Source organism: Populus nigra, chromosome 8 (assembly GCF_951802175.1).
Source record: "Populus nigra chromosome 8, ddPopNigr1.1, whole genome shotgun sequence".
NCBI classification, from domain to species: Eukaryota; Viridiplantae; Streptophyta; class Magnoliopsida; order Malpighiales; family Salicaceae; genus Populus; species Populus nigra.
Genome location: NC_084859.1, coordinates 3,660,200 through 3,732,288, shown reverse-complemented (window position 1 = coordinate 3,732,288; position 72,089 = coordinate 3,660,200). Strand labels below are relative to the sequence as shown.

Below are 72,089 nucleotides of genomic sequence, written 5' to 3'. Positions count from 1 at the left end.
TCATAACTCTTTTCGAGGGTCAATTAGGGGCAATGCCTAGATTAAGGTTGGGAGGGTCAACTTGGGTTGATCCGAGTCAATGTATGGATAAAAATAATTATTATCATACTTTTAAAACTCAACTGGAGATTCAATCTAAGGTAAGGCTCAGGTCACGGGTTAGAAGGATCAACCCCAATTTACAAAAAAAAAGAAGAATTTAAAGCCGGCTTGTTTTGACCATTTTTTTAAAAGTCAACATGTTTTTGACTCATGTTTTATCCCAAGTTGAAAGGGTCACAAGTCAACCTGGTTTTTGACTTAGTTTGATCAGATCAATCTTTCTTCTAAATTTTTCTTAAACTCGGATCGGTCTAGGCCCTAGGTCAATTCGTTGGTCCAATCTTGGTTTTATAACTAGGATTATTATAAAATTATTAATTTGAAAACTCAATATAAACTAAAGTAAAAAAATCTATTTTTTTTAAATATGTAAGTTTGACAGTAATACATAATATGGGTAAAATAGACTTTTAATATTTTATTTTTTCTTGTCCACCATAACCAAATAAGATATAAAGACAATCACTATTTTTTGTACACCACTATCAAACACAATTCTGTCTTCATCTCCTTTTTAATCATGTCTCCTTTATCCCCATAGTCTATGTCTCTTTTGTTCCAGGACAGTAACCAAACACTACCAAATGGATCCTTTGGTAATTCTTGTTAGTTCTGATCATCCCCTCTCCTTAAAAGGATTCAACCTTAAATCATCACCTATATCAAATAGAGAAAGATCATAAACATTAAAAGTAGCATTAAAATCATATTCACCTTGAAGATCCACTTTTTATGCATTATCATTGATTCATTCAAGAACTTGGAATGAATCGTCTCATCTACTCTGCAACTTAGATCTCCTATGGGCTGGAAATCTTTCCTTTCTTATATGTATTAAAATATAATCACCTAATTTAAAAATAAAATGCCTACAACTTTAGCTTTAGATATGTATTGTTCATTATTTTTCTGTATATGTTGTCAAACACTCTCATGTAGTGACTTTACCACTTATGCTTTCCTACTTCCATCAAGACTAAGTCTTTTATCGATATGTAAAGGAATCAAATAAAAAGGGGTTAGATGATTTAAACCATAAACAATCTTAAATGATGAAGGATCAATAGTAGAATGTGTACTCTTATTATATGCAAATTCAATAAACGACAAACAATCCTCCTAATTTTCAAATTCTTTAGAATGAAAGTATGTAATAGGATAGTTAAAGTTCTATTTACTATTTTTATTTGACCATTCATTTATGGATGACAAGTAATCAAAATCTTCTTTAGAATAAAGTTTTTGAATGAACCTTCAAACACAAGCAATTCACGTATAGAACTATTAATCATATAAAGTTTTTTCTCTTTAAACAAATAACTATTAAGTCTACAGAGTCTACAATAGGCTAACTTTTCATAAGCATTATATATATTAGCAAAATCATTATCATTGATATACAAGTTTTTCACATACTTAAATCCTAAATTCTAATAATTTCACATTTAAAAAAGAAATAAGATTGTACCTTTTAAATAGTGCATCAACCATTATATTATCCTTAACTTATTTGTACTTAACCACACACCACACATGGAAAGGTCTTAATAAATTATACTTACTTGGCATGCCTCATAGTCAACTTACCTTGTCCTTTCAAATGTTTCAGCAATTTATGATTCATATGGAAAACAAACTCTTTTGACCATATATAATGATTACAAGTCTCCAAAGTTTTCACCAATACATAATGCTCCTTGTCATAAGTTGAGTAATTCTATTTTGCTTCATTCATGTTTTGTACCTTATTTTTAGTCTTTTATTCATGTTTTATATCTTACAATAACCTACTTAACTTGTTTTGTGCTTAACAGTGTTATGGAAACATAAAGTGTAAAAATAAACTAAATGAAGCATTTTTAGCACAATCTCAAATAAATGACTAGAAAGAGCATATCGGGAGTTAATAAGTGCAAATCATAAAATCATAATTGAATTAGGAATCCAACTTGAATAAAGAATCCCAGTGGGATAAGGATTGGTCAGAGCAAATTTTCTAGACCAGATCTTTGTATACTATTTGGACCATATCTAAAGTTATAAATGTAATTTTATTTCCCTTCAGGTTGAGCTAAAAACTGAACATTTCAAACTTTTCATACATATATGTAGGCCTAGTAAATCATTTAGATGAGAGAGAATGATATCTTGAAGTTAGGCTTAAAATTTGTCAGCACACTAGCACAAGTCTAACCTAATCTTTTCATGTTGGGATGATGACATGAAAGCTAATTAATAATGTTGGAATGGTCCTACATGACCAAGAAATCTTTATAGACGGTCAAAGTCAATGTACAAGCCATTAAAATCATATTAATAAAAGGAAATCTAAAGGTAGTTTAACTAGGAAGCTTCTCTATCTCCTCACACACACATAACATACCTTAACCCTAAAAGAAAAGGAAGAGGACATTCATAATATAACAAAAAAGAGGGAGAGGGATTTTATGGTTATAAAAATTTATTTTTCTTTTTTCTTGTTCAAAGTTATGTTAATCATGAATTTCATGCAAACTTAGTTTTCAATTTTAAAGGGTTAATACTCTTGGGTCTTAAATTATCATAAGGATTTGAGCTTAAAACTATTCCATATCTGATTGTAATACATAAATATTTTATGTTTTTCTATGATTAAATTTAATGATTGATGACCTAAATTTGGTATGATAGGCAGCATATGTTTTTTATTTTAAATCTATTGTTAAGGATTAGTTTATGGTGGATTCATGACTAATTAACTTAAGTAGTAGAGGTATCTCATTTTCAAACTCATTTTTTATTATTTGTTACTTGGAAAGAATAAGTCTTGATTAAATTAACTCCTTATGTGTATCTAGTTATCATAAATCAATTGCACCTATCTAGATCTTAATATCATCATGTAATTAAATCTTCCATGTCTAATGAAGGTTATTGACACGACTAAAGAGTTGATGTCTTCTCTCAAGTGTAGGAGTGTCGAAGTAATAAATAGCCTGACAAGACCGGGATCGAACCATAAGGAGGTTAACTGTATAAACTACAAATAAAGAAATAGATAATAATAGAGAAGAAGTTCAAGAGAGCTTTGAGATGTGATATTGATATAAGGATTAAACAAGGATAAAATAATTGTCAAGGTTAGAGGATCCAATAATGGTATTTCAAACAAGTATAGTATAAACTCTTTTTATTACTCAATTGGAAACCACACACAAAGGAGTTTCCAATCAGATTATAAATTGTTAACATGATTACATTAGTTATCTTATTCGAATAATGATAATACTTGTAAATGTTGTCAGGTATTCATGATTATAACTTATGTTAACAATAAATCAAGTTCCTTTCATAGCACAAGTGTCGGTTATACCATACGGTTGGGCTATAAAAATGTCAATTATTTGTTGTACCAAGGGTTATACAACATAAATCTAGATTAACTATTTAACAAGCAAAGTATTAAAAGTGAAGAAGATAACAAATACAAAATATGTTAATATCAAACATTAGAGTCCATATTGAGTTTATATTATACTTATTCTTATACCATTAGTGTAACCTTTTCACTATGACATAATAAACTTAACTAAACAGAATGAAAGAGAGAAACATACATAAATAAGATAAGAACATAAATAAGATATAAGTTAACTAAGTAAAGGAAAAGAAATGAAAAATATAAACAAAAGATTAATATAAACAAAACTTAAGCATTACAAAAATATAAAGAGAGAGAGTAAGAACATGATCTTGATTTGAAAACTAAGATGCCAAAATGCATGGCAAATGTCTCCTTTTATAGGCCAAAATTTGAAACTATTGATTTGATGACTAATTGTTGAGTGGGTGGCCACATCTTGACTTGGTGACAATCCTCATCTTCCTGTCTAAACAAAATGGCATTGCTAACGTCAGAATTTGAATAGATTGTCTCCATGAAATTTCTAGGAAATTGTCTCAGCTTTCCAACAAAAAAAAGAATCAGTGCATTTGGACTTTTAGAACTTGAGATATGGGCTAAACACTTAACAGTGTCTGGGCTGCAGGACAGATTCCAACTTCTTCGTTGTTGCTAAGATTTGGACTTCCAAACAGCAGAATTGAGTCTTAGACTCTCATGAATGTTTTAGGCCTATGTCTTAGCTTTCTAGCCATATAAACCAAATTGAAATCCAAGATCTATAGCTCCAGATATGACCCAATGACTGAACAGTGTTCTAGTTTGGACTGAACCAACATCTCTTTTCTAAGCTTAACCCTCTCTTTGTCTTCTCAATTTCAGTAGTTGAACTCATCAATCAATCATTTGATTTATGTGATAGGCCTGTATTTAAGATAAACATTTACCATAAATTAAAGGTATCTTATATTATTAAATATGTTATTATAAAACATGCTCTAGTTAAGGAGTTATTGATACTTTAAGTGCAAAATGATGATATAAAACTTTGATAAAAATGCACTTTTAAGTACTAATAAGATATTGTGTGATTAGAGTTAATAAATGCATGAATACTAAGTTAACTTAAAAGTAAGGATGGGTAGAAAAATGTTTTTCACGATTGATTTATTTATGATCACAAATCAAATTAGAAAATATATCCAATTCAATTATTGGTGTTTAATTATTCTTGAGGAACACTTTCTTAAAGTTAACATTAAAACTTTTTTCTCTTTATAGTTTATATTCTACCGAATTTGTCTTTTTATTTTTAGAATTGATTTTTTTTATTTTCTCAGTGTTTTAAATCGCTTTTAGTTAGTTTAGATCATAAAAAAATCCCTGTTTTAATTATTTATCGTTTAAATTTCATATTAATTGATTTTGTTAGATTAACATATTTCATGCATTTTTTACTTGGTATGTTTTAATCTAAATTTAAATAACTTGTCTTGATTGAGTATCTAAGTTATAGTGTATCTCTATGGTACGATACCCTAACTTTGTATTCTATAAATTATTAGTTTTAAGGGTTTAAATTTGCACAAAGTTAATACTCGCACACTAAAATAAATAATTGGTTGCTTCTCAAAACAACTCCAATTTATATTCATGAGGCATCACACTTAATCTCAAAAGTTTCAGTAAAGTCAAGTAATACTAATAAATGTGCTAAATATAACATTTCTTTAAGAAGATTAAATGCATGCTCTTGGTCACTACCCCATTAAAACCCAACAAACTTTTCAACAATCTCAATGAGTGGTGCAACTAGTAAACTTAATTCCTTAACAAATATCCTATATAAAATAGTCAAACCATGAAAACTTTTTACCTGAATAATTGATTTAGATGTGGGTTATTCTTGGATATCCTTTACCTTTTCATCATCCATTTATATACCTTTTATACTAATAACATAACCAAGAAAAAGTAACTTTTTCAGAGTAAAAAGTATATTTTTTTCATATTAGCATATAATGTTTCTTTTCTCAAAAAATTAAGCACACATCATAAATACTCAACATAGGCCTAAACTTTTGCTACAAACTAAGATATCATCAAAATAAACAACAATGAACCTGCCTATATATACATGCAAAACATGATTCAACAATCTTATAAAAATGCTAGGTGTATTAGTAAGATCAAATGACGTAACTAACCATTCATATAATTCATATTTAGTCTTCAAAGTAGTTTTCCATTCATTACCTTCTTTCATTTTAATTTGATGATATCCACTTTTCAAATCAATCTTAGTAAAAACACAAGAACCATGCAATTTATCTAGCATATAATCTAACCTGGAAATGAGATATTTACGATTTACCATAATGTTCTTGATAGCTTAGTAATCAACGCACATCCTCTAAGATCCATTTTTTTAGCACCAATAACACCAGAATAACACATGAACTCATGCTTTTTTTATGTGCCTCTTGGACATCAACTTTTTAACTTGCATTTGAAGCTCCTTTGTCTCCTCGTGATTACTTCTATAGACTGGACGATTAGGAATCAATTTTTTATTGGTGGCAAACCATTAAGCACATTTTTTGAAGACACATTTTTTAATTCTTGTAACAGAGAAACATCAATACTAGGAATAGAAGGATCAAGATTGTTAGTATTAAATATGCCTATAAATATAAAAGTACAAATATAAACTGGTTAGTATAAAAAAATATTATTAATCTCATTTTTTTTGTGCAGAAAAACTCATTTGTTTCTTTGTTTCTTCCTTAATACTCTCATTTCTCTTTTTTTCTTTTCTTTTCTCCTTAAGTTTTCTCTTTATTCTCGACCAACTCTCTAATTTTTCTCTCTCGGCTGAATTTGACTTTTCTCTCATCTCATAACTCACGATCAAATCTTGATTTTCACTCATTTCAGCCTCACTTTTCCTTTTCAATTTCAACTGGTCCTTGTAAACTTATTTAAGTGATAATGATACAATAGTGATGAATTTTTCATATTTTACAAAAGAACACCTATTTCTAAACCCATCATATACAACCTTCCTATCAAACTGACATGACCTCACCAATAATAAATGACCTGCATGTATGGAAACAATATCACACAAAACTTTATCATTATATCTTCCAGTAAAAAATGAGAAAAAAAATTATTTGTTAACCTTCACTTCCCCAACATTAATTCAAACACTAAAGTCTATAAGGTTTATGATACTTTGTAGTATTCAAATTCAACTTTCTAACAAGTATAGTACAAGCTACATTAACACAATCTTCACTATCTATAATCATATTACACAACTTATTACTGATGTGACATCTCATATTAAGGATATTACTCATTTATTACTTTAAATCATCTCTTTTTATCTGAATATTCAATGCTCACCTAATCATAAAATATTCACCACCATCATTCACAATATCCTATCATCATTGTTGTTACTTTCGGATCCAATCTCCCCATGATCATGTAAAATCATAACTCTCTTATCTTAACATTAAAAACTATGTGACCTATTTTCACACATAAACAATAGCTAATATTATTGTTACAAGGTGTTTTAAGCATCATATTTACCTCTTATATTTATGGAGACTTCTTTCTTTCACTTAGGTGGTCTAGTTTTAGCTCCCACAATCGGCTTGTTTTAGGCAGCCCTCTCTTTCCTATAATTTAGCCTCCATGTTAAAAAGAAACCCCAATTATGAACTTGTCATGTACTACTCTTCCTCTTAAGTTGTTGTTCCATCTTTATAGCCATATACAACATGTTTTTTTTTAAACTTTATATAGTGCTGCAACTCTACCACATTCGCTATCTCACGATTCAAACCATTAAAAACCTAGCTATAATAGCTTCTTGGTAAAATCATATTATTCTATATTTTTATGACCTTATTTTTAGTCTTTTATTCATGTTTTATATCTCATAATAGTTTACTTAACTTATTTTCTGCTTAATAATGTTATGGAGACACAAAGTATAAACAAGAGTTCAATAAAGCTTTTTTTAACACAATTTCAAGTAAAGGACCAGAAAGAACACATTGGGAAAAGTCATTGGAGCTAAGAAGTGAAAATACTAATTTCATTAGGAATCCAACTTGAATAAGAAATCCTAGTGGGATTACGATTGGCTAAACCATATCTATCATACTAAATGTCTTTTTACTATTTAAACTATATCTAGAGCTATAAATGGAATTTTGTTATAATTCAAGTTGGGTAGAAAATTAGACATCTCAAGCTTTCCATTCATATATGGTAAGAGTGCTAACTCATCTAGACAAGAGAGCATGACATCTTGGAAATCATGCTTAAAATTTGTCAGCAAACTAACACGAGTCTAGCCCAATCTTTTCATGTTGGGATGATGACATGGCAGCTCATTAATGATATGGAAAGTGATGCGAGTCTTGTGATCATGTGGTCATGCAACCTCCAATCAAGATTCAGATCTACTCTTGAAAAACCGAAAGAGGTCTGATAGGAGTGACACAATGATAACCTGCCCCAAGGCATGATTACTATTGGAATGAAGTTGAATGATGTCATGAAGCCAGTTAATATTTGATAAGTCAGATTTAGTTCATTCAAGAACCAAAGAATATAAGAATCTCTCTCACACATTAAACTGAAAAGTTTGGAAGTATTATTCTTCAAAGGTGCCAAAATTTAGGCTTTACTTGTGTTTAAATAGTTATGAGAAATTAACCCTAATGGATCTACTTTTATGGGCTAAATTGACTCACTTATAAAAAAATTAATCCAAAACCTTTACTAGTAAGCCCAAACTCTATCCAAACAAGTGTTAGATCTTAGTTGAAAATAAAGTATTAATTAAGATCAAACAAGTCTTGGGTATAGCTAACAAAATAAAAATAAAGCTCATAAGTCTAAGTCTTGTTTTGCTGTGAAAAGTTACGAAGAAAATAAAACATTGTTGCCCAATAATCCTAGGAACTAAAGGAGAAGTTGTTGCCTCTTTGGTTTTCAAGTTAGAAGAGGATTATGATCTCAGCCTTGTATTTATCCTTCTTTTGAAAGGAAAAGGAAGTTGCTTTTAATGCTCTTATTTGCTGTTGTATGTGTTTCCTAAGTTAGCTTGGATTCTTTTGTTTCCTTTACTATGTTTTCTCCTCACCAGACAAGGAAAAAAAAATAAATCCTAATATTTAAAGAAAATAATTAATGTTCCCACACATAATAAGAAATTCAAAACTAGTTAGGAATCCATAAAACATATGGAAACATCAAAAAACAAGGCTATCCGGAATTGATACAATATTAGCAGCCTTGTTGTCGAAACTTTATGGTCCAAATAAGGGTGGATTGAGTCCCTCTTGCATATGGATTAAATGTATTCAGGCCTCGTCTTTATGCTACAAAGGATCCCAAAGTCCAGCCTCGGCCGAAACTTGCACAATTAGTCCATTCAATACACATTTGGACTTTGTGATGGGCTTATTTGGAATGTGTGGTCTTTGGTGTTTGTGAACTGATCCACATCAGAAAGGGTCTCATATGACCAAGAAACCTCTTTACAAGGTCAAAGTCGATGCACAAGTCATTAGAATCATATTACTGTAAAGAAACTTTAAAGTAGTCAGATTAGAAATTAGTTATTAATTTTGAAACTTCATCACTACCTAATTTTATATTTTACCAATCTTAACCTCTAACAAAGGGATCATGTTTAGAACATAAAAGAAGAGAAGGAGAGGAATTCTATGGTTATAATATTTTTTTTCGTTTTCCTTTTTTGAATCTACGACATGCTTAATTTTCAATTTAAGAGGTTAGTACTCATGGATTTTAAATTATCATGAGGATTTGTTCTTAAAATTATTCTATATTTGATTGTGATACATGAATGCCTTGTGTTTTTTTATGATTAAATTTGATGATTGATGATTTAAATTCTATATGATACGCAACATACGTTTTTGTTTTAAATTTATTACTAATTGATTAGTTTATTACAGATGCATGACTATTTAAATTAAGTAGCAGAAATATCTAATTTTCAAACACATGTTTGATTATTTTTTACTTAGAAACATAAGTCTTGATTAAATTAACTCCTTATACGTGTTTAATTATCATAATTCAATTGCATCTATCTTGATATGCTTAAATGCTTAATGAAGGTTATTATGTGATTCTGATTAATTAATGCATAAATGCTAGATTAAATAAAAAGTAAGGATTGGTAGAAAAACTTGTTGTTTTTTATTGCTGATTTATTTATTATCACAAATCAGAATAGAAAACATATTTAAATTCAATAATTGATATTTAATTGTTCTTGTGGAATACTTCTTATACAAAAAAAATTCTTTATATTTATTTTACATTCTGCCGATTACCTTTTATTTTTCAAAATTGATTTATTTTGTTTTCTTAGCTTTCCAAGTTGTTTTTTGTTAATTTTGATAGTAAACGAAACCCTAATTTTAGTTACTTTCATTGATGTGTGCTTGAATTTAAAATTTACATCTTTAATTGGTTTATTTTAATCTAAACTTAATAGCTTGTCTTTATTAAGTAATTAAGTTATAATACTTGTATCTTTATGGGACAATACCTTTATTTTTTATATTACAAATCATTAATTTAAGAATTTAAATTTGCATAACTTTAACACTCGTTAAACTTTTAGCATCGTTGTCAGGGATACTAATCCTTATTTATTTGAATCAAGCTTGTACTTTTGTTTAGTTTAGCTTGTTCGATACTTTAGCATATAGAAGAATGCATTTTGATTTATGCAATGCACTTAGTACTTTTTAAAGATGCATGACAAGTATATTTTCAGACTATGTAGGAGGAATCATAAAGGTTTTTATGAATGATTTTATTGTTTATGGTACTTTTGATGCATACCATGAAAATTTAACTTTTATTTTGAAAAGATGAATGGAAACTAACCTTGAATTATAAAAAGTGTCATTTTATGGTTGAACAATGGATAATTTTAGAGCATATAGTTTCTACTAGAGGTTTGAAAGTTGATAAAGCTAAGATATATATTATTGTATCCTTGTCTTATCCCTCAAGTGTACAAGAAGTTCATTCCTTTCTAAAACATGTATATTTCTATTGGAGATTTATCAATGACTTTTTGAAAATAGCATTCTCCTTGTGTAAATGATTGGCAAAGGATGCAAATTTCATGTTTAGGAAAAAAATTGTTCTTTCATTTATGTTTAAAGCCTTTTCTTTGTTTTAATAATTCTATCGTAACGAGAGTTAATTTGATTGAAGCTTAGATGGGTATAAAGTCAAGCCATAGACAATAAATGAAGGTGTATATTAAGAAGCAACCCGGTATACAAAAACAACTAAATAAATAGATTTGCTTTCATCTTTTCTTTCCTCTTTTACCTTTTTTTTTTTTTTGTGATGGTGCTTGTTTTACCTAGTTTAGCCAAATTTGTCCATGTTTGGGTATTTTTCCTTTGTATGTTCAATTTACTTTGGGTATAAGTGCTTGTTTTCAATATAAAATAATGTTATGTTGAATTTTTGTTTCAAACCTTAGTATATATTTTGACTTTTTATGAGCTTTGGAGATTCGAACATAATAATGAATATTATTCATTCAAAAGTTATGTATTTTAAGAACTTATTTAATATCTTGTAGGTGTTATACTTATATTACATGTGTATGTGAACCATAAAATATACTATAGTGATAGAAGAAATAGAAAAAAAAATATTCTCTTTATAATTTTAATGAGAATATACTATAGGAATTTAAAATTAAAAGAAGCTAAATATTGATATTTTCATAATAATAAATTTGAATGCTTCGATAATTATACTCAAAAGTCAATCTATACCCAATTCAAAATTAATACATCAATATCTCATATATATATATATATATATATATATATATATATATATATATATATATATATATATATATATGCGCGCTCATGCTGAAAGTAATTTTTTTAATTTAATATAATATATATGCATTTCAATATTAATAAAGTACATATATTGATAACAATAAGAAAGATATAAATATATTAGAAACCTATTGTCGTCCATGGATGCAACTCCCTTCTACCTGTTAAGTAGCTCCTCTATCATCTGCAATGCAACCCTTTCCTCGTCATCTGGACCATCATCACGACCACCTTCTTGGCCTGCCATATCTGATGTATCTGAGATGAGAATCTTTTGTTCCGGGGCTTGCCGTCCATCCTTCTTTCCAAGCTCTACAGTCATAATCCAATTTGAAACCGAACGTGGACCGGCACGCTTTTGCCAGACTCCAATATGGCAATTCTCGGCGTCAAGCCTTAGACAAGTTAGGGAAGGATATGGAGATCTGCAATATTTGCGTAGTTTTGCACTAAGAGCTGATGAGGAGGAGGGAGAGTTCTGACCATTTCTTGTTTGATTTGCAACCACAGGGAAGTTTGTTTTGGCGTTACGGCCACTCATCAAAATCGCTGCTTCATCGTAGGCTCTTGCTGCCTCTTCAGCTGTATCAAATGTTCCAAGCCACACCCTTCTTTTTCTGTGCGCAATAATCAAGAACCCATGAAAGTTTAAGGCTACCAATAAAGAAAACAAAAGGACAAAAGAAAACTAAGACTTTGGAGCAAAAAGGCTAGAACATGATAGCAAAGTACTGGGGACGATTATTTTTTTTTTACCCCAAAACAGTTTGAATTTTAGAAATCATTTTCAAACAGGTATGAATGAATAGATAGATAAATAAATATAGGAAATTGAGAATCATAAGAACAAAACCAGTACAGTAAAGGATGACGAATCTCAGACACCCATGAGCCCCAGTGGCGTTGCCTGACACCTCTGAACTTCTTTGATTGTACCATGATGTGAAGAACTGACAGACTTTTATGTCTTTCTGCGTTTTTCCCTTGCCAGTTCAAATCTTACGGATCAAGTATATATACAGTACAAGAGAACGTTATGCTGTGAGCAAGCTAGTAAATTGAATGAGCAATTATTCATTGCTTGGTTTTTGGATCAAGTATAGCTGTATAGGCCATTGGTAGCGTCAACAATCTACCCTAGAATTAAAGGGTCACCCTCTATTTTCCATTAGCAGCTGCTGCATGTGCTGGCCATAATTTGCAACCCACCACTCTACCTCTAGGCACTTGGAAAATTGGAGGAACAGAAACGACAATTTTCATGTATATGGAGCGTAGGCGTATACAATAATCATCCAAGAATTTAATTCTACACAGCTGTGATTAAATATCAGCTGTGTTGTGGCCCCAAACTGTCAGCTTTCCGATGTCTCGGTGATTGGAAAGGGAGTTGACAGCTGATTTTCCGTGTTATATACTATATGCTAAAGCAAGGATAGGCAAAAAAAAAAAAAAAAAAAAAAAAAAAAAAAGGATAGGCAACGCTTCAATTATCAATTGCCGTGTTACTACGTCCGAAGCTGCAACTGCAAGCACATGTGTGTATAAATATACATTTATGCAATGTTGTACAAACAAATTTAAGTGTTAAACTGTCTTTATATTGCAAGTCTGATCAATTTTTTTATCATATAAAAATTAATAATTTTAATTATATAAAAGTTGAGTTGATATAATTTTACATCTGATTAACTTGATAAATTCAAAAATTATAATCAATTTTCATGATTCATAATCTGTAATATTTTTCAAAATTGAATTTTTAAACCTAGTGTTGAAGTTGCTAAAAAAATAAAACAAATAATATAAGTAATATCCAACCGACTGAAGTCATATCTTTGCTATTGTATTCATAATTCCCTTGTATATATCTAATAATATATATATTTTGATACACATTCTTAAACCAGAGCTAAAATAAAAGGAAATATCTCATTATTTTTGTTAAAAAAAAACTATCATCGGTAACTTTCCATATATATAAAAGTTGGATAACAATTACAAAACCTCAATTATAACTTTAAATACCAAGAAAACTCTCCTAAACATTTTTGTTTTATTATTAAAATATTATTTATGATCCATTATACAACTATACCAAGATTTCATTCTTGGTAAGCCACTAACAATCTATAAATCATTTCAAATGACTTCTCATGCAAACTGAAAAGCTGTTGGGGAACCTTTTGTTTTGTCCTTCATGCCATGTAATATACGAGGCAATGAAGCGGTAGATTTGTTATATTTCTTGATCCGGTGAATGGTTAAAGAACTTGGTTTTCTTTCATATATAAATTTATGCATATTGACATGAAATGCTCTTAGATTATAAGGCTGTGGAGGCCAGTCATAACCTAATTTTCTACTAGTTCATGTACATGCAAGATGCCATCTAGGTTTCTATATACCAAGATAGTACAAGTTTCTTGTTTTGATGAGGCAATCAAGATAGTTTAATTTGAAAATTATTGATTGGATCATCCATTTTTGTATTTTTTTTCACATTTGTATGATTCTTTTTCCTATTTCTTTCCAAATCTTTTCAAAGAGACAAAAATTATGATAGAAGAGGAAGATGGTTCATCAAATTCCACTTTTAAGGGAAACTCAGGTTTTTTTTTTTGCCTTAAAGAGAGGTACAGATCTTGGGCACCAGATAGGTAAAACCACGATTGTGCTGGTTACTTTCTGATAGTTGATAAAACAATAGAACTGATCGTGCATGTTATTTCTCAATCTTTTATTCTCATACTTTTTCCAAGCAAGAATGATTTATTCGCAGATGGGTTGATGACTTCTGGAGGACTAAGAGAAAATAATTAATTTATTTGTTTTCTTGCATAGAGAAACTCTTCAAAACCAAAAAAAAATCCATTATAATCAGAATTTTTTTATAATATTGAGAAGGAAAAGAATCATGATGCTATAAAATGAATGAAAATGTAAAAATAAAAGGTTTGTGTTTTTTTTTTACAAGTAACATGGAAAGATTATTAGCAATTAGAAGATATTTTCACGATAATAAAAAACGTCTCATTATATATTATATTTTAAAATACAAAAATATTATTTTAAAATAATTTTAAAAACTTATTTATTTTATATATATATATCATTCCATTTCAACCAAAAACATGGTTATTCTTTATATATTTATCTCTTATATCTTGGAAAACTAACCAAAACTTTATAGATATGAAAATTAATTTTACACTCTAAACCTCCTCTTTATATCAAATGCAATATTTCTCCACCCAATAAACTAAAAAACTAGTTTTCTACTTTTTCAAATTTGTACACAGATTAGAAAACATATTTTAAAAGTTTTTTTATAGTTTTTCATGCAAGGTTTTCAATGTTTTTCAAATAAAGAAAAAACATGAACATTACAATTATTTTACATTTATAGATAAGCACTTTTTAGTAATTTAAAAGATTAAAATTATATTTTTATATTTAGTTAGTGTCATAAATTTAATTTTTATTATAAATCTAATATAAAGATTTTTTTTTACTTCACAATATTAACTTTTTTATGGTAATTTTTAATTTAATGAGATAAAACTAACATTCTATAATTAGATTATTGCAAATATAAAATATTAAGATAACTATTGTAAATTATGGTTTTTATTTAAAAAATAATAAGAAGAATTTTATGTATTTTTTATTTTTCAGTGAAACAATTCATCTTTGTTAATTTTCAATAAATGAACACGTTTTTTTAATTTTTATTGATAAATTAAAAAGAAAAAAGATATTTTATGTTATCAAACACACCCTCAACGTGTTTGTACTAATATGAATTTTTTTAATCAAGGATTTTCTTGTTTATTTTGGGTAAAATACAAAACAACTACTACCTATCACCTTAGTACAAAGTGCTGCCGCTTACTAATTTTTATAAAAAAAATATTTTTTTTATCAAAGAAAGTGATGGAAAATCCTATATATGTTGGAAAAACAATAATAGAATAGAGGCAGGGTTACTACTCCCATAATTTTGGTAGAATATAATACACTAAATAATGATACTCTCACACCTTTCACTATCAAATTCATACAATATATATAAACATTATAAAATGTCTTTTACAATCTTCAAAATACTTAATTAATATTAGACTCTTTAATATTTACTTTAGATTCATAATATTTCTAGATTCATAGTATTTCTGATGTGGATGGTTTTTCATTGTACTAACTTCAATACACTAAATCTTGATAAACAAGTTTAATAACTAACATTCTCCCCTCTTAAACTAGTTCCATCCATCTTCATGATTCCAAGCTTCTTTTGCAAATAACAGAAAACATCAATTTTCAACGGCTTTATAAAAATGTCACCAATTTGTTCATGAGTTTTGACATGAACTAACTCCGCATCGCCTTCTTTTATGTGCTCTTCGATGAAGTGAAATCGAGTATTAATATGTTTTGAATGTTCATGATGAGCTGGATTCTTTGTAAGTGCTATAGCAGACTTGTTATCAACAAAGATTCATGTAGCTTTACTTTGTTTCTGCTACAAATCTTCCATTAGTTTCCTTAGCCATATTACATGACACACACACGATGCAGCAACAATGTATTCTGCTTCACATGTGGATTGTAAACCCCGGGGAAAAATAAAGGTTGCTTAGATTGCAAACTAACTACATGAGAAATAAAAGTGAAGAAATTCATGCATATGGTTAAATAAAAACGGGAATTTAGAAATTTTTGGATATAAGTTTATGGATGAAATATTTCAAGACAATATAAATCAACCCGAAAATGTTGAGGGTTGGATTAAATTAAAGAAAATAAGATAAACTAAAAAGAAGTAGGGGCAAAACGAATACATTTAAAGAAAATGGGGACTAAATGCAAATAAGAATAATTATAGAGCATAAATACTACTCTTCTTACCAAAAATAGATCTGCAACTATCGTGAAGAAAGAAGAGAGGGAGTTTTGGTATCTATTTCTACAAATCAAGAGAGAAACACCAAAATTTCAAGAACCCATCCAAGATTAAGGGTTTATAGATGGAATAAATACTTGTGGGCAAGTGATTAACAAGGAAATTGAACAAGAAGAGAAGATGGAGGGTTGGCTATCATTAGATAAGAAAGGAGGAAGTTGAAAATCTTCAACTGGTTGAAGATCAAAACCTTAATTTGTACCGGGTAAGGTGTTCTAAACATGATCTTATAAGTCATTTTAAATTCGATAAGGAATTGATGCCTTGATGTGAATTATAGATTAGGATTCTTAGACTTAAATTTGGGGAAAAAGTATTTGTTCTAAAAATTAAGTTAATTCATGTGTGGAATGTGATTTGGGGACGTGAAACCATGATAATTTACCCAGAAAATATAGTTTGGGAAATTTATGTGTGAAGGGAAGGGGGGGTGACGAATCTGGACAGACTCGTCTCCTGACTTTCAATAAGATTTCAGATAGGAGGATGAGGGAGAACCAGTGTCCTTTATAGAAATTATATTTTTGGATGTTAGCTAACTAAGGAAATTGGTCTTGCTCAATTTAGAGCTGTAGAACTCAAGTTATGGGTTATCAACCGAGACTGGGTCATGACAGACCCTGTAGAGCAGTAAGTCTGATTTTTGATGAGCAATTATGACTATCTTAGGGGCAGAACTGGGTTCTCCTTCCTTAGGAGACTTGTATCCCCATGTCTTAGTTTTCCAACGAGACCAATCTTGCTTGCAACGGAGTTCTATAACTCTAGATAGAGTTAAAAATCTGAAGAGAGGTCGGACAGTAACAGTTCAATGTCTAGACAGTAACAGTTTAAAAATGAGACAGTAACAGTTCAATATCTTGACAGTAACAGTTCAAGACAGTAATAGTTCAATGTCTAGACAGTAACAGTTCAATGTCTAGACAGTAACAGTTCAAAAATGAGACAGTAACAGTTGGACAGTAACAGTCTAAACGTTTGTTAATGAGCGATTTTGACTACCTTAGAGGCAGAACTGGGTTCTTCCCAAAACATAGAACTTGTAGCCTCATGTCTTACCTTTCCAACGCCATAAATTTCACTTGAATCGGAGTTCTATAACTCCAGATATAGTTAAAAATTTGAGGAGAGGTCAGACAGTAACAGTTCAAAGATGAAGCAGTAATAGTTGGACAGTGAAAGTCCAAATATAAAGAAAGGAATGATAACTAGGATTGGACAAAGAACAACAGTAATAATGAGTGAAATGAGAAAAACATAAAGTACTAAGAAATGACTGAAAGAAAGACTTATTGGTTGTTGATATGGTTATTATAAAACATATCCTTGAGTGAGGAAAATTTATGAGATAAACCTGTGATTTGCAGGAGGGACCACAGACGTGGTGCAACAGTAGCAGCAAGGGAGCACGAGTAGAGCTTCTATTGCAGGTAGGTGATTCACACCTATGCTTCCTAGTTAAATTCCATGATTTAATATATTTTGATGTGAAATGTGAATTACTGAATGTATGTGTATTTAAGGTGAAAAGTTGTTATGTGAATTGCCAAGTGATGAAATTATCACTGAAAAAGGGAAATATGAGAAGTGTGATTTGAGGCATAAAACTAGCATACATTAAGTGTATGTTAGGATCCCGGGTAAGGGGATCACCCTGTATTGGCTAGCATACATTTAGTGTATGTTAGGATCCCGAGTAAGGGGATCGTCACGAATGGACTAACATACATTTAGTGTATGTTAGGATCCCGGGTAAGGGGATCTCCACGTATTGGCTAACATACATTCAGTGTATGTTAGGATCCCAGGTAAGGGGATCACCATGGAATGGCCAGCATACATTCAGTGTATGTTAGGATTCCGGGTAAAGGGATCGCCTTATATCAACTCCTATAGGGTGGTGATGACGATATTAGTGAAATTGGTATTGGGAATGTGATAAGAAAAAGTAATCACGTTGATGTCTGGAATATAGGTTGATAGTGGCAGAGGGAACGATTATCAATAGTTGAATAAGGAAGAGATTTTAAATTAAAAAAAAAACTAGAAGGGAGAAGTAAATGAAATATGAATGCATGTTGCCCTATTGAAATTATTAGATATTCATATTGTTATATTTATGGAAATATTCACCTTGCAATAATATGTATTTTGTTTCAGGATCATCGCATGCACGACAGGAGTAAATCCTAGCTTATGTTCCCTTTTTGAAGTCTAGGTTCTAGGGAGTATACCCTTGTATTTTGTAAACATGAAAATGGTTGTATAACTTAATTTGTATAATAAATGTTTAAACTTGATTTGATGAATTTAACGTTGTAGTTTGTATAACCATATTTCATGTCTATGAATTTATATTTATTTAAATTATCCATCCATAATGATATTTTTGTTATATCATACATATCATAAATATTATGGTTGATAGGTGTGAGTATAATTGTGGAATTGAAACCCAAGTTGATTGGGTCGGGAATTAAGTTATGAGATGTGAACTGTTAGAAGTGTAAACAGGTTACATGTCGGTAAATTGGGACCTTCCGGTATAAGGGGGACTCCGTCGAAATTTCCGGTAGATGTTAACACGAAGACCGTGAATATGTATATATAAAAAAAATTTAACTACTCTGTTTTTCTATTGACATGAGATTGTGGTTTTATCTCAGAAATAGGGGATGTTACATGGATAATGCAAAAATAGATTGTTTCTTTGATGTCCATATGAAAGTTGTTTCTCCCATAAAAAATATAAATCCAGTTATGTTTCTTCTATCTTCCAAATTTTCTGCCCAGTCATTATCACTATAACCTGTAATTTCAAGATTCTGCGAGGATTAATAAAACAATCTATAGCTTGCAATTCCTTTAACAAAACAAAGGATCCTCTTTGTTTTCTTCAAATGTAACTTCTTGGCTTCTCCATATATCTACTAATCAAGCTAACTTTAAACAAAATGTCTGGTCTGGTACATGTTAGATAACACAAGCAACCCACAATACTTTTGTAGTATGTAGGATTAACTAAATCTCATTATCCTTCTTTAGTTAACTTGGTTTCATATTCAACTAGATTGTTTGCTAGAAAACAAGCTTTCATAGCAAATTTCTTCAAAACTTATGTTGCATACTTGGCTTGTGAAATGAAGATTCCATCACTGCACTGTTTAACCTCTAATCCCAGAAAATAGGCCATGAGACTTAAGTCTATCATTTCAAATTCCTTCACCATGGATTGCTTGAAGTCTTGAATTATAGTTGGATCATCCCCTGTGAAAAGTATATTATCAACATATAAACAAACAAACATTACTCTGCCTTGTAAACTTTTTTTCACATATAATGCATGTTCTTAAGGACATCTTGTGAATCCTTTCTGTGAAAGATAGCCATCAATTCTGGAGTTCCATGCTCTTGGTGCTTGTTTGAGCCCATAAAGAGCTTTTTTTCAATCTACAAACCTTCTTTTCTTCTCCTTTTACCCTTTCACTACTAATTTGGCTTCATTTTTTATTTTCAATTTCTCCTTCTTCATTCCTCTTTGTCTTGAAAATCCATTTTACTGTATTGTGTCCTTCGAAAAGTGTTGTCAATTCCCATGTATTATTTTTTATAATGGAATTGATCTTCTCTTTCATTGCTTTCTTCCATTTGTCTTTTTGATATGCTTCTTCAAATGTAATAGGATCATTTCCTGAAAACAATCAAAATATATTAACATCATTAAAATTGATTATTTCTGTTACATCATAAATCTCTTGTATGCTCTTTGTTTTTCTTGTTGTTATGCTTGTAGGACCAACATGACTGTTAGATTATAGAGATGGAGCTAACATGATTTCTCCTTCATCTTTCTGAATCTGTTCTTCATTTACAATTAGTTTATGTGGCTGACCTTCAGAATTCCAATTTCATTCTTGCTCTTCATCAAACTTCACATCTTTTGACATGATCACCTTCTTTAATATTAGATTGTACAATTTGTAACCATACGAGTTTTCTCTATATCCCAGCAGCATGCATTTCTAACTTTTATGTTCAAGTTTAGTTCTTTTTTCCTCTTGAATTTTGGCATAAACAACACTGTCAAAAATTCTTAAGTGATCAACTCTCAATTTCTTCAGGCTCCATGCTTCTTCTATCGTGATCTTCTGAAGTCTTTTTATTGTAAATCTATTCAACAAACACACAGCACATACAACTGCATCTCCCTTAAACTCTTTTGGATAAATTTTTTCTTTTAGCATACATCTAACCATGTTCATAATAGTTCTGTTTTTTCTTTCCGATACTCCATTATGTTGTGGAGTTTATGGCATTGTGAGCTGATGAACAATACCATTTTCCTTACAATAATCATCAAAATCATGAGAAATATACTCTGCTCCCCTATCTATTCTTAGGCTTACACTCACTTTGTTTTTCTACTGAATTTTTAAACTCCTTAAATTTGTTCAGCACTTCTTTCTTTTCTTTTAACACACATACCCATGTCTTACCATTGAAATCATCAGTAAAAGTGAGAAAATACCTACTTTCTCCTATTGAAGTAGGCTACATAGGGTAAGACACAACTAAATACACCAGGTCAAGAGGTTAAGATGCTCTTGAACTCTTCTTTAGGAATGACTTTTTGTGTTGTTTTCCCATTACACACACTTCACATATTCTGCTTATGTGCTCTAACTTTGGTATTCCAATAACCATTTTGTTTTTCTCCATCAACATCAATGATCCATGGTTCAAATGCCCTTATCGCAGATGCCATAAATTCATCATATTAGAGATTTCTGCCTTCAAACATTTTGACAAATATATACTCAAATCCATAGGGAACATTTTATTTCTAGTCATTTTAACTGAAGCAATTGCAGCTCCAGACTCATCAAAAATCTTCAAATTCTTATCTTTCATCTGCACTTCAAAACCTTTCTCCAAAAACTATACCAAACTCAAAATGTTGTTCTTAATGTCTGGAACATAAAAAAACTTATGATATGAACTTCTGCTCACCATTTTAAGTTTAAGAAGAATTTTGCCTCTTCCTTTAACTAGTCTTTGAGAAAGATCTCTAAAGGTAATGTTACCTGTATAACTTTCATCGATATCAACAAATGTTTCCTTCATACCACACATATAATTTGATGCTCATGTATTTAGATACCAAGTGCTGGAGTTGCTGCCATCAAATTTTCTACAGGCCAACAATAATGTAGGTTCTTCATAATCAATTTATTTCTTAGCAAAGTTGACATTTTTGTCTTCAAATTTGTACTGTGAACAATCTAAGGCAAAATGACCATACTCTTTACAATTAAAACATTGTACGTTTATATTATTATTCCTCCAATTTGAATATCCTCTATAACTTCTTCCTCTGCTTCTGCTATGGCCTCTGAAATTAAAATTTTGATTTCGTGCTCCATGAGATTCTTGATTTCTGAATGATCTTCCTCCTCTTCCTCTTCTATGAAAGAACATTCCTCTTTGAAATGCTCCTCTGCCAGATTCACTAACATTCTTCATGGTTAACTTTATTTGCAATGCTTGTTCAAAAGATCTTCCTTCTCCTCTTCTATCAATTTTCTGCTCATGAGCTTGTAGAGATCCCATTAATTCTTCTACTGTCAAATATTCCAAATTGTTTTATTCTTTAATTGCTACAACCATATGATCAAACTTTGAATCCAGAGACCTTATAATTTTCTCCATCACTCGAACATCATCAATATTTTCACCATTCCTTTTCATCTAGTGAACCAAATAGATTACTTTTATGAAGTAATCTCAAACTATCTTATTACTTTATTCAACTTCTCAAAGTCTCCTCTCAATGCTTGCAACCATACCTTTTTTGTCTTTTTAACTCCAATATAAGTCTTGTTAAGCATTTTTCATGCCTCATTTGACATTTTTGTTGGTGCTACCATCTCAAGAGTTGCTTCATCAAGTCCTTGATAAATCATGAATAAAGCCTTATTATCCTTCTTCCTTGATTGTCTCAACATTTGTCTTTTTGCATTACTCATTGTTGTCTCTTCTCTTGTTGATTCTGGTTCAGTGTAACCATCTTCAACTAACTCCCATAACTTTTGTGATCTTAGTAGTGCCTTGTATTGAATACACCATAGATCATAGTTTTGTTTGGTAAGACAGGGAATATAAAACTGAGAATTGTTATTGTTGGAAGCCATATCTACTCTCAAGCTCTAATACCAAATTTGTTGGAAAAAAAATAACAGAACAGAGTAAGGGTTACTACTTACGTAATTTTGGTGGAATAAATACACTAAATATTAGTACTCTCACACCTTTCATTATCAAATCCATATAATATATATAAACATTATAAAATATCTTTCACAATCTTCAAGGTACTTAATTAATATTAGACTCTTCAATACTTACTTAAATTTATAGTATTTCTAGATTCATGGTATTTTTGATGTGGATGGTTATTCATTATACTAACTTCAATACATTTAATCTTGGTAAACAAGTTTAATAACTAACAATGTATTCATATTTTTTTTTTGCCAAAAAAAACTACAAGACCCAAATTTTAGTGACCTTTTTGTGTCACACATTCATATTTTTATATATTTTGATGATAACAATAAAATAAAAAATAGATTACTAATATGCTTTGTTGAGAATAAGTTTTAAATAAGTTTTATACAAAAATACATCAACAAGCATAATGGATTTCGTGAAGAAATCAATCTAGAAGTCCAAGAAGGAAGCAAAGTGAAGACTTAAAATAAGTGTTCATTTTAGTGTCTCATTGTATATTTTTATATATTACTTGATAGTACAATTAAAATGAACTCATACACTTCACTCTTTATGCATTAAATTATTGATAATAATCAAATAAAATCTAAGATAAATAGTTCTAAGAATTCACCTAGGTTAAACTGTTAAATTTGGAATTCTATATGAACCAGTCCATCACTTATTCATTAGTAAACATCTGGGAATTCTATAGGAACCGGTCAACCGATTGGCTTGACCAATCTAAATCGGTCAACTGTTTTATCTGTCAAAGAAACATTAATGACTATAGAAGCTAGCTTATATATATATATATATATATATTGTAAAATTAGATATAGAATCAAAATATATATCATATACAAGCTATTGTAAGAAAAAAAAACAACTACAAAATCATAAATACTTGGTCATACTCTAGTTTGTTCTATAAATCTTCATATTCAAGCACAAAGAGTATTCAATCTCATTCTCATTATACTTAAACACCTTCAAATCCTATAAGTATTATCTAATGAGTTATAAAGATATTAGAACTTTAATTGTAACATCCACTATATCGAGAGAATTTGTCATGAAAAAAAAAACCATTGTAAACTTTTGAAAGTTAGGTAAAAACTCTTGGTATTAGTGAGGTAATGTCACTAAGAGCAAAATCTTGAAGAAAGAATTTCTTCAAATGATGTAAAAATTTTGGTGTGAATTCATTAAGATGGTTATTTTACTCTCAAACTTGGACTAGTGAAGAAATACAATACTCAAATACAGTTTGGTATTTGAGGTGTGAATGTAAGCTTGTTAAACCATGTTAAGAATGAGTTTGCAAATTCTCTCCCTTATCTCTTTACTTTAAGTACTTTAATATATTATTGGTTATTGTATTTGCTTTAAGTAATTTACATTAATTATTGAATTTAGTGATACACATGATTCACCCCCCTCTTAGGTGTAAAGTTGCCTTAATCCTTAAACAACAATTGATATCAGAGCTTATTTATAAAAAGTTTGCTTAAATTTTGAGTAAAATAAAAACCACTAGTTATAATCTTCAAAATGAAGGATCATCCACATCTAAGCTATCTATTATTGATGGTAATGATTATGCATATTAAAAAGCTAGAATGATAATCTATCTTCAATCTATTGATTTTGATTTATGGTTATCTGTAGAAAATAGATCTCATAGACCAATTAAAATTGAAAAAGGTATTGAGATTCCTAAAACTAGAACTGAATATACAGACAATGATAAAAAGTTACTTTATATGGATACTAAAGCCATAAACACATTATATTATATATTAAGTAGAAGTGAAGTCAATAGAATTATATCATGTTGAAAAGCTAAAGATATATGACATGCTTTAGAAGTAACTCACAAAGGAACTAACCAAGTTAAAGAGTTTAAAATCAACATGTCAGTTCACCAATATGAATTCTTTAAAATGTTTCATAGTTAATCTATAATTAGCATGTTTACTAGAATGACTACCATAACTAATAGTTTGGATGCACTTGGTAGAACATATACTAATGTGGAAATTATGGGTCTCTACCAAAAACTTAGGAAACAAAGGTAATGGAAATTCAAGAAGTTAGGGATCTCACCAACTTTCATTAGAGAAACTCATTGGTTCTTGAATGACCCATGAGATTACCATAGAGAAACAACAAGAAGATGAAAAACTTAAGAAGAATTTGGCTTTCAAAATCATTCATCACATTAAAGATGATGATGATGATAATGATAACGACTACGACGAACATTGATGAATATATTACTTCTGTCACACCCGGACATCGCAACGACTCCTTAAAAATTATCACTCAATTGAAAAAAGAATAGATATTTAACATCTTGTTCTTTTAGGGGAAACGGTCTTGTTCAAGGAGTCGCCACCTAGTATTATAGTCACTAGGAACCCTAACTGGTCAATAGAGATTCTGTGATACAGGATTGGTTACATAAAAAGGAAAATGATATCACCCCCTAAGCATCATTCCTGAGGCAGGCTGTATTGCTAGTTTTGTCTAAAATTGCTAAGAATTTGTTCTTCTTTTCCCTTTTTTTATTCTTCCTTCATTTTCCTAACTCTGGCGTCAGTGAAAAATTCCTACGAATATTTCCAACTCTGGCGTTGGTAAATATCGCACAAATCCAGAAAATACGATACTCCTGACTCTGGCGTCAGTGAATAATTTAACAAAAAAAATGAATTTGAAGAAGAAATTTTCTATGTCATTTTTTCTTGTTTATCCTTTATTATTATTTGCCATTTTTAGATGGAAATAAAAAAGCATAACCTTGCACGACATATTTGCATTCAACAATAATAAATCCACAAATTGAGCATATAGCTAAAAAAAATACAAGCATAAAGAAAGAAATTAAAATAAAGTGCGAGGGGCCCACAAATAAATCAACGAAGACCCCCAAAGTTTTTGGAATTTTCTGATATCGAAAATGGTATTGAGATTCCTAAAACTAGAAGTGAATATACAAACAAAGATCAAATGTTACTTTATATGGATACTAAAGCCATAAACACATTATATTATGCATTAAGTATAAGTGAATTCAATATAATTATATCATGATGAAAAGCTACAGATATATGGCATGCTTTAGAAGTAACTCATGAAGGAACTAATCAGGTCAAAGAGTTTAAAATCAATATGTTAGTTCACCAATATGAATTGTTTAAAATGTTTCTTAGTGAAAATATATTAACATGTTTACTAGAATGACTACCATAACTAATAGTTTGGATACACTTGATATAACATATACTAATGTGGAAATTATAGGTCTTTACCAAAAACTTAGGAAACAAAGGTAATGGAAATTCGAGAAGCTAGGGATTTCACCAAACTTTCTTTGGAGAAGCTCATTGGTTCTTGAATGACCAATGAGATTACCATAGAGAAACAACAACAAAAAGATAAACCAAAGAAGAATTTGGCTTTCAAAATCATTAATCAAATTCAAAATGATGATGATGATGATAACAACTACGACGACATTGAAGAAGACTTTACTTTAATTACAAAGTAATTCCAAAGTTTCCTAATGAATAAACAAGATAAGAAAAGATCCTCAAACATCAAGAAAGATGGAACATGGAAGATTCAAGAAATAAACTTTTAAGATGCTTCAAATGCAATAAAATAGGGCATATCAAAGTAGATAATCCACTTCTTCAATACAAGATGAAGAGTCATCATCACAACAAGGCAATGAAAGCTACTTAGAGTGATGATTTAGATTCAAGATCAAGAAATAAAGAAGAACATGTGGCAAACATGTGTTTTAGGCATTCAAAAGTGAAAATAAGGTACAATCTTCGAATGATAAATCTGACCCTACTTATGATAAGTTACATGATGCACTTAAATCACTTTATGATAAATTTAAGAAATTATGTTCAAAATATAGTTCTTTAAAATAGAATTATGCATGCTTACTTATAGTGAAAGAAACTTTATAAAAGAAAACTTACGTTGTGATTTATGATAGTTGTTGTAAACACCTAAGAGAATATATATATATATATATATATATATATATATATATATATATGAATTGACGATGCAGGTTTCGCTGTCGATTTCGTGATCGGCAGCGACGCGATTTTCGCTGTCGATTTCGTGATCGGCAGCGACGCAGTTTTCACTGCCGATTTCTGTATTGGCAGCGATACAGTTTTCGCTACCGATTTCATGACCGGCAGCGATGCAGTTTTCGTTGCCGATTTCTGCATTGGCAGCAATACAGTTTTCGCTGCCGATTTCGTGATAGGCAGCGACGCAGTTTTCGTTGCTGATTTCATGACCGGCGCGACGCTGTTTTCGCTGCTGATTTCGTGATCAGCAGCGACGCAATTTTCGCTGCCGATTTCTGCATTAGCAGCGACGCAGTTTTTATTTTAAAAAAAACAAAAAATTAATTAACTTAAGGAGCTGAGAGGGAGGGGTAAAACTGATTTTAAATAGACCAAAACAAGGATAAGAATACATCTAAACCAACCCCCAAACAACCCACCTCATTTCATGGGGAGTATAAATACAAGGAGGAGAGAGAGGATGATCCATCCTCTTCCTAAAAATAGCAGCTGCATGTCGTTCTTCCCTTCCTCTTTCATAACAGAAACCTAAACCAAACTAGTTGAGAGTGCTTTATGAACATGTGAGGGAAAGATGAGACCTTGAGAGAAGATTGGTCAGCTGCCTAGAGGAAAGGAAAAGGAGGGCTGGAAAACATGAGAAGAAGAAGAAGGAGGAGAACCAGCAGGAGAAGAGGAAAATAGTGTCAAACCTTCCTCAAACTTAGTTAGATTTGAAAGGTATGGGTCATGAAACTCCCTTCCTCTTCTCCTTAAGACCAGAAACGGAAATGAAGAAGAAAACCCTAAGAAAATTGACCTAAGACCTAAGCTAGCTGTGAAGGAAACTGAAATTAACTAGGAGAACAAGGAAACATAAATGAAAAGAAGCCAATTTTAAAACATCTAACAAAGAAAAATGAATAAAATGGAAATAACAAATCATGGTAGAGGGCTGGCTTTAACTATGGGGTTGGCCAGCATGCATGTGTGTGTTCTGTGATTCGTTGCCGAAACTGTGTCAGCTGCAGCGAATTAGCATTCGCTGCCGAAACTGAGTTGTCTGCAGCGAATTTAGGATTTGCTGCCGCAACTGAGTCTCCTGCAGCGAATTAGAATTCGCTGCTGAATTGTGTGTTGTGCAGCGAAACTGTGATTCGCTGCCAAAACTATGTCGGTTGCAGCGAACTAGCATTTCGCTGCCGAATGTTGTGCAGCGAAACTCTGATTCACTGCCGAATCTGTATCAGCTGCAGCGAATTAGCATTCGCTGCCGAAACTGAGTTGTCTGCAGCGAAGTTGTGATTCGCTGCCGAAACTGAGTCTTCTGCAGCGAATTAGCATTCGCTACCGAGTTGTGTGTTGTGCAGCGAAACTGTGATTTGCTGTCGAAACTGTGTCGGCTGCAGCGAATTAGCATTCGCTGCCGAAACTGAGTTGTCTGTAGTGAATTTGTGATTCTCTGCCGCAACTGAGTCTCCTGCAGCGAATTAGTATTCGCTGTCGAATTGTGTGTTGTGCAGCGAAACTGTGATTTCGCTGCCGAAACAATGTCGGCTGCAGCGAACTAGTATTCGCTGCCGAATTGTGTGTTGTGCAGCGAAACTCTGATTCACTGCCGAAACTGTGTCGGCTGCAGCGAATTAACATTCGCTGCCGAAACTGAGTGTCTGCAGCGAATTTGTGATTCGCTGCCAAAACTGAGTCTTCTGCAGCGAATTAGCATTCGCTGCTGAATTGTGTGTGTGTTCTGCAGCGAATTGTGATTCGCTACCGAAGTTGTGTTGTCTGCAGCGCGTTAACAATTCGCTGCCGAGTGGTGTGTTCTGCAGCGAACTTGCGATTCGCTGCCAAAGTGGAGTTGTCTACAGCAAATCGCTGCCGAAGTTGAGTTGGCTGTAGTGAAAATATGATTCGCTGCCGAAACTGTGGCGCCAGCAGTGAAATAGTTTTCGCTGCCGAACTGGCTGCCAACAGCGAAACAGTTCTCGCTGCCGAATTGGCTACCTGCAGCGAAACAGTTCTCGCTGCCGATTTCTACAATAAGCCTCCTAGGCCGAAATGACTTAAATGCTAGTAACAAATTCATGGTATGATGGTGTAAAATATGGAACACTTGAATGTGAACATATGAACTCTTGAAATAAGTGTGGTGACGAATGTGATTCAAAAATACAAATGTACTGATTTGTGACCATTGATGTTTTAAGTGGTGCGGTCGAGATTGGACCATCGTCAAGACAAGAACAACCCACAGGTGGAGCAGGTAGGTGACTTGCACCTTCCTTTTTCATATGTTGAATAATGAAATACTTTAACATGAATATTACCATATTGTGTTAGAACCGATATTAGATTGTCGAACGCTTAAATGTTGAGAAATGAATGATTAGCTTCGGCTAATGGCATCCGAATGGATGGCCGGGACAAATGAATGATTAGCTTCGGCTAATGGCATCCAAATGGATGGCTGGGACAAATGATTGATTAGCTTCGGCTAATGGCGTCCGAATGGATGGCCGGGACAAATGATTAGCTTCGGCTAATGACATCCGAACGGATGACCGGGACAAACGATTGATTAGCTTTGGCTAATGGCATCCGAAGTGGATGACCGGGGTGAGTGAACGGTTAACCTCAGCAAATGATGCCTTAAGAGGATAGCCGGGTTTAAGATTATGGTTGATTGCCAAAAATTGGTGCATTTATATGTACTACAAGTTGTTTATACCAAGTACATGAAGAAATTATAAATGTTAATGCTTCATTTAACTGCCAGACCGTTTAGTTACCATTATTATTATTATTATTATTATTATTATTATTAAGTAATTACATTCTCTTAAATGTTTTGTACTACTGCAGGGACGACACACCAACGAGACGTCTAGGAAACCCGATACACGGGAACCTACTTTTGCAAGGAATCATGTAGATGCATTCTAAATCACAATGTATTTTGTATGAATTAATGTACTAAATGTTTAAATTTTATTAGATCCTTTTGTTTAAATTTGTAATGGCTATTAGTAGGATAGGAATGCAAACTCATGTCTATATATGTATATTTTTAATATGAACTTCTAATCATGCAACCATAATATTACGTGTTTATGTAAGATTCACTTTTAAATGAAATGTTGATTGGATGGATTGTATCTTGATGATGTGAGGAATCAGGTTCGCTGATTACCGGCACCATGTGTGTTATATAAAAAAAAATTTACTATTGTTTTTGGGCTTGAAAAACCGGGTTGTTACAGTTGTTGTACACTCACAAGAATACGACATCGCGGTAATCCTACTTGGGTGTGTTAAAAGATCATAGGTCAAATAAGGAGTCGACCGTAGTATTATGATTACTAGAAACCCTAAATGGTCTTTAAAGATTCTAGGCAAGGGACTAGTTGCATAAAGGGAAGGTATTAATACCCTTAGTATGCCTTACCTAAGGTAAGTTGCATCGTTTTTCTTTGTTTATGGTTGTTATGGTTTGATGGTTTTCTAAATTCTATCAGCCTACTATGGTGGATTCATTATGATGAACATATCTTTGATTGCTAAATCAAGAACTTAGTCTAACAGGTCCTAGGTAAAAAAGATATCAGAAGAAAGCAAACTCATTCACAACTTATGTGTCGTGAAGAAGCTGAAGCTAGAAATCTAAAAGAATTTGGTGATTATTGAAATTTCACTTTTTTCTTTGGTATTTTAAAAGTCTATAACTCGTGTACCATGAGACATAGGTTGAAATATCTATAGTTATCGTTTAAGCTTCTTTTGGGTCAAACTTGAAATTTTTGGCTACTACATCATTCCAAATAATAGTTCAAATAAAAATCCTTGTAGTTTTTATCATTACATTAGAAGTGCTAATAATATTTTGGATATTGACTCTTTTGTAGGTTTTTTATCCTTATATTAAAAGTGAATGATATATTTTCTTGCCAAAAATAAGTTTTTAAAATTTTTGAAATGTAGGCTAAAATCTTTGAAATTTAACAAACTTGTTGAAAATTTATGCAACACCTTTTTAAGAAAACATGCCAAAGTATTTTAGATTTTTAAGAAAGTGCTCACATAATTTTTAAGATTCCTGGCCATAATAAAAAATTTTGAAAATATTTTTTATTATTTTTTTAAGGTTTGTTTTTAGCAAAAACTCATTTTCTTTTAAATAAAACTAAAAAAATAGGCCAAAACGCATATTTACGAAACATACCTTTAAAACACAAAGTTCTTTATAAAAAAAGTTGAAAACCAAACAAGACCTTACCTAAATAACTTGAATTTGACCTGATTGAGTTGACCTAAAATCTCTTATTTGACCATAAATTGAACAAAAAACACTAGTTTGACTTAAAAAAACAAACCAAAATCAAAATTTAAAACAAATCAAGCTTGCCAAAAACATAAAAACCCAAAAATTTATATCAAAACTGAGAAAATGCGAAGAACACAAAGAACAAATTAAGAACATCAAGAATATGCCCAGCAATATAAATCAAGATCCATACCATATATGAACAAACCTAAAACATAGGAATGTTAGAAATTAATCACTCAATAATAATCAAGCATCAAACATCAACAATTATCAATCAATAATCATGATTTGATTAAAATACGTTTAGTGCAAAAACAAAACCATATGATTAAAACTCAGAGGTTATTAATGTAAATTAACCCTAGATTATTGATTAATCAAGTTATGGAAAATTATTGGTGCAAAGAATTGGACCAAAATTGATCCAAATCATTGAGCCAATGCAGTGTTCTTTCAAAGAACACTGCCCTAAAAACTTAGAATGTGAAGAACAAATTGCAAACCTAAAAATATGCATACCAAGCCCCAAAAAAAGATGAATAATGGAAAGATGACATGTCGTCTGCCTTCTATTCCAAACGATGTGTTTTAAACATGAACCAGATGACATATCATCTATTTAAACCACCGAGAAATTAAGGTTTTTAATTTGGGATTTGGCCAAAATTTAATTTATCCCCTAATCTATTGATTTCTTTTAATTGCATCTGTAATTGTCTTTCAACTTTTAATTTCATGCAATTTGACCCCTATTAAACTCAATTGTTAGCCCCAAAATTTAGTGTATTTTCCAAGTAGGTTCTTTGTTATCAATTTTTGCATTTTGACCCCTAATTAATCAATAAGCTTCTAGTTTTCTTTAATTTTACCCTTGATTAAATCAATGTCACTCCTTAAAGTCTTACTACTTTTACGGTTTAGTTCTTAGTTTTGAACTTCTTCAATCAAGCCCACAATTGGCTGCCAAACTTTAAAATTTATGCAATCAAGCCCCTGTTTTGACCAAATTATCTTTTAAAAATTACAATTTAACCCTAAGACTTCAAGTTCTCCCAATTAAAGCCCAAATTAAACTTAAAAATCAATTTTCTTGCAATTAAGCCTTTAATAAATGCAATTAAACCATAAAGAATTTGAATTGAGTCCTTAAACATCCAATCTTGAATTTTCCTTCCCAAATTCAATTTTCCAATTCAAGAGGCCTTCACTAGTCCATTTTGGACTACCAATATTTTGAATCTTATATATTTTGATCCTCCCCAACTAGTCTTTAATAATTTTCTAGGCGTTCTTCATGTTCTCTCTACTAATATATTTTTTTAATTTTTTTCAATTTGTTTTGTATTTCTTTATTTGTATTTTTATTTTTTTGGTTTTCTTTCTTTTTTCTGATTTTTTATATATTTATATGGAGCCTTAAAATGGGTAACAATAAATTATCTCTCTTTACAATACTTGTGAAGCTAACACTTGTCAAGTGCTCTACAAAATAAGTTTGTAAAGACAAACAAATTGTTCTCCAAATCTGATACTCTCAAAGCTTTAGTTTGATTGACATGAAACTATGTCTTCGTAATGATCTCCTTCAACCAGAACTACTGTTCAACTATTTTCGTTGGGAAATGAATTATGTCATATTGACAACTTTGTTTTAGCTTAGTTGACCTAAAATCCTGAAACTCAACAATTCCTTTTAACTAGAACCCTAGTTTCAACTATTCCTATTTAAAAAAAAAAGATTTGTTGTCTCAGCAACCCTTGTTTATAAATAAGTTGACCTAAAATCCTAAATCTCAGTGATTTCCTTTAACTAGAACCATGGTTTTACAACTATCAGGAGAACCATATTCTTATAGTTATTCTTCTTTGCAATTGTTTTTCTAGTAGAGTCCCGACATCTCAGTGACTCTTATTTCCAACTTAGTTGACATGAAATCCTGCATCTCAGCAATTCCCTTCAACTTGAACTTTGGTTTTGCAGTTACTAGGAAAACCATATTCTTACAGCTTTTCTTTTATACAACTATTTTTCCTGGAGAGTCCTGTTATCTTAGCAACTCTTATTTTCAGCTCAGTTGACTTGAAATCCTGCATTTTAGTGATTGGGAGAACCGTATTCTCACAGCTTTTTCCTTATGCAAATGTTTTTATAACTGAGTCTTGTTATCTCAACGACTTTTGTTAGCTCTATTGACTTAAAATCCTGCATCTCAGCGATTCTTTTTAACTAGAACCTTGGTTTTAAGTTACTATGAGAACCATATTCTCATAACTCTTCTCTTGTGCAACTGTTTCATGAAGTTTTGTTATCTCAGTGATTCTTGTTTTCAACTCAATTGACTTGAAATCCTATATCTCAACTATTTCCTTCTACTAGTACTATGCAAAGGCGTTTTAATTGTTTTGACTGAATCTAAAACAATTTGATTTCAATGCTAGTTTCTTTTCTAATTGCAGGGTTAACGTCCCCCTTATTGATTTCACAGCTTAAAACTCTTTCTTAGTCAATCTTTAACGCATCTGAGTCTGATTTCAAGGCTTTTTCCTATAAAGTAAAACATTGTGCATCTTTACTTGGTTTAGAAAGAAAGGTCCCCCCTTCTTTGGTTCCCAATTAGTTTCCAAAAATAAGTTTTTAATATTTTTGAAATGTAGGTCAAAATCCTTTGAAATTTTTACAAACTTGTTGTAAAATCCATGCAACACCTTAAAAAAAAACATGTCAAAGTATTTTCGAATTTAAAAACAATGCTCAAGTAATTTTTAGGATTCTTGGCCTTTAAAAAATTTATTTTTGAAAATATTTTTTATTATTTTTTTAAGGCTTTGTTTCTCAAAAACTCATTTTGTCTTTAAATAAAATTGTCAAAATAGGCTTAAGGGTATGTTTGTCAAACACACCTTTAAGCTATAAAATCCTTTATCAAAAAAATTGAAAACCAAACAGGACCTTACCCAAATGGTTTGAATTTAACCCGATCGGGTTGACTTGAAATCTTTGGTTTAACCATAAATTGAACCAAAAACACTAGTTTGACCTAAAAAAACAAATTAAAACTTAAAAAAATAAAGCTTACAAAAAACACAAAAACCCAAAAAGTTTAGATCAAAACTGAGAAAAAACTAAGAATACGATGAACAAATGAAGAATATCAAGAACATGCCCTGCAACATGAATCAGGATCCAGACCAGATATGAACAAACCAAAGACATAGGAATGTTGGAAATCAATCACTGAACAATGATCAAGAATCAAACATCAATGATTATCAATCAATAATCATGATTTGATCAAAATAGGTTCTGGTGCAAAAACAACTATGATTAAAACTAAAAAACAAAACAGTTATTGATGTAAACTAACCCTAGATTATTTATTAATCAAGTTATGCAAAATTGTTGGTGCAAAGAATTGGACCAAAACTTGTCCAAATTATAGAGTCAGGGCAATGTTCTTCCCAAGAACACTGTTTAGAAAACTTAGAAAATAAAGAATAAGCTACCAACCCAAAAATGTGCATACCAAGCCCCAAAACCATGCTTTTTTATTCACACAAACCACATTACCATAGTTACACTTATTTGAGCTAAAACAAATAACAAACAACACCAAACTATCAAAATCATTCATAATGTTTTAATGTTCAAAACTGCCAAATCATGTATAATGTTTTAGAGTTCAAGATCGATATTTTGACACTCGAAAGGACTTAGCCAAAACCTAAGAGCCTAGAACATGCAGTAGCAACTTAGAAAAAACTCAATAACCCTACTACCATATTTGGCAAATTTCAAATCGATCATATGTCATAAAAAACAATCATCCAAACATCAAACAACATTAAAAACCAACTCAAAGCAAGATTAAACAAGAAAAAAAACAATATTTTTATGCATTAATCAAAATAAAACTAAAAACATTACAACATTTAAATAAGTTAAAAAATATCATTAAACATGTAAAATAAGCTAGATATGTGTCTCATGGACATCACCTACTTGGTTAGTGGAGGATTATACCTTCCCATAACCTGTAATAATTATTGTAATTCTTCCTTCAAAATTCCAATCTTTTGCTCAATCTTTAACTTATCATTTTTTCTATTCAATAGTCCATATGTATCTCATTTGAACTTGATTTAATGGCTTTGATTTGTTAGGGGTGTATGGTCAAATATATAAGAGCTTAGATGAAGCCTCCTTGATCCAACAACTTATATATATGCGGGTTTGATTCGATGGTTGTGATTGGTTTGGTCTATGACCATGTATGGATAAACTTAGAAGAAGCCATTTGATCCAACAACTGAGATGTTTGGAAGTTTGATCAGACAACTGGGATTAGTATGGGCTCCAGCCCGCTATGTGTGAGCTTATATCAGACTTTGATCTAGCGGTTGAGATCTATTTTGGCAATTTGATTCAATGGTTAAGATTGATTTGAGAGAAAAGAAATTTATGCAGGAGAGAGGATGAGTTAATTGCAAAATGTTCAACCCCCCATGTTCAACCCCCCATGAATAAAGTTAACAATGTGACATTGGTTCTAAAAGGAACAACCCCTAACAACAAATGACCCAGGAAGGTATGAGTTCCAAAAACCTCATTTTGATTTTTGTATATAGGAACCAAGGGGTATAGGGAATAGTTTTGGATAGTGTTTGCTCAAGACACATGATTAGAGACGACTCATTATTCTCAAGCATTACCAAAATCAATGGAGGAAATGTCATATTTGGAGACAACTTAAAAGGAAAAATAATTAGATTTGGTAATATTTAAGGTAAATCTTCTCTGTCTATTGAAAAACAATTTCTTGTTAATAGCTTAAAGTATAATTTGCTTATCATTAGTCAATTATATGATAAAGGCTATAAAATTATTTTCAATTATGCATGTTGTTTAATTCTTGAAGATGATAAATTAATCTATATAGGAAATAGAAAAATAAGTGCTTACAAGATTAAAATTGATGCATGCATGAGAATAAAAAGTTGTCTTGTTGCTAGCATTAATGATAGTTTTCTTTGGCATGGAAGACTAGGTTATATTAGCATTGACATCCTTTCTAAGCTAGTTAAAAATGATCTAGTTAAAGGTCTTTCACATATTGCATTTAAAAAGGAAAAGTTATGTGATGCTTTATGAAGACTTCCTTCAAGTGCAAAAATCACATTTCAACTAACAAACATTTAGAATTATTACACATAGATCTTTTTGGACCCACTAGAACTAAAAACATAAGTGGTAATAGATATGCGTTTATAATTATTGATGACTTTACAAGAGTGTTTGTAATTATTGATAATTTTACAAGATATACTTGGGTTTTGTTTTTGAACTCTAAAGATGAAACAATTTATGTATTTTTAAAGTTTTTATAGAAAGTTAAAAATAAAAAGGGTTTTCCATAATAAATATAAGGAGTGACCATGGTGATGAATTTATAAGTGATTTGTTTAAGACGTTATATATATATATATATATATATATATATATATATATATATATATATATATATATATATATATATAAAGGATACCACTATAACTTCTCAACTCTTAGAACTCCCTGACAAAATAGGATTGTGGAAAGAAAAAATTAGTCTCTTCAGAAATAACAAGAACTATGTTAAATGAATTTGACGCACCTAAAGGTTTTTGGGCAGAAGTTGTAAAACACTTCTTGTTATCTTTTAAACCATGTTACTTTGAAACCAGAGTTGAAAATGACTCCTTGTGAGCTTTGGATAGGAAGGAAACCCAACATCTTATATTTTAAAGTTTTTTGTTCAAAATGTTTTATTCTCAATACTAAAGATATTTTAGATAAATTTGATTCAAAATCCAATTTGAAATTTTTCTTGGCTATTCCTTCTTTAGCAAAACATATATAATTTATAACAATAGAATACTTGTCTTGAGGAATCCATGCACATTACCTTTGATGAAACTCAAAATGTTAAAATTGTTAAGATTCTAGATGACATAAATGAAAGTGTATAATATTTGAGTCTTAATGATAAGACTCATGTAGAGGTAAATAACGAAGGCATGGATAAAGACTAACCAAGTTCAAGCAATCAACATGAGATGGTAAGTAAATCATTTTTACCCCTACATGAGCTAAGGTATGTAAGCTTTCACCCTTCCAAATTAATTATTGATAATCCTTTTAAAGGAACTAAGACTAGAGCTTCACTTAAAAATATTAGTGGTCACTTTGCATTTGTTTCTCAAATAGAACCAAAATCATTTCTAGAAGTTGAAAGGGATGAAAAAATGATTTTAGTTGTGCATCATGATGAGCTGAATTAATTTGAAAGAAATGATGTTTAAGAACTAATCCCTAGCCCTAATAATCAATTAATAATTGGAACAAAATAGGTGTTTAGGAACAAAGTTGATCAACATGGAACAATAGTTAGAAACAAAGCTAAACTAGTTGATAAATGCTATAATCAATAATAAGATATAGATTATGAAAAAACCTTTACACCGATAGCTAGAATAAAAGTTGGACCATATGATATTCTAGAGAGAGTTGGAGTAGTTGCATATAGGTTAGCACTACCACCAGACTTGTCATCTATTCAGCCAGTATTCCATGTTTTGATGCTACATAAGTATATGCTAGATCCATCTCATGTATTAAAAGTTCAGACGGTTGATCTAAGAGATGATATGACTTATAAGGTGCAACCGGAAGCTATCGTGCATCGACAAGTAAGGAAACTTAGATAAAAGAAAATAGCTTAAGTTAAAGAGAATTAAAAAGATAATTTATATGAGGAAGAGATATAAGAGCTTAAAGACAAAATTCACGAGGATTATCCTTACCTTTTTTAAAATTTGATAAGTCTTCAAGTGTTTCTATCAAGTTTCAAGGAAAAAAATTTTGTAAGGTGGGTGGAATGTAAAATTTTGAAAGAAAAGAAAAGAAAAGATTTTAATAGGAAAGGGCAACAATACCCTTGAAGGAGTACAATAGGTATAAGGGACACTTTGGTAATTGTATAAAGTTAATAAATATAAATAGGATGAGAAAAAAGATTAGAAATTAAAAGAGAAAAAACCAAAAGAGAGAGAAAAAGAAGAGGAGAAAGGGAAAGAGACAAGAGTTGGAGAAAATAGGTTTTTAAGGTGAAAATTTACTTTGATATGTGTAATTATTGTTATTAATTATGATTTCAAATTTATTGAGATTTAGGGATTTGAAGTTTGAGTTCTTTTAGTTTAGTTGATGGATTAATTTAAACGTTATGGATTAATCATTATGGGGTTTTGAGGTATAAGTTGAAATTTAAAATATTTGTGATTTTAAGGGGACTGGTGGATTAGGAATCTAAAATCCTGTTCAACCGGTCAATTGGTTTCTCTAAACTAGTCAATCAGTTGGCCTAATGGCTTCGGATGACCGGTTGGTCAATTTTGATCTACCAGTTGACTGAGTAGTGCGGGGTTAATTGGTTCTTTTAAGTTCAGTCAATTTGGGATATATTCGAGAACGATCGAGTGTATCTGTTTCAGTTTTATAATTATGTTTTGGTCTATAATCTTAGAGTGTTAATCTCTTATGTTATTTATTTCAAGTCATTTTAAGTATGACTTTTTTGGTATTCAGATACTCATGATATTCCGCCTACTGAGCATCAATATGATTCTTTTGATATTTACTTTTGTGTTTCTTCTTCTTTTAAGTCGGATGAGTGAATAATATTTCATATATAAGAGAAATAGTATAGATATTTGAATTGTTAATATGTGATGGATCGTGTTTCTTGATAAAATATGTATTGCTCATTATCTTTTGTTTATGATAAAGCATGATTGCTTGTTGATTTCTTGATATGAGATATTATGTACATCTAAATTGATAACTTCTCATTTAACTAATTGTATGAGTTAAACCTTAAAAAAATCATTCTATTTGTTTAATTATGATATAATGGTATGTCAATTAGAATATTTATACTAGCAGGGTAGTGTTAGTCTTTGTACATATTGTAGTTCTAAATCCTAGTTGGCCGAGAGAGTCACCAACTTATAGTAACTAATAATCCCACAGTATAGAGTGTCATGCTGACTGCATATTGATTTTCTGAAGAGCCTTACCTCATGATGTTTTTTGTTATGGTCTGCTTGTGAAACTCACCTAAAAGCATGAAACCAAACTTGTATATATTTCTCATTGATGTATTACCTCGTAGGTGTATATTGAATGTTATTTACTCACTGAGTTGTTGAACTCCCCCTCTCATTATTTATCTTTTTTAGGCTTATAGCTTGTTTGTTAGCATGTCGCTTTTATTGGACTTTCAGAACCTACTCTTTTGATTGTAATTGATGTTATTTGGTCATGTCTAGTTAATGCTTCACATTTATTGAATTGTATCAAGATAATTGATTTGTATTACGGAATTAATTATGTTATCAAAGGTTGTGTAGAACTTTAATTAAAGAAAATGTATGTATGTCTATGTGCCCGGTCATGGATCTAGAGATCGAATCGTAACAAATTAATTGATAAGTTGCCCTCACTACACTGTGAATTACTTTTTAATGCGCAAGAGAAGTTTTGTTATGACAATAGTTGACATAGAAAAAGAAATGTGCATGAGTTGTTAACATGTTTTCTAGTAGAAAAAATGTTAAGAAAAAATTTTAAAGCGCAATGGTTTTTGTTTTTTAAATTTTTAAATATCGACATATTATATCGATCTAAGTTAACTTGGATTCACCCGTCAAATACATAACTTATGTCATGAACTCTACTAGATCTTTAATAAATTTTTTAAAATATTTAATTTAATCATATGATAATAAAAATAGGCACTCATAAAATTGAACATCAACCTAATATTACGATGTTTGTTGGAGACTATGATAACCTCATAGAAAGAAAAACGAAACAAGCTATAAAGTTTAATTCTCAATCAACTAAATGTTGAAGGATAAAATTGAAAAAAATTGATAAAAAAACTCAATATTGAATAATAAAATTGAAAAAAAATAAAGAAAAAAAATCTTTTTAAAACCTTTCGAGAAACTTTCATGAAATTAACCTTGATAAATTATCAACCCTAACCATAAATTAACTAAATAGAAAATGATTAAATTAAAAAAATAACAAAAATAAAAGTAGAAGTATAAAAAAAAAAGTCAAACTAGGTGCACGAGTCTGAATGGCACAACATGCCTCAACCTTAAAATAACAAAAAAAAAAAAAAACTCAGGCACGTGGGCTTGTGGCGGGAATGCACACCAATATCAATTTTGGTTCTTATAGTTTAAATTATATTTGATAAATGAAATTGAATTTGATTTTTTCAAATTGAATATTAATTTAATGATAAAACCTTTCTAAAACATTATGAGAAACCTTGCTAAGTTAATCTAGCCAAATCATTAATCCTAACCTTAAATTAATTAAATATAGAAGTATTAAACTGAAAAAAAAAAGACTAAGTAACAAAAAAAACAAAAAAAAAAAAGTTGCCCATAATGTTTTAAAACAGAATCTACAGTGAAAAATCCATAGGCATTAATTTTTAATTTTATTTTATTTTCTTATGAATATTCTAGATAATTCAATTAATTTACTCACTCACCCAATCCTTTGTTTTTTTTCTCTCTTTAACATCCAATTGCAGTCATGAATGGTATTTTTGTTTATCACCATTATATAGAAAACAATTAACAAAATAATATTATTTAAAAAAAATTTAGTTTAATAACTTAATTTTTACATAACACGACATTTAAATTTATTGCTAGTTAGAAACACAAAATGTCAAAGAAATTATGAAATGAACTTTTACAAATTATAATAAAAAGAGAGGAAAAAAAAATTAAAAAACATATTAAAACTTTGATTATGATATAATTAATAATATTAAAAAAATATAAATAAAATAAATCCAACAACACTAAATAATATTATCAAAAATATCTGAAATGGAAAACATTTGTTTTTATAAGTGAGTCACCCACCTCCTCAACTGTAGTATTCAATTTGCATTACTTTGACCAATTTGAAACCTTAAAATAATTTAGAGCCTCATTCCTAGATTAGATTTTTCTTGGTATCTAGCTATTGGTTGGAAAAGATGCATTAAATATTAGTTGCGGGGGACGTGGGGCATTCTTATCCTTTCATTGGATATAATAAATGGCCACGATGGGACTTCGCCTCAATCAAAGTTGTCGGCAAACTTGGGTTACTGGCCTGTCAGACAAAGGCAGCATACACGTGTTCGACCACACAGTTGCGACTTGCGAGGCAATAACCCACCACCTGTCAAAGCAAGTTGTGGATAGATTTTAGACCACGACTTTTGGCCCCCGCGCTTGTAAAAAATATTTTTTTAATATGATATAAAATATATAATATAAATTGAGATTATAAATTTAAATTATAAAATTATAATTAAAATATTCTAACTAATTATGTATTAATAATTTCAATGAAATAAAAATTAAAAATAAAATATAATTAAAATAAAAGTGAAATAAACAATATAAAAATCTAAAAAATATATATATATTAAAAAATATAAACAAGTCCCTTCAAATATTGATAGGTCATTTAACATTAATTACTCAAAGAGTCAAGTATGTTAATTTATAACTTTTATTTTATATATTTGCCGGTTAAAATAGAAGAATATATCAATTAATATGTTAATAATTTACATAAAAAATTATTAAAAATAAATAAATATTTTTATTTTACAGAAATAAAATCTAGAGATATCTTGCAATATGCCAATTGATAGGTATTTTCAGTTTACAGTTGCGAGGCAATGTAGCCCTTTAGTAGAGTAGGAATAACCCGCCACCTATCAAAGCAAGTTATGGATTGATTTTTTTATTATTATTGTTAATTTTAGAACTTGTAAGATTAATTGAGATACATGCAAGCTGGTCCGGACATCTATATTAATAATAATAAAAAAGTGTGAATTGATATTAGACCACGGCTAACTATTTATCATTATATAAGTTATTGATAACCTATATGATAAATAGACATGTGTCATCTTTATTAGATCAACCACTCATAAAATTAGAAAATAAAAAAGATAATGTAGATTTAAGAATGAAAGAAAAAATTAAAAATTATCATTTTTATCGTTATTTTAGTTTATTAAGAAGCACAAAATCCTAAACCCAAATACAAAAATAAGGAGAAATTTCCCACTTAAAACATAATTTGCCATCATTCACATAATTAAGAGAGAGAGAGTAAAAAGTTTCTAGTTTTATCCGGTTACTAAATCCAAAAATAAAAATAAAAAGATAAATTTTCCTCTTGAGACATAATTTACATTTTTTTAATTTTAATTGTCATTGTTGTTGCATGCACAATACCAAATGATTGGTCTTCTTCCTAAACTACAAAGTTTTGGATATATAAAGATTAATTATAAAATTATAATTTGAATGATTGAGTAGTCATTATCTAATATTATGGTCACTAAAAAACCTACTAGTCTGCAAGAGTTTGGATAATAAGACTAGTTGATGCATAGAAAAAACACATCATCCCTAGTACACTTTACTTATAATAAACTGCATTGTTGATTGATTGTTTCTTTCAAAGTTATATTTCTATGCGTTAGTTTATTTAAGGTTTAAGAAAGGTCTTTCTTAGTATAAAGATCCATATCTTATGAATTTGAGGTAAATTCTTCTTAGTAAGAAGATCTCTATCTTATCAGAATAAAACTTAATCATTCTAAGACCCAAATTTTAATGGTATATTTATTTCTATTTTGTATCTTTAATACATGGAGATATATTTTACAATATAATTTTATACCTCAAAATATTAAAATCTACAATTAATTCCTAACATTTTATTTTTGTGAATTCATATAGTTAATATCAAAAACATGCATTACATTGTAAAATTCATATCCCAAATATTAAATAAACAAATTGATTTTTGTGATGTTTTTGAATTTTTATCAAATCCTAATAAATAATCAAAAACTTATGATGATACACATTAACTGATTTTTGTGTTTTTTAAAGTATGATAAAAACACAATTTATCTTTTATAAAATATGCATGAGAAATTTTAGAATTTAGTAATATACACACAAATAAAAACATATTTTTATATTTTTTAAATGATGAATTTTGTATTTTTTTTATTTATCTGAAATTATTGAAGAAAAGCAGGTATATTTAATATTTGGTTAATATCTTACAGTGTAAGTTTACAACCCAAATATTAAATGAAATGGTTGAAAAACATGTAAAGGACCCACAAATAATTTAAAAATGATCCTTGAATTTTTTTAAAAAAAATTAAAAATCATATGGAGTTTGTTTGGCAAAACAAAAAAAAATTCAGCAAAGAAACCATCAAGAAATTTGTTAAAACATGTCTTAAGCATAAAAAAATATATTTTTTCTTTATAAAATTTTGATCAGCCAAATGCAGCTTTAACGTTAATAGACTCATCCCAGTCACATGGGTTATGCTTTCTAGCCCAAAAACATGACCTAAAATAAAAAATAAAATAATAAAGATCAAAAGAAAAAAAGTACTTGAATCTCGTTGAAGAACACCAAGAAGAAATCCTGAAACTAAAGTGCAATTACAACCTAAAATTATGTCAAACAAAAGGTACAGAGAGATGCGACGTCAGAAACTAAGATATAAGCATGCATCAAACAACTACAATGAGATTTGATATAGACAAATCAACCCTGATAATAAAACAAACCTAAACCTAGCATTTGAAAACTTTAAATGATTGATTGATTCAAAAATAAGATTTAAGAAAACCAAATGAAGATATAAACTAATAATGTATGAGCTATAGTTTCTATCCAAATTCACTAGGGAGGTTAAGACATAAAGGCATGATAAAATCCAAATTTGAGTTTAAGAAAATTCAAAGCAAAACCTAGAAAATCAACATAAAACCTCAAAAAAGTAATAATAAGCTTAAACCTAGAAAAAATAAAAACATAAAAACCTAATAGTATGTCATAAGCTTAATAGCCCTAACTTACACATACTTAAGTATGTATATTTCTACAAACATCAATAAAATCTAAAAAAGTCAATGAAATAGTATATACTCAAGGACCTAACAAACATATTTATAAATTTAACAAGTTGATTACATTAATCTTCCATATAATCCAAGCTACAACAACTATATGAACTCATGCTTGTTATGGCCCAAAAACATACTAGAATAACAGAAATACAGAACTAAAAATAAATCTTCAAAGTGGTCCAACAAAAACAAAATCAAAGCAATCACAAAACTTGATAAACATTTTGTAAACTAACTTTTTTATCATCATGTTAACACTTATTATACAACAACCTTATACATTTACACGCGCGCATCCACCTACCCACACATGCAAGCATGCTTGCACGCGCACGTGTGTGTGTGTGTCTGTGTGTTAAATCATGACATAAAATGATATTTTAAACACCTTTCTTTTGTCATTATAATAGAATGTTGTTTAAAAACTTATCCAGGTAAAAAAAAAAAGTGTGTTAATAAGATAAAAATATTTTAATTTGATAGATATTTTTTATCTTTACTTTTATTTTTTTATTTTTTTTACATTTTCTCTGATGCTTTTAATTTTTATTAAATAAATAATATAGAGCAAAAAAATTATATTTTTTTTGTAGAAATAAAGAATATTTATTAAAAAAAAATGAAAAGTTATACTAAAAAATTATTTTGTTTCAATGGAATTTAAATAATTACTCTTTTTATTAAAAAAATATTTTCATATAATTAAATAAAAAAATTGAAGGGCTTCTCATGCTACAAAATTAAATGTTTTAATCTATATCTATTTCTTATCTTTATTTAATTTTTAATTATTATTAACAATTTTTAAATATTTATTAATGCATAAATATATATAAATATAAAATCTTGATTTTAAAATTAACATTTTTTTATATTAAAAAAACATGCTATGTTTACGTTAAAAAAAATGCCGCTTGCTAGTAATTTTTACGTAAAATTAAATGCCGCTAACTTTTGGTAACAGTAACAAAGGAACCGTTGTCTACCATGCGCCTTTTAAGATCTTGTCTCCCTCGCTTTCTCCGCGTAAAGATAGCATTGACATACAATAAAAGCAAGCACATGTAATTCGGCATCAGATCCCAAACTCCCATTGACCCTCTTCGATTCACTCTCTCTTTTTCTTTCTTTTTCACCAGATCAGCTCGCTTTTTGAACAATCACCCGCAGTAAGTAGCAGCAGCAGCTCAAGATTCTACTTTTTTTTCCGTTGAAAAAAGACGTGATCTTTCGTTAATCTGTTCTCAAGATTGGATTCATTGTTGTTTGTGTGTGATGTGTAGGTGAGAAATGGCGCAGATTTTGTTGCACGGGACCTTACACGTCACGATCTTTGAGGTGGATAAGCTTGGAGATGGTGGCGGGCAGGGCTTCCTCCACAAGGTTTTCTATTCTTTATCTCTTTTTTGTGTTCTGGATCAGGCCTTGTAAGTAGTGGCTGAGAACGCTGTTGCTTAATCTGATTGCTTTTTTCTTGATGGGGAGTTAGCCATGTTTTCTAGTGCAAAGCTGATACTACTGCTTTTTTCTTTTGTGTTTTGTTGCGTTTTGAAGGGAAATAAACAAAAAATAATAATACTTTTGGGCTTCAAATAGGTTGGAAAACACTCTTGAGTGCATTATTTGGATCCTGATTGTGTTTTAAATGAGTTTTGAGCTCAATTTATGTGGTTTAATTTTTCATTTCAAAACTCTTGGCATGTTTATTTTCTATCAATAAATTTCAGAATTTTTTTCATCAATTGAATTTGTTTATTTTCTACTTATTTGTTTTGTCAATAATTTGAAACAAAGTTGAATTTGTTTATATTCTACTTTCTTTTTTTTTGTCAATAATTCGAAGCAAAATTACAAATTGTAATTATAAATTATTAGAGATTTTCAATTGATTGCATGTGGAATATAACTCAAAAAATAATAAACCAAGCTCTTTTTTATACCAATTTGAAGCTCAAAACTCTTTTTTTCCCCTCCAAAACACCTACAAAACACAGGAGAATAATAATCTGATTGCTTTTTTCTTGATGGGGAGTTAGCCAAGTTTTCTACTGCAAAGCTGATACTACTGCTTTTTTCTTTTATGTTTTGTTGCGTTTTGAAGGGAAATAAACAAAAAAAAAAAAGAGTTTTGAGCTTCAAATTGGTATAGAAAACACTCTAAGTGTATTTTTTTTAATCTGATTGCTTCTCAAATGATTTTTATTAATTTTTTTTTGTTTATTTCCCTCCAAAACACAGGAGAATAATAAAAATAAAAGAAACTAACAAAGAATAGTAGGGAAATTAATAGAAAAAAATAGTATATATATATATACTATATATATATTTTTTAATTTTTTTATTTAAAATAAATTTATATATATATATATAGAATTTTTTTATGTGCTAATATTAAAAAGATTTTTTAAAAAATATTTTTTTTTTTTTAATATATTTTTAAATAAAAAATATTTTTAACTATAACTATTAACATAATTCCAAATACGTAATTTTCTCAGGTGACAACCATTGACACATAACTGCTTCTATGTTGGTTTTGAATTAATCATCTTGTGTTATTTATGTGTTTGGTTTTGCATTTATTACTGTTATTTCTAGTTTCTGCAACATTTTGCAAGCACATTCATACTTTTTTTTCTTTTTTAATATTTTTTAACATCACAAATTAAAAAAAAATCATACAATTTTATGATATGATTTTAGTCAACCTGTACAATACTACTCTTTACTGTGGTTAATTCCTTTGCCGCAGTTTTTTTCTTGCTATAAACATATTTTATTTGTGATTGATGCTATGTTTTATAAAATGTATTTTAAATGTTGTTGTGGTTATTTTTTAAAATATTTTTATTTTAAAATATATTAGTAATAATTTTTTAAAAAAAGTTATTTTTAATGTTAATGGATCAAAATTATCTAAAAATATCAAAAAAAAATATTAATTTGAAGTAAATAAAAAAATAAAAAAAATTAAAGTTTTTTAAAATATTTTTAAAATACAAAATTAAAATACAAAAACAAACATGAATAAAGCTCCATGAATCTGAACTTTTGTAAAAGAAATCCGTTCCATCCTTTTTATGTTAGAAAATATAAGCAACCTTTTCTTCTAATAGGAATGTATATTGCTATTTGGTTCTCATTCCTCCCTTGCATCTCAATGTTCTAAGAATTTACTGTTTTCCCATGCTGAAGAGTTTATTGATTTATTCTAACTGCTCTAAAGGAGGAATCCAAATATGGATTTTCCCCTGTCCGAGAGATCAATTCACAAGTCCTTGTTTTTAACTCACATTTCTTCATCGTAGAATTATGTGGTCGCTCAATCTTTCTTCCCAGGTTTCTGATTGAAAGTTTCTTCTTGTAGCTTGTGGAGAACATTGGGGAGAAGGTTGGTATTGGTGACGGAATTAGCAAACTCTATGCAACTATTGATCTGGAAAGGGCTAGAGTTGGGAGGACCAGAATCCTTGAAAAAGAAGCAACCAACCCCAGGTGGAATGAGTCTTTTCATATTTACTGTGCTCATATGGCTTCAAATATTGTTTTCACCGTGAAGGATGATAATCCAATTGGGGCAACCTTGATTGGAAGAGCATATATCCCTGTTCAAGAGATCGTAGATGGGGAAGAAATAGATAGATGGATTGAGATGTTGGATGAAGACAAAAACCCGATTCACTCAGGTTCCAAAATCCATGTGAAGCTACAATACTTTGATGTTACAAAAGACCGTAACTGGGGCGGTGGCATCAGAAGTCCAAAATATCCTGGTGTACCTTACACATTCTACCCTCAGAGACAAGGGTGTAAGGTTTCCCTGTACCAAGATGCTCATGTACCAGACAAATTTATCCCCAAAATCCCTCTTGCTTCAGGAGAGCACTATAATCCCCACAGATGTTGGGAAGATGTTTTTGATTCAATCACAAATGCAAAACACTTCATCTACATCACTGGCTGGTCTGTTTATACTGAAATCAGTCTGGTGAGGGATTCCAGGAGGCCAAAGCCTGGTGGGGACGTCACTTTGGGTGAGCTGCTTAAGAAGAAGGCAAGTGAAGGTGTTAGGGTTCTTATACTCATTTGGGATGACAGAACCTCGGTTGATTTGCTGAAAAAGGATGGGCTGATGGCCACTCATGATGAAGAAACTGAGAACTACTTCCAAAATACTGATGTGCACTGTGTCTTGTGTCCCAGAAATCCTGATGATGGTGGAAGCATTGTTCAAGATCTGCAAATCTCTACCATGTTCACTCACCACCAAAAGATTGTTGTAGTGGACAGTGCAATGCCTAATGGAGATTCCCAGAGGAGGAGAATTGTTAGTTATGTTGGGGGGATTGATCTTTGTGATGGGAGATATGATACCCCCTTCCATTCCCTTTTTAGAACATTGGACACAGCACACCATGATGATTTCCATCAGCCCAACTTTACTGGTGCTTCGATTCAAAAAGGTGGTCCCAGAGAACCTTGGCATGACATCCATTCCCGGCTTGAGGGGCCTATTGCTTGGGATGTCTTGTTTAATTTTGAACAGAGATGGAAGAAGCAAGGCGGTAAAGATTTACTTGTTCAACTGAGAGAACTGGAAGATGTCATCATTCCACCATCTCCAGCTATGTTTCCTGATGATCATGAGACGTGGAATGTGCAGTTATTTAGATCCATTGATGGAGGAGCTGCATTTGGTTTCCCAGAGACACCTGAAGAGGCTGCCAAAGCCGGGCTTGTCAGTGGAAAGGATAATATCATCGACCGAAGCATTCAGGATGCTTATGTCAATGCCATTCGACGTGCCAAGAATTTCATCTATATTGAGAACCAGTATTTTCTTGGGAGTTCTTTTAGCTGGAGTGCTGATGATATTAAGCCGGAGGACATTAATGCTTTGCATCTAATCCCAAAGGAGCTTTCACTTAAGATAGTTAGCAAGATTGAGGCAGGGGAAAGGTTCACTGTTTATGTTGTTGTCCCAATGTGGCCGGAGGGAATACCAGAGAGTGGATCAGTTCAGGCAATATTAGATTGGCAGAGGAGGACATTGGACATGATGTATAAAGATGTCATCGAGGCTCTCAGAGCCAAGGGGCTTGAAGAAGATCCTCGGAACTACCTGACATTTTTCTGCCTTGGGAATCGTGAGGTGAAGAAAAGTGGAGAATATGAACCTTCAGAAAAACCAGAGCCGGATTCAGATTACATTAGGGCCCAGGAGGCCAGGCGCTTCATGATTTATGTTCATGCAAAGATGATGATCGGTAAGCCAGAATTTTCTTTAAGTCGTCCTTGTAAACTCACTGAATATTTAATCCCCACCACCAATAATTTAACTTCCACGTATTCTAGATCTTCACTTTCATATTTGGCATTAATAATGTTGCCTGTCTAGTTTCACATCACACAGGGGGACTGATATTTTTAGTTTCGGATTAATAGGCACGAAGAGAGGTAAGTATTTTGGAACTAAGACTTTTTAGCAAAGGAAGCAATGGCTTTTTGCTGAATGTCTATTGATGTTGAGGATGCTCACAAATGCATGGCTACTATAAGCATGCAAATGAAGGGAAGAAAATATGCACCTAATAGACGGCATGGAAATAAGTTTGCTTTATGACTGTAAACTTCAATTTTAATCATACACGGTGCTCTTTTCGATAATTTTGGTTACGTTTCTTGCCTTGCTGTTATTTTATTATGTGGTTGCCTCATGGATTTTACACATGGCTTTGCAGTTGATGACGAATACATCATTATTGGGTCGGCCAACATCAATCAGAGATCCATGGATGGTGCCAGGGACTCTGAGATAGCCATGGGAGGATACCAACCATATCACTTGGCAACCAGGCAGCCTGCACGAGGCCAGATCCATGGATTCCGCTTGGGATTATGGTATGAACACCTTGGCATGCTGGATGACACCTTCCTTCATCCAGAAAGCGAAGAATGCGTGACGAAGGTGAACCAGATTACTGATAAATATTGGGATTTGTATTCCAGTGAGACACTTGAGCATGATCTACCTGGTCATTTGCTCCGATACCCTATTGGGGTTTCCAGCGAAGGAAATGTGACAGAACTGCCCGGAACTGAGTTCTTCCCTGACACAAAGGCTCGTGTTCTCGGTGCCAAATCTGATTACATGCCTCCTATCCTTACCACTTAGGAACTTGTTGCGATTCTCTAGCAATAAGAACCTGCCCATCCTCTGTTTTTATGTTACTAGCAGCAGAATAATAAATCATGTTATGTGCCAGCCTGCTGGGGTTGGTTTTTATTTTTCCTGGCAGAATGTCCATATCAGGATCTGCAGAGATGCAATGCTGTGGTGTGATGTTTATGCTGACTGTTTTGAACTTATAAACTTAATTTATCAGTTTGATGTATGTTAGATATGTTTTGCAGATCATTTTTAGCTGTTGTTTTTTTAAAATATTTTTATTATGTTTAATTTTTAGTGAATTATAAGTTCTATTTCTCTTTTCTATTTATACTTATTTATTTTTTAAAAATAAATTAAAAAATAACTAATATAAATTTTTTAATATATTATGGTGAGCTAGCTATTTTCTACATTTCATATGACAAATCAACCAATTAATAAGAAACAATGATAAATGTATTAGAGCATCCACATCCATCATGTCTATTTTCTAATTAAAATGGCTGAAAAGTAGTCTTTTTACAAAATATTATGGTATCCTAAATGTAAAAATTATAATTTACATGCCATCTCCTTTCTTCCTTCAACAAAATCATCACAAAACCTCGCATCATTTCTCCTGTCATCTGCACTCCACACCAATATAGACAGCTGAATCGCTGCCTTAACTAGCCTTAGATCAGCGGTTGCATCATAAAAGGTGAAATCATTGTCTATTTAACTTGAAAATTGAGTTGTCCCTCTGCTATATATACTTGAGAAGATTTGTTAGATTGTGCATACTGGTCAAATCAGAAGTAGGATTGTTCCTAACATTAAGGGAAGCATGATTGCACAGTCAAGTGAAAGTTGATGAAAAATTAAGCATTGATTAAACGAAGATTGGTTTGCTTTTCCCAGGAGAGAAAGCACTGGGGCAGTTGGGATTCTTTGAGAAATCTTCTTGTTGGATTATCCATTCCATGACTGCAGAAGATGTTAAGGGTGACATGCAATGATTTGCTGATGGTTTCTGAAGTATGTAGATTATCTCTTCTGACTGCTCTCCAGGCAGCGAATGGTTATGCAGTCATGCCATTTTGTCTTTACTGATATATATATATATATATATATATATATATATATATATATATATATATATATATATTTTGATTTGTGTGGGGTGTCCGGGCCAGCTTGCGCACACAACGACTATTCCCCATGGTCCACTGGACATCCTGCAAACCCAGGAGCAGGTAAGGCACCGCGGGGGTGACAGGCGTGCACATAGAGGGTCGAACCCGGGATGAGAACAGAACAAGTCACACGATTGATCACAGCGGCTAGACCTCTGATTTTTAAATTTATCAATGGTTGCTGAGTCGTTTGATTCTGCTGAATTATTTCAATTTAATATCAGGCCAATATCATGGAGCACAGATAGGTTTTAAATACCTTGGTTACAATTCATTCTTTTTGTATGACTTACTGTCTTAGTGTTGGGATTTGCTATTAATAGCAATGACTTGTGCAACCTATTCTAAAAAGAAAAAGGTGTCATTGTCAATGGTAATTACACCAATCATTGACAAAATAGTACAATTCATGTACAGTCATCTTTGTTGAAGAAAAGCTAGAGTTGTTGGTACCATTCATGTCTATAAATAGAAGCATACATGAGAGAACAAAATAAAAAGAGAGAGTGCAGAATGTGAGAGACCAAGAGAGAAAGTGAGGGGCTGTCATGGGCAGCAGCCCGGCTGGCAGCAGTGTGAGAGAGCTTGGAGTAGAGTTTGAGTGAAGTGATCCTTCTTCTCTATATGTGTTGTAATTCTTTCTCTATTTGTCTCTAATAATATTGATTTTTCCCGTAGATGTAGGTGATTTTGCCGAATTATGTTAAATATTGTGTCTCAGTATGCTTAGCTTTCTTTTAAACAATTATCAATACATCACCGGTCCGCGCATGGGAAGCGGAATCCCAACACTTAGTTCCTTACAGTATTTTCCCGAGAGTAGGGCACGCCAAGGAAGAATGACATCCTGCTCATCGCTCCAACTGGGGAAGAGACTAAAAACAGGAAGCAATTGGAGCAGTACCTGAAGTCACACTCTGGCAATCCCGCAGTATCTGAGTTTGATTGGGGGCACTGGTGAGATCCCAAGAAGATCTGCAAGAATCAGCGAGAAGGCCAAGGCAACTCCTCTTGAGAAGGAGCACCCAAAGAAGCGAGGATGCAGAGGGAGCTGAAAAGGGTAAGGCAGACAAAGAAAATTATGGTACCAAGGAAATTCAGGACTAGAAAGAAGATGAGAAACTAGGAGAAGCTGATCAGATAAAGGAAGCACATGCCAAAATGGAAGAAGCTGATGATGCTGAGGTAACAAGAATGGCAATGAAGGAAATGCTAAGGGATTCCAGGAAGCATTGGAAGTTAAAGAGAAAGAAAACGCAGGGGAAGCAGTGAAGGACAAAGCTGCTGAAGAAGCTGGTTCCATTGAAGTGGCTGAAAATAGAGCCGATAAGGTTGAAGACTTGGCAGAAAAGGCGCCACAAACTGAGGCAGAGAAATAGAATGCCCCAGGTCACAAGAACATCCCAGATAGTGTTGATGAAAGCAAATGGTGGAGCACAAAAAGAGAATACTAATGGGACTGACTCGAGAGATCTATCATTGGATTCTCCAGAGGGATTCCAGTCACTGCCCAAAACATTCCATATCTCAGACTTAAGCTTCTGACTAGTGACTATCAGTGTTTACCTTCCTGCTCTTCCCACCTCCCCTATCTAAAAAAACTAAAAAAAGACAATCATCTCTCTCAAGAAAAGTATATATAGAAGACGAGTTTATGTTTCGTTCTTTCTTGAGGAAGAGAGTATAGTACCGAAACTTGGTAAAAAAAACAAAAAACACGAGGAGAGAATCAGGTATACTTTGAGAGTAAAGTTAAGAATCAATACCAACCCTCTGAGAAATCTCTTTCATCTTTGAACAAAGGTTAAGAATCTTCTTTCCAAGTTAGGTTAAGAATCTTTTTATAGTTCCTTGGGGGTCTTAATTATGGCATACCTCAAGAACAAGAATTGCATTATCATCCAAAGGGTTTATCTTTTTGACACTTTTGAGCTACAAAAGGTTGTGCCAAACCCCCTTCTTTTCTGCAAATTGAGTGCACTTTCCTTGGTCATCTTTCCACAAGAATCATGGGTTCCTCTTCTTTCTATCTCTGGCTCCTCCTCGTCTTCTCTGCTATTTCTTCCAATGGCACGTACTCCCTACCTTTTTCCCCGATTCGTATTGAGTTGTCGTCATGATATTTAGATTTCAGAATTTATATATCATTTGTTTTATCTTATTTTTGAATTAGGTTCCATTTGACATGAATTTTGCAAATTGATTAAATTTTGTTTTTTGACTCAAAAGTTAGAAATAGTTTTTAACTTATATAGTTCAAATTTTTAACTTTTAACTTTTAACTTGTAAATTCTACTTAAACTACAATTTTTTTTAAAAAAAAAGAAGTTGTTTTTAAGTCATTTTTATTGAATATATTTCTAATTTAACATGATTTTATTATAAGTTATAATCATTTTTCATAGAACATACAAGATATATTACTGAGATTTGGAATGCTGCTCTCTTCTTCTTGCTCTGTGAAAGAGCACGTTGTAATATACATTACATGCACAATACACCTGTAAAATGGTGGAGAGCAGCTTGAATTTGCTTCTTTTCTTTTCTTTTCTATTTTGCCACCACCCAAGAACAATCAATGATTTTTCCACAATTTTTTATTCTCAAAATGACACCAGCTGCAGTTCTGTGCATGGTAGTGAACGATCCAATTTTAGATTTATGACCATTTATAAATAAATATATTATTTACTATCTGGCTGTTGGCTCTTTATCTTATATGGATATCGACTTGGATTCTGATTCATGTGATAATGTCAGTATCCTGTACCTAATTACACAGTTTTTTTTTTTTCAAGATGAAAAATGGAATCATGCGATGAAAGACTCTCAAATTGGTGTCTTGTATATCTGGGCTTTATTAATTTGCTGTATGGTGCAGTTTTGACGGTGTACGCATTCAAGGGAACATACGGAGTAAACTATGGTAAGATAGCGGACAATTTACCTTCACCAAGCAGCGTGGTGACGCTGCTGAAAGCAGCCAAGATAAAGAACACCAGAATCTACGACGCTGATCATGAGGTCCTCAAGGCCTTCAAGGGCTCTGGTATTGAAATCATAATCGGACTTGGCAATGAGTTTCTGAAAGAAATGAGTGTGGGGGAGGATCGTGCCATGGATTGGATAAAGGAAAATGTGCAGCCATTCCTCCCTGGAACAAAGATAGTTGGAATCGCAGTGGGAAATGAGATCTTGGGGGGCGGTGACCATGAATTATGGGAGGTTTTACTGCCCTCGGTTAAAAATGTTTACGGTGCGCTTGGAAGGCTGGGTTTGACGAAGGTTGTCGAGGTTTCAAGCCCGCACTCAGAGGCTGTCTTTACCAATTCCTTCCCGCCATCGGCATGCGTTTTCAAGGATGATGTTCTTGTATACATGAAACCATTGCTGCAGTTCTTCTCAAAGATTGGTTCTCCTTTCTACATCAATGCCTACCCTTTTCTAGCCTACAAGAGTGATCCTGAGCATATTGACATTAACTATGCTCTTTTCAAATCGAATCAGGGAATTCTTGATTCAAAGACTAATCTGCATTATGATAACATGTTTGAGGCTCAGGTTGATGCAGCTTATGCTGCATTAGAAAAGGCTGGGTTTCCCAAGATGGAAGTCATCGTTTCCGAAACAGGTTGGGCTTCTCGAGGGGATGCAGATGAAGCAGGTGCCTCTTTAGAAAATGCGAGGACTTACAATCGTAATCTGCGTAAACGGCTAATGAAAAAGAAGGGAACCCCATACAGACCAAAGTTCGTGGCAAAAGCTTATATTTTTGCCTTGTTCAATGAAAACTTGAAGCCTGGGCCAACTTCTGAGAGGAACTTTGGATTGTTTAAACCTGATGGAAGCATTGCATACGATATCGGTTTCACTGGGCTTAAAGATTCCTCAGCTTCATCTCTTCTCCCTTTCAAGGTACGGAATCCCTGATCATGCACCTTCTGCGTTCTTGTTTCTTGATTTGCTGCATAAATTCCCTCTTGTATGCTATATTGAATACGTATCTTGCAATTGATCTGCAAGCAGGCTGTTGCAATGTCGCTTCATTGCTTATTTTTCTGAACAACTTTCTTTCCATCTTACAGGTTATTGGAGGGTCATCCTGCACATTGCTTCTTACTACTTGTATCACACTTCTGCTACTAATTTCAGCTTCTTGAAAAGGGGAACGGCTTAGAGCTTCTGAAGGGATATGATTGATTCCAGGCTCTAGAATTTACTGATGTACTAAGCTGTAACATATCCATGTACACTTGATTCATTTTCTATCGTTTCATGATAAGCTGACAGCAATTCTTGAATCAACTGATAAGTTTATGTTAGCAGTAATAATTTAAGACTCTTATGGTTTAAATTCCTGAACGTTGCAACATCTGAAAAGAGTTATTCCAATTCCAGATACTAAGCACTTCCCAGTAATCTTATATCCAAAGACTTGCTCTAATGACCATTCTCTTGAGCTTGTTCATCACAGAAAATTGCTTTAGACGACTCAATACAGTAGAAACCAGAGGCTTGTTAAGAGCTACACTATCTTCTTGGCCTGCAAGGAGTTTGGTCCACACATCATAGATCAAAGAAAATCAAACCTGGATAACAAACAATCAGGTCTTCATTTTTTGTAATAATCAAAGTCTTCTTAGCTCTCATCGTAAACAACAGAACCTGCTCAATATGCAGATTGTAGAAGCCATCATGAACAATAGCAGTCAGAACAAATTATCAATTTTGATTTTTGTGTTTAAGTTGAAGCAATTTAATTTATGATATTATTGTGTTCAAAATATTAAATGGAGCTGTTGAAAAATTAAAAAAAAACTAAGAAAAAAATAGAAATTATTTTGAATAATTTTGTAAGTGAATTTAAAATATTTTTTTAATAAAATATAAATAGAGAAAAAACCATAAAATTTAAAGCCTAACTAAAAATAAAAGATAAACCAGAAACCTCAAAAGATTGAAAGCCCAAAAAAAAAAAACCCAGAGCTTCTAACTCAATTACTTCAATGACCAATCAAAAGGCCACATGTAATATAGTAAATGAGCTTTCACTTGGTGGCAAATAAGATCATGAAACAATAGTTTTAAAACTGGATATCCTTATGAGTCGGTTTGGGGTTGAAATTAAGCTGGGTTAAAAAAAATAGAAAAAAAAAATTTGATATAACCTGGTGGATTAACCTAGCGACCTGATTGACCCGGTTAAAAACCCGGTTGCAACCCGTTGATCTTTGTTTGTTTTATTAAAATAACGTCATTTTGATTTTAAAAAAATAATTGACCCACGCGACCTGGTGACCCGGTCAAAATCCGGAACCCGAGCCGGGTTTAAAAACTATGCATAAAACTAAAGGTGGAATGAAAAAAATTAGGGCGATGGAAAATAAGAAAAGAAAAATGATTTTTAGGGTGCAAAACATATAAATTGAAGAGTATAATTAAAAAAAAAAATTTAAGACTAAAATGTAAGATTTTATAAAATTCAAGGATGTTATAACCCTCTGCCCTTCAATATATTTACATCCCTGCGTTAAACCAATGTCAGTGCCAACTTGCCATCCCTCCCTTGACCTTCCCTTTCTTAATAGATGGTGGTAAAAAAAAAAAAAAGAGTTAAAAAGATATACAGGAGTGGTATTTTAGTAAATGGCAAAAATTAAGTAAGGTAAAACTAATTACATAGTAGAAAACTAAACCCAAACGTGTTTGGGAATGCGTTTAAAATCATATTCTCTTAAAATTTAAATTTTTGTTTTTTGCTAAAAATTATTTTTATATATGTTTTCATATTATTTTGATGTGCTAATTTTAAAAATAATTTTTTAAAAATAAAAAAAACATTATTTTGAAGTATTTTTAAATGAAAAGCACTTTAAATCACAACCGTTACCACAATTTCAAACATACATAGCCTCTTCTGCTTCTAGGCTTTGTTATTAAGAAAACTATGATTGTTTGTTGGGATTTAACATATGGTTGGGTAGGAGTGCTTGGTTGATATGTTGCTCTCTCTTGCCTCTATTTTAGTGTAGTTGCTGTTGAACCAGATAAATGGCTTTTTGGGTTCCTTATTTACTTTATTAGACAGGTATTCCTACGTTATTTCAGTCAAAAAAAAATATAACATATCAATATTAAGATAAATTTATTGATGAAAAATAATTATCACGGTAGTATTTAAGTTATAACCGATTAGATAACCTTCTTTCTCTCCTTCTCTTATTTCTTCTTTTTCTTCCTCCACCTCCTTTTTGTTTTTTTGTAGAAAACAACACCCTCTCCTCTTTATTTTGTTATAAATCAAGCTCATATCATTACAAATCCGACCACCCAAACACTTAGCTTGTTAGCATTCCTGTTACGGTTCATTTTTTTTTAAAGATTTGCTATATCAAGCAAGTAAATCTACCTATTTTTTGTTGTAACCCATTTTCTTATGTTAATTGTTTTTTTAATATTTTTATGTATTTTGTTTGTGAGTTTACTTGTTTCATAATTTTTTTCTATAGAAATTTGTTGTATGATATGTATATGTTTGGGTTTGTTTGAGATTTTGAATAATTATATTTGTTTGTCATTTGAAGAAATTGAGTTCGATTTTATGACTTAGATGTTTTATAATAAAATAAATAATAGGTTATTTAATACAAAGTTGTTGGAGGTGAATGTTAGCAATAAAAAGCTCTGAAGGCTTAAACAAGAGGTTTATAAAACATTCATTGTACTTATTAGTGATTCGAAGATGAGTCGTCTTAAAAAAAGAATGAATGATATGATCTAAGAAAGGGTTGAAAAAGCAAATCCAGATTCTAGCGTTATTTGTGTTTATCGTCTAGATTTACTCTATCAAGCATAACTATTAATCCAAATATTGGACCGGGCTGAGATTTTAGCAAACATTTCCATACATATTGTTATACATTGATTTAGAATTTCAAATCAATCAAAGCTCTAAAAGACATCGCGATACAGGTCAGTAGATGTAATACGGATTTACTGTGTAGTATTTATATTAGTTTTCTAGTTGTTTTATGATTCTTTTTTCTATTTTATTTAAAACTTTTTTATTATTTTTCAAGAATTATTTAAGCCATTTTTACTTATTATAAATAGAATTGTTTAACTTGTACCTAGGTTTTGGCTTTTTATCCCTGATGCTTTGCAATACTTATCTCTTTAATTAAAACAAAGAATAATTATATTTATTAAAATATAACTGACTTTATAACGATTATCTTTACCCTTATTAGTCATGAATTATTATCCATTGAAAATAAATTCATTCCAATATTGTTATTACTTTGATTTAAATAAATTTTTTTGCATGTAAATTACACGACCACATAATCACAAAATTGACATCACCTGGATTCATCTAATCTATATTAGGACCTATGAAATGCTACAATTCCAATACCCTAATGCAATTCATATTATAAATTAGATATATGCGATGGGGACAAGGGGAGCATATAATATCACACAGCATTTCACATAGTCACACTCTCATGTCTCTCTCAATGTTTTAAATTATCTAGCAAAGTGTTCTTATAACATATGATCTTAGAGATCTTTAACAGACAATTAGCCCATTTCTTCTTATACATTAGTTTATTACAATGACCACAGGCATCAACCCTCTAATCCTCTGTAGTGGGGCTCTCCTTAACTTCATTCTCAACAGAATCGTAGCCGTTGATTTGATCCAGAATCAAGACCAGCCCCATGGCAAATGCCCCGTCAAAACCAGGCTTAAGGCACAGAGAGAGGACGTCCTTGCCAAGCACGACATCAGTGGAGGCATCTACTTTGCGTCTGATCTCAGCCACCGCTTCCTTCACTGTGTTCAATATCGTGCACGATCTGGTCGCAAAAGATCCTTCTATCTGGTACTCCTCACCTGGATTCCCACACACTTCCACCGTCACGGTACACCGTCCGATCATGGATGTTCTCCGCACACTAAATATCGGATTGCTCCCGTCTGTTCCTTCCCCTATGTAGCCCTCCCACCTTTGATGCAGACTCGGCCTCTGTGCGTACAAATTAATTGATTCAAAATAATGATAATATATATATATATATAGATGATTTTGAGAATATATTATATGTTTTTCTATAAAGAATTGAAGTAAATTCAGTATAATTATTTCAAATAAAAACCTGTTCTCGATAATATCCAATATATATCTTTAAAATCATTAAAAAAAAAAAAAAAACCTTTAATCGTCATTGACGAAAAATCCCTACGCCACCTCCTATAACACGAAATTTAGGCACAAGATTATAACCGCATATTTAATTTCATGTTGACTCACCGGGTTGACGCGATATCATTCAGGTAAGAAATCATATATTTCATTTAAATCTAAAACAAATAGAATCCCATTAATTAATTAAAATCCCCAAAATGGACACGATCCAATTAGGCACTCTCCATTTTGGAATTTTTTTTTTTTTTTTTTGAAAGAACAACAAAGAAAAAAAAATGTTCAGCTAGATCTGAAAACCCCGATAGCTCAATTCAGTAAACAAGAGAGGACCAGCTGAGTCAAATCGTTCATCCAAAACTATATATATATATATATATATATATATATATAGAGAGAGAGAGAGAGAGAGAGAGAGAGAGCGAGGGAGGGAGGGTATTACCTTTCTTCTGACGGTGAGCAGACAGCGGCCATGGGCGTCCATGAGAACGTGTTCACCCTTGTCACGAGAGTCAGGCCCATACGAGTCAACACGGAACACCAACTCACCTTTGCAGTCATAGACAGTGAAGCCATCATTAGCGAAGAACAAACATGTTTTAAACACTGTGAGATGCTTTTCTTCTTCATAGACAAACCCATCATCCACGACTAACCCTCCCTTCATTTTTCTCTTCTGGGCTCTTCAATTCAATCCTCAAGTGAGGATGACTGTCTCAGTAAAACACTTTATCCTCAACTTCAGAGACTAGTCAGTCAGATTCTGAGGAAATCAAGAGAGTCCCATAATAGATGTATACCAACCGTTACAAAAATACAAACGCTGAAGGCAAAGGAAAGCGAGAGAAGGAGACGACAAGCACATGAGCCAAATATCTCGCTGTGAAGGGTGAATACTATGCTCCCTATTGCGAGGCATGGGGTCCCGTCTACAGAAGAGTTTAAATATAATTTGGTCCCTGAGAAATTTATTTAGAGTAACTAAATAGTCCTTGTATTATCCACATTTTTCAATAAGATCCTTTACTGATTACTAGAGTCGATTGTGCTCCGTTTTAATTTATTAGTTTCTAACATCAAAGATTGAATATGAGAATTTATTTATTAAGTAATAACCTAACGGTTGTCGAGAATTTAATTGTTCATCCATATCTAATTTACTGTGAATTACTTTTTTTTCACTTTTTTTTTCTTGTTTTTTTGTTGTCACTTTTTCATTTTTTTTTATTTTTTTTTATTTTTTTCCCCAAAATTATCTTCTCAATTTTATTTTTTTAATATTGACCTAGTTAAAAATTTCGCTTTGTAATTTTTTTCTTTTGAAATACTGTGGATTGCTACGGTGTTTTTCCACAAGGTTTTTTTATTTTATTTTATGATTTTTCAAAATTATATTTGTCAATTTTATTTTTTTAATATTAAACTGATTGAGAATTTATTTTTCTTTAAAACATTGTTGATTGCTACAATGTTTCTCCACATGGTTTTTTTTTGTTTTTTTTTATGATTTTCTCCAAAATTATCTTTTTCAATTTTATTTTTTAATATTGAGTTGGTTAAGAATTAAAGTTACAATATGTGAGAGAAGCACTATAGCTTTCCTCGCAAATTACTGTGGATTGCTACAGTGTTTTTTCCCATGTATTTTTTATGCTTTTTTCTTAAATTATCTTTGTCAATTTTATTTTTTTAATATTAAGCTGGTTAAGAATTACAATTATAAGTAAAATACAAGTAAGGCTAAATCACGTAGGAAAAACACTATAACTTTCCTCACAAAACACTATGGATTGATACAGTTTTTCCTCACATGGTTTTTTTCCAGTTTCTTTTGTGTTTTCTTTTTTTTTTGTAATATTTTTTTCCAAAATTATCTTTGTCGATGTTATTTTTTTAATATTGAATTGGTTAGAATTTAACTTTGTAATAAAACTTAATCATGTGAGGAAAGCATTGTAGTTTTCCTCACAAAACATTTCGGATTGCTACAGTGTCTCTCCACATAGTTTTTTTTCTTATGTTTTTTTTTTAATTATCTTTGTCAATTTTATTTTTTTAATATTGAGCTAATTGAGAATTACAATTATAAGTCATTATAAATAAGACTAAATCATGTGGGGAAGCACTGTAGCTTTCATCACAAAACACTGGAAATTGCTACAGTGTTTTCAGCAAGGTTTTTTTGTCCCTGTTTTATTTTATTTTATTTTTTTAATATTGAAATAATTGAGAATTTAGTTTTGTAATATTTTTTAAAAAAACACTGTGAATTGTTGCAGTGTTTTCCCACATATTTTTTATGATTTTTTCCAAAATTATTTTTGTTGATTTTTTTTTAATATTAAGTAGGTTAAAAATCATAATTATAATAAAACTAAATCATATGGGGAAAGTGTAGTTGTTTTCCTCACAAAACACTGTAGATTGCTACAGTATTTCTCTAAATAGTTTTTTTTATGATTCTTTCTAAAATTGTCTTTATCGATTGTAATGTGTAAAACATTGTAGTTTCCCTCACAAAACATTGTCAATTGCTACATTGTTTTTCCTCATGGGTTTGTTTCTTTCCAAAATTATCCTTGTCGATTTTTTTTAATATTAAGTTGGTAGAAAATTTAGCTTTGTATTTTTTTTTATTTTTTATTAACAGAAAAGCTAAATCATGCGGTGAAAGCACTGTATCTTTCCTCACAAAACACTATGGATTTCTACAAATCATTTTGTTCAGTCTTTAAGTTTTTGATCACCAACACAACCTTTTTTTTTTCGGTCATAAAATATTGACTTCATCATACCTTAGTTTCTATTAATTATCTAGCGCTGATTCATAATTATAACACCATCAAATATTTTTTATATATATAAGCCAGTAACAGCGTGTGGACATGTCATCTCGTATGCATCAAAATGATATGGATAATGCATTATTAAATTCATTAAAAAGAAATGTTCAATCCAAGTTGATGTATAAATATTCTTTAACATAAAAAATTAATTTTTAGTTTTAAAAATACATTCATAAAAAATATCTCTTCCTTTTATTTTAAAATGATTTCTATCTTTAGTTTTAAATATTTAAAAATATATTTATAGGGATTAAATATATATTTCTTAAAGAATTATGAGTCAAGATTAGTTTTAACTATAGTTTATGAATAAAAAAGTAGTAAACATTGTTTCTGGAAATATTTATATTTTAAAAATATAAAAAATCATCTTAAAATTACTTTAATAATATATTTATTTTTACATCTATCCATCAGGAAAAAATCTCTAGTTTTTTAATCAAATATTCTTAATCAGGAAAGAATCCGAGCAACCGGGTTACTTGTTTAGTAGTGATTCAAGTGTGAACTCGGGCGGGCGGATAGGAGCAAGTACGTTTTGGAAATATTCGGGTGGGTCCCTTTTTATTTTGAATGCCCCGCCGCACCAATAATTCAAACCACATTCACGGGTTCTCTATTTTTCCTTTTCCGAAAAAAAACAAATCAGCTAATAAACCTATTGTTTAGACTCATAAAAGGAATTTGATTCATAAAACTTAAGTGTCATATATGACTTTTTTAAATTGTACAATTTGAAAATCAAAGGATTTAACAAGGAGACAGGAGAGGGGAAAGAAGAAAAAAAAAAAGGCTTATAGAGACATGAAATTTGATGATAACACCATTAGTATCGTTAAAAAGATTTTGACCAGATAAATTCAATAACAATAATGGCAAGTAAGCCCAGATATTTTTGAACGATTCATGTGACTCACTCTGTTTAATGTTTATAACCTTTTTTAATGTCGTTGAATTTGTCTCGTCGAGATCTTTTCAATAATACTAATGACATTGTTATCGAAACTTCGATGTGTCTCTAGAGTTTTTTTTTTTTTTTACCTTCTCTCTACTCTTTGTAATTTGTAAAGAAAAATGAGAGAGAAAAAAGTAAAAAAAATATAAAAAGAATATTCTAGAAATATACCAAAGTTTCAATAATATTATATTATTATAAAGATATTAACAAGAAGAATCTAACGCAACATAATAAATCTCAAACAATAAACAAAGTGGATCAGAACAGCGAATGTCAGTGAAGGATATCTTCGAAGGGTCGGTTTGTGTGGAATGCATGGGATTCTGGAAACTGTTTTCTTTAGCCTTGCATGAGTTCTGTAATGGGCACCATGACAGTGTGTCTTTGATCTTCGTAGGATAATCCTTGTTTTGTGCTCGCTGTTTGCCTTCTTTTTCTTTTTCTTTTTCTTTTTTGTTGGATAAGATGTTTAACAGGTTGTGTTTGTTTCATGGGTCTACGGGCGGTTTGGTGGTGTGCTTATATGAGTTGTCACCTTTGGGCTGACTTTGTATGTGTCAGGTTGTATAGAGAGAGGTAAGTAAAAAAATTAAAAAATTAATTAAACCGATTAAATTGAAAAGAAAAAACTAAAAAAACTGAACCGTGACAAAAAAAACTAATTAAACTGTTTAGTATTTTAAAAAAACTGACCGGTTCGGTTCGGTTTTAGTTTTATAAGTCTAAAACTAAAAAAACCAAACCGAACCGAACCGAACCCAAATCGATTAGTTTGACCGGTTTAGGTTTTTTTATAAAAAACTAGTTTGGTTACTTTTTATTGTAAAAACCGAATCGAACCGAAAATGATTACCCTACTTGTAGGGGTGAGCAAAAAAACTAAAAAACAGATTAAACCGAGAAAACCAGAAAAAAAATAACCGAAAAAACCGAACCGTGAAAAAAAACAGATTAAACCAATTAGAATTTTGAAAAAAATCGATTAGTTTAGTTTCGGTTTTATAAGCTTGAAACTGAAAAAACCAAACCAAACCCAAACAAAAAAAACCAGAAAAAAACCGAGACAAACCAAAAAAACAGAGTCAAACCGGTTTGAACCAGTTTTGGTTTTTTTAAAAGAAAAAAATTTCGGTTTGGATATTTTTTTTTATAAAAATCAAACCAAACAGAAAATGATCATCCCTAACTACTTGCATCTAACTTTTGTTCCTTCTTCTTCTTCTTTTTTAGGCTTATTCATATTTTATCTTACATGTTTCTCATGGGTTATACATTTGTTTAGGTTTTTAAATTTTAACTTTATTGAAAAAAAAAAGCATCCTTTTTTTTTAAAAAAAATAGATTTATATTTTAAATTGTATAAGGCCAAGTTTCTAAAACAAAATCATATTTTCATTAAAAAAAATATAACATGATTTAGAATACCAAAAAAATAAATAGTTTTTATATTTTACATGCATTATGAATTTAATAACAAGTTTATTATAACCATAAGGATTGGACCTAAATGTCAAAAACACTAAAAAAAATCAATTTGTTTATTTTTAATATCAAAGATTATGAATTTATACGTAAGATATATTTCTGATATTAAAATATAAACAAAAAAAATAATTTAACTTTAAAAAGGTTAATTTTGATTCATAAAGTCATCATTCACCTGTTGAATTTGTTTTGACCAATGGATAGAAAAACACAACACAACCTTAGTAATAATCAAACAAACAAACAATGTATGTAGTTTACCTTAGAAAAGATGTATTATAGGTTGTATTATCCTTCCTATACACAATCAGTCCTTTTATCCAGATTCTGAAGATCATTTTGGGTTCTATTACTAGAATACTAGGTGGCAACTCCAAACTTTTTAAACCACAAAAGGACAAGAATTCTTTATTATTTTCACACTAAAAAAATCTTGATCTAAAAAGATGATCTTTATAATACCACACACCTGCGACAATATAAGTTTTCCTCTAAGTCAAGTATGAAAAAACAATATCTTCATTTTGAAACGACAAAAGGACAAGAATTCTTTAGTATTTTCACACTAAAAAAATCTTGATCTAAAAAGATGATCTTTATAATACCACACACCTGCGACAATATAAGTTTTCCTCTAAGTCAAGTATGAAAAAACAATATCTTCATTTTGAAAGCATAACCTTTGTCTCTTTCTACTATATCTCAAGTCAAGTATGAGCTCTTTTATAGTCATCTTTAACACAATTAAATCAAATCATAATGAATCATATATGCAATACATTATTATCATCCATTTTCATCTCATACTATATCTTGGAATGTTAAAATACTATTTTATCTTACTGGTCCATAATTTGTATACACGAAATACATGGTCCTTAGAAATAAACCTTTTTTATCCCTCTCTATTCTCTAACATCTCATATATGGTTGATAAGTGGGGACCTAAATTCAAGATACACTTAAATGGAAAATTACATATGAATGTTCCTTTGGATGGACCAAGATATGTCTTTTGACCTAACAAGAACTTTGCCTTGTAGAACCAAGGTTATATGTAATTGATCACCCCCAGTCCACGCTTATAACGAGATGTGATGTTCCTTTGGATGGACCAAGATATGTCTTTTGACCTAACAAGAACTTTGCCTTATAGAACCAAGGTTATATGTAATTGATCACCCCCAGTCCACGCTTATAACGAGATGTGAATGAGAAGTATAATAAATCATAACAAAGTTGATCAATTCTTTGAAGATTTTGCAAGTTCAATCAAGAGCTTAATATGAAAATCACTCAACCACACAAAAAGAAAACGACATATAATATGCAGCAAACTTAGATAAAAATTCATCAACTGAATAAAAATTCTTACATAAAAGTATTTATATGTAAACCCTAAAACTAATGGGTCAGACATTCACCGAATTTAAATAAATCCTAAACTAATTAAAATTAGGTTTAAAATAATAAAAATAAATAAAACAATAGTCTAATATTTTTTTCACCATTTTCCACATATGATAGTGAAAAATACCCAAGCGAAATAATTGTTGAAGAAACCTCGTTTAACAAAAGTCTAATGCCTTGTAAAATAAAAATTAATTTTTGAAAGAAATAATTCTTCTTGTTTGATATGGAGTACTTGTAAAATAAGTAAGTCAAAGGTTGCCACATAAATTCTCAATAGCATTAAGAACTCCTTGTAGTGAATGGAATCCATAACTCTTAAAGAAACAATGTATTTTTGTTTTTACACTTTGCTAGCAAATTCTAGTCTTAACTTTAAGCATGTCAATCTCTGTTGTCAGGATGAATTAGTAGGTCTGTCATATATCGGTTGAAATATACAGATGTTTAGTCTCCAACCCAATTGAAATTACATCTAGACTTATTTTGAAGCTTCAGATATGATCCAAACGGTATACAAAGGTCTAGACTGGCAGATTTATACATTTTTAACCTAAGCCTCTTGACTTAGCATATTGAACTCCTTTTGGATCCACTTTATTTTAAGCTTTAGAATAGAATCAATAGATAATCCTAATGAATCATTTGTATTATAGCCAGGATCGCATTAAAAAAGGAAAATGATGGTGAACTAAAATTTAAAAATAAAAACATGTTCATTGAGGCCAAGTCTATAGCTAGCCATCCTGCTCATTCAGGTCACGCCCAAACGACTCAACCTCACCAAGTCCAAATGGATTGTTTGCTATGGTGTTTTAAGCCTTAACCTAAAACTGACCTCTTGATACATACTTGTATTTTTTTTTTTTTTGAGAAGTCAAAATGGCATCGTGCACTACACACTAACGCATACTAAATTTTATATACAGAGCAGAGTCACTTTATTTCTCTCATCAATGTTTATTTGCTACCACATGTAACTTGATGGCACATGTCAATCACTAACCCTCTACCATTAACACAATAAGGCACCTTAGCTAATGACGAGCATTAATATCTCCATCAATGGTACAACGACGAACAACTAACCATAAGGTACCTGTAAGATCATTTTTTATAAGTTAAACTGACGTGAATAAGGTCTATAAATATCTCTGGTCACCATATAAGTTAATATGAACAACAACACAACAAAAAAACAAGTCCCCACAACAGGACTCCAGACACAAAGTAGAGCATATCATGTAAAAGAGCCACATTGCTACTCTGATGGTCCTACACCTACTCACCTACAGCTCCGCTCATCTCCTCCATTGCTGGCTTCCTTGGTCAACATATTCTTATTCATTTTCATTTAAGCAGTGGCCAAGTCCATCATCTCATTAACTCATCACCAAGTCAAGCCAAATCACTTTATTAGCCGAAGACATAGTCATGAAAAGCCCAGTCGAATCCTAAAGTTATCACACAACTTCATCAGTTTTGCTGCTCAAATTTAAGGTATGGCGAAAGCCTTAATGGGTTTCATTATATTCTATTTTTTAAGTTTCATCTCCAAAAAAAAATTGTATGACATCACTATTTTCACAAATCCTTTATTTAAATGCCGGGTGCAAGTTTTAGTATTTTATGTTTAATATATTTTTTAGTATTTTTTTATTGGAAAAACTTTAGACATTATATAAATTGTTTTATTTATCTCTTTTTTTTAAATAAATTTCGTTGAGATTAATCTAAATTTATAGCTCTGCTATTTTCTATGTGGGCTATGTTTATGATATATATATTGTAAATTAATGATACAAAGTATATGTCTTGTTTGGTTATTTGATTTAATTCCCACTCTCATATTTGAAAACATATTTCCTTCAAATGAACTTTGTTTTCAAATTTCAATTGCTAGAAAAATATCATATATATTTTAATAATATGAAAATTAGAAAATATTTTCAGCAAATCAAACACACTGAATTTCAAATTCTTTGGCCTTGTTCTAATTCTCTATTTTATAAATAAAAAAACATTTTTATTTATTTATTTTGATTGTGTTAGAAGAATGCAACATTTGTATTAAAAAATAAAATTATGGATTGCATTGTTGGGTGCGGCAACATCGCAATTTACGAGTTTATGCTTTTTTTTCAAATATTTTTTGTGTTCTCACTGGTAAAAAAAAAATTATAAAATGCTATTTAAAAAAAAATTTCACTGACAATTTCAAAATTGAAGAATCTGGCTTCTGAACCTACACTACCCTTTTGACCACCAGCACCTAAACCTTTTTTTTTTTTTTTTTTTTTTTTTGATTATCTTGGGTGTCCGGGCCAGCTTGCGCGCACCTCGACTAATCCCACGGGCCCTGAAGTTAACGACCATGTAAGCCTCCAGTGGCCATCATATGAGCAGCCATAGAGTTTGAACCTGAGACCTAAGAGGGAGCAAACCCCTTAGTCCCAAGCTCTTATCACTAGGCCACCACCTAGATGGTTGCACCTAAACCTTCTTCACACGAGTACTTGAGCCTCCAACCTCAGTTAATAAGCTGTTCACTGTCACTGACTAGACAGTCAAAGCTTTTGGCTGATTTTGATAAATTATACAAAAATTAAAGTGTTGTTATCAAAAAATTAAAAAAAATATTTAAAGTGTTGTTAAATATAAAATATTATTTCAAATATTATTATTAAAAATAAAAAATATTTTAATATATTATCAAATAAAAAAAACACTGAAAACATCACAATCTTATAAACACTGAATAAGTGTCTGTTATTTATTTATTTATACTGATTCCATTGTCACAAATCGTAGCTGTAAAATGTGACAGTTCTAGAAAGAACCGCCGATTGTATGGCTGTAGGTATGAAGGCTGACCCCAAAATTAGTACTCATATCAGAACGTACAAAATACTGCCGAAAAAAGAAGAACTGATATCTGAGCTAGAATTGCAACTTCATCTCAGATTCAAGTATGCAACCACACAGATTCAAATTTTAAAGACAGGTAATTAAGAATATCCACAGCCCCTTTTAAATCTTTTCCATATATATAAGTAGCATCAAATTTAAGGAGAGCAATGGATCTGTTGGACTAGCTTGGTTTTTAGCAAAAACCCTGAAACGAAAAGATTACGAGTTCATGCCCAATGGAAGCCTTCATGATCTTTGCTTTCAATGCTGCGGCTGCGGTGGATACGTCACTCCAGCTGCCAGTACTCTCAGTTGATCCATCTGCACATCGGAGTTTAACATCTGATGTTACAATGTATACGAGAGAGATGCCAAAGCGAGAAGCAAAGAGGTCTGAATTCTGAAAGGTGTTGGGAAAGCGAGCATTGTACGCACTTGGAACAGTTCGTGCAACTTGTTCTTGAGGTAGCAGTACTCGTGCTCTAGCAGCTCCAAAGCTCTCAAGCACCTGAATTAAGAAACTCAAAACATCTCTTGTTAGCATGCATGAATGAAGAGGGGGAGACAGATGGGGGTGGGCGGGCTAACCCAGCGCGGCTGTTTTGCTCAGAAGCGGCTCGAAAGGAAACGCACACATTTCTGACTCTTTTGGCACCAATGCTGGAGCTGCTTCCAATGAGCTGATTCAAATGGGTTCCCATTTTCTTGTAGTCCGAGAACTCTCTATCCATCCTGCAATTATGCAATTGCACTCATCAGCACTACGCATGCATCCATACATAGCCATGATCAGAACTAGCTAGAAGAAGAAAAATGGGTATTAGGAGAGGAAGATATGACTACAAGAGGCCTCTGAGATTCCGTAAAAGTTTCTCGGATTCATGGAAGTAGATATTGACCACTTCTGATACGAAGTTTGGAGAGCTTTCATCCTCAAGTTGCTGGAGCTGCAAGAATTGCTCATCTAGCACTCCCTAGACAGCAAACCCAAAATTTAATCTCATAAATTCTACTTAATAACTTGCACATGCCATCTATGCAATGCGAAATGCGAACAAACCTGAAGAAAAACTAGTAAAAATTATCCGAAACATATGAACTCCTTAATTAATCTTCATGTTTATGAGATTCTTAATATAAATACCTGGTGGAATAGCATTGCTAGCAAACGGTTCATATCGGCACGTAACCGATCCACACCCCACCCAAGCATCCACAGAGGAAGACCCGTTTTGGCTAATTACTTGGTTGATCCAAAAAGGCACCAAGATCTTGATGGGAAGTTTCCTGAGAACAGTTTTGTTAGAGTATTCGGAGAACGTACTAGCTAGGGTTTTGTCTGCCACTTCTTGTAGAGTTTTCTTGAGGACCAGCTGGACGACAACTATTTAAAGGGCGCTGCTGCCTTGGACCCCAACACATGCTACCGTAAATGAATTCCTATAAATTTACACGTAAATTAATTGATTGTGATCAAATCGAGGCGCATGTGTTTATAATATATATATATAAAGGACTCCATAAGAATATAAATTAACAGTTAACTCATTGCGCACTCATTTTCCCTTCTGTTCATCAGTATTTGAATCAGAAGTGTAAGTAATTAATGATTCCCTTTTCAAATCATAAAGCAATTAGTAAATAGGTTGATTGTTAAACTTGTTTAAGGAGTTATAAAATAGAAATCTTTTACAGTATTCATATATGTATAAGATTTATTTTATTAATTTACTAATTAATAAATTTTCAATCTCAATTTCCATTTTCCAACCCCAGGGACGAGCTTGAGCTTTTGAAGCCCTTGCTGTTGGAAAGTGAAGGCAGTGTGGTCCTTATCGAGGTGAATGTGGGGGTATCAACCGGACCAGATCACCGGCCAGCAAACTACAGGTAGAAAATGGGTGGAGGGAGGGGGGGTGGTGACCTGTTGTCCCCGTTCCCAGTTACTTCGCGGGCTGTCTTTCAAAGCAGCCTAGCGCGGCTTTAAGCCCTCCCTCCTGCCTGCGCCGGTTGCTTGTCAGTCACCTCGACGCACACACTCTCATCAGAGACTTAAATTATACAAAAGATAAAATAATGAACAAGGAAGCAGAGAATCTACAGCTATTTCCTTACATGCACTCTTGGGCAAACCTTTTCACTTTTTCTCTGGCATTTCCTTTCTGATAAAAATGAAAAGGAGAGCCCGGTGAACAATATAGAGAGTTTGATCAGTGAAAAAAACCAGAACTTAACATGATCAGGATTATCCTCCAACGAGTTTTAAAATGAGTTGTCGTCGGGATTTTATAACTATACATGCTATATTAATAATGATGACGGAAGGGGGCGCAAGGATTTTTTGTCTTGTTCATGCTAATGGCTCAATAAAATGATGTGTATATGCTTTTCAAAAGCGCAAGTGATTATGGTTATTTACACTGTTGACTGGGATGCAGGATAGTGAGGGTATGGTGTGTTACTAGTTAATTTAAAATATATAAAAAAATTATTAAAAATATGAAGAATTTTTTAATTGAGTTATTAAATTTGGTTTAATAAAATCTTATAATTTATTTATTTATTTAACTTGGATTTCAAACTAAATCACGCAGCTGTTAATATAAATTAAATTAATTGATTTCATAAATCAAAATACAATTATGATAATTGAAAAAAAAACATAGCTTTAATTTTTAACAAAATTTCAAGATTGTAACTTTTTTCACAAAAATTATTGAGATGATGACATATTAGTTTGATTT

General features: G+C 31.3%; 5 protein-coding genes across 5 annotated transcripts; 2 read left to right on the top strand and 3 right to left on the bottom strand.

Moving 5' to 3' along the window:
• Nucleotides 1–11,458: 11,458 nt before the first annotated feature.
• Nucleotides 11,459–12,662, bottom strand: LOC133700578 (ethylene-responsive transcription factor WIN1-like). The gene is made up of 2 exons (XM_062124146.1): nt 12,290–12,662; nt 11,459–12,047 (listed from the first exon to the last, which is right to left on the bottom strand). The coding sequence occupies exons 1-2, from the start codon at nt 12,367–12,369 to the stop codon at nt 11,588–11,590; spliced, it is 540 nt and encodes a 179-aa protein (XP_061980130.1). The 5' UTR covers nt 12,370–12,662; the 3' UTR covers nt 11,459–11,587.
• Nucleotides 12,663–45,188: 32,526 nt separating this feature from the next.
• LOC133702203 (phospholipase D alpha 1-like) lies at nt 45,189–50,597 on the top strand. The gene is made up of 4 exons (XM_062126473.1): nt 45,189–45,348; nt 45,463–45,562; nt 47,547–49,446; nt 49,921–50,597. Exons 2-4 carry the CDS (start codon nt 45,470–45,472, stop codon nt 50,352–50,354), a joined length of 2,427 nt encoding a protein of 808 aa, XP_061982457.1. The 5' UTR covers nt 45,189–45,348; nt 45,463–45,469; the 3' UTR covers nt 50,355–50,597.
• A 2,828-nt stretch (nt 50,598–53,425) lies between these two features.
• Nucleotides 53,426–55,831, top strand: LOC133701245 (glucan endo-1,3-beta-glucosidase 14). Its single transcript, XM_062125090.1, has 3 exons — nt 53,426–53,596; nt 54,408–55,441; nt 55,612–55,831. Exons 1-3 carry the CDS (start codon nt 53,536–53,538, stop codon nt 55,684–55,686), a joined length of 1,170 nt encoding a protein of 389 aa, XP_061981074.1. The 5' UTR covers nt 53,426–53,535; the 3' UTR covers nt 55,687–55,831.
• Nucleotides 55,832–58,993: 3,162 nt separating this feature from the next.
• LOC133700888 (protein LURP-one-related 5-like) lies at nt 58,994–60,641 on the bottom strand. Its single transcript, XM_062124616.1, has 2 exons — nt 60,179–60,641; nt 58,994–59,559 (listed from the first exon to the last, which is right to left on the bottom strand). Exons 1-2 carry the CDS (start codon nt 60,401–60,403, stop codon nt 59,167–59,169), a joined length of 618 nt encoding a protein of 205 aa, XP_061980600.1. The 5' UTR covers nt 60,404–60,641; the 3' UTR covers nt 58,994–59,166.
• An 8,965-nt stretch (nt 60,642–69,606) lies between these two features.
• LOC133701579 (pseudo histidine-containing phosphotransfer protein 6-like) lies at nt 69,607–70,558 on the bottom strand. Its single transcript, XM_062125532.1, has 5 exons — nt 70,490–70,558; nt 70,189–70,319; nt 69,934–70,077; nt 69,781–69,853; nt 69,607–69,666 (listed from the first exon to the last, which is right to left on the bottom strand). The coding sequence occupies exons 1-5, from the start codon at nt 70,556–70,558 to the stop codon at nt 69,607–69,609; spliced, it is 477 nt and encodes a 158-aa protein (XP_061981516.1).
• Between the last annotated feature and the right edge of the window lie 1,531 nt (nt 70,559–72,089).

Excerpts from the sequence above, each read along its gene's own strand:
- LOC133700578 (XM_062124146.1), bottom strand. The coding sequence starts at position 12,369 with ATGGTACAATCAAAGAAGTTCAGAGGTGTCAGGCAACGCCACTGGGGC. Across the intron at positions 12,048-12,289 it reads GAGATTCGTCATCCTTTACT|AAAAAGAAGGGTGTGGCTTG; the intron begins GTACTGGTTTTG and ends TATTGCGCACAG.
- LOC133702203 (XM_062126473.1), top strand. The coding sequence starts at position 45,470 with ATGGCGCAGATTTTGTTGCACGGGACCTTACACGTCACGATCTTTGAG. Across the intron at positions 45,563-47,546 it reads GGCAGGGCTTCCTCCACAAG|CTTGTGGAGAACATTGGGGA; the intron begins GTTTTCTATTCT and ends TTCTTCTTGTAG. Across the intron at positions 49,447-49,920 it reads TCATGCAAAGATGATGATCG|TTGATGACGAATACATCATT; the intron begins GTAAGCCAGAAT and ends ATGGCTTTGCAG.
- LOC133701245 (XM_062125090.1), top strand. The coding sequence starts at position 53,536 with ATGGGTTCCTCTTCTTTCTATCTCTGGCTCCTCCTCGTCTTCTCTGCT. Across the intron at positions 53,597-54,407 it reads CTCTGCTATTTCTTCCAATG|TTTTGACGGTGTACGCATTC; the intron begins GCACGTACTCCC and ends TGTATGGTGCAG. Across the intron at positions 55,442-55,611 it reads CATCTCTTCTCCCTTTCAAG|GTTATTGGAGGGTCATCCTG; the intron begins GTACGGAATCCC and ends TCCATCTTACAG.
- LOC133700888 (XM_062124616.1), bottom strand. The coding sequence starts at position 60,403 with ATGAAGGGAGGGTTAGTCGTGGATGATGGGTTTGTCTATGAAGAAGAA. Across the intron at positions 59,560-60,178 it reads TGCTCACCGTCAGAAGAAAG|AGGCCGAGTCTGCATCAAAG; the intron begins GTAATACCCTCC and ends TTGTACGCACAG.
- LOC133701579 (XM_062125532.1), bottom strand. The coding sequence starts at position 70,558 with ATGCTTGGGTGGGGTGTGGATCGGTTACGTGCCGATATGAACCGTTTG. Across the intron at positions 70,078-70,188 it reads CGGAATCTCAGAGGCCTCTT|GATGGATAGAGAGTTCTCGG; the intron begins GTAGTCATATCT and ends GCATAATTGCAG. Across the intron at positions 69,854-69,933 it reads GAGCAAAACAGCCGCGCTGG|GTGCTTGAGAGCTTTGGAGC; the intron begins GTTAGCCCGCCC and ends TTCTTAATTCAG.